The 60,948-nt window shown below is 44.0% G+C and overlaps 1 protein-coding gene across 1 annotated transcript; it reads left to right on the forward strand.

The window, feature by feature from the left end:
* Window positions 1–19,763: 19,763 nt before the first annotated feature.
* Window positions 19,764–40,098, forward strand: LOC143997910 (fucolectin-like). Its single transcript, XM_077493731.1, has 3 exons — window positions 19,764–19,878; window positions 20,221–20,506; window positions 39,781–40,098. The coding sequence occupies exons 1-3, from the start codon at window positions 19,770–19,772 to the stop codon at window positions 39,941–39,943; spliced, it is 558 nt and encodes a 185-aa protein (XP_077349857.1). The 5' UTR covers window positions 19,764–19,769; the 3' UTR covers window positions 39,944–40,098.
* Window positions 40,099–60,948: the final 20,850 nt, after the last annotated feature.

Raw genomic sequence — 60,948 nt, forward strand, 5'->3', positions numbered from 1 at the left:
AATCATTTACCAGCTGAAGCACCTTAAGTCATGCCTCTTCAGGGACATACATACTTTTTTCAAAGGTCCAGCGGCCCTCATGAAAGTCCATGTGTAAATCTCTTGGTGGATTAAGAGTGGGTTCTTATCATGAGTTTATTTAATCTTTTAAAGAAGCTCTGCAGGGTATATTACTCCCAAAAAGTGTCTGTCTTGTAAGATAGTACTCACTGGTTCTAAGCCTGTAGAAGAGTCACAAGACATTCTCGACAAAGCATCTGCATGAACGATCTGAACAGATCTGAATTGGATTGATTTTGGACAATTGAACAGTCATGTTATCTACTTATGGCAGAACTTTTAAAGCGCTGCTAATGTTATAGTTTGTGTGTAGCATATGTTTGAATGATGGTTTTAGTTATAGAGGCTATTTGTAATTAGTGGTCTGTGAGCGCTAGGAGAGGGACATTTTTTTTGACTATGGTTAATTGATCACTTTCATTGGATTTAAGAATCTCTTATAATAGGAGCAGAATCCCCAAAACTACCTCAATTCAGTGACGGGGCCAAGAAGTAATGGCCTCTAACTTCTGAGGGTCAGTAGCTATCCCCTCAACTGAGACTACATGTCCAAGATGCGTAACTGAGGTCTGGTAGAACTGGCACTCTAACAACAACTTCAGCCCCTCTGTCTGTAGCCATTGGAAGACTTTCTCAATCCGAGCTTAATGCTCCTTCGATATTCTGCAAAACACAATGATATCATCAAGGTACACCAGTACTTCTACCAAGTTCATATTTCCCACGGTGTTCTCCATCGGTCTCTGAAAGGTGGCGGGGGGGGGGCCCAGCCAATCCTTGTGGTATTCAGTTGAATAAAAATAATCACAGAGGGCTGATGAAGGCCGTCTTTTCTCAGTCACCCAGATGCATGGGTATCTGGTAGTATCCACGCTTCAGATCCAGTACACTGAACCACTTGGCCCCTGATAGGCACTGCAGGGTCTCTTCTATGCGAGGGGTTGTGTACTGGTTTGGAACAGTCCTTTGTTCAAGGTTTGGTGAGAGGAGCAGCTTCTTGTACAAGCCAGGGGATAGAAGGGGGACTCTCGATGCTGTCCCCAGCTGGGACATTCCAGTCTCAATCCGCTTGTAGTGTCCACGGAGGTTAGGCTGGTGCAATTACCTCAAGCAAGGGTTCCCCACAGTGTCCACAGAAGATCCAAGGCCACAGGTGCGGGGACAAGCCAGAACACTTCCAGAAAATCAGTCCCAAGGCCTCATAGGCTCCGGCCGTGTACAAGGCAAGGCTACCCTTAGGTGTGTACCGTACTCTGGTGTCAGTCAGGATGCCCTTAGACCTGCCCAGACCAGGGCCAACACCTGGAACATACACCTTCCAATCAGACATGGTATCTCCAAGCTGCCTCATCTTTTACAGCCAACAATCGGATGCACATGGCAGCACTTCCTTATCCTCCTTCGCAGAGCGATATCTCCTCCTCTGCCAAGGGATTGGTCCACACATTCTCTGTTAAACTCAGCATCCACCTCTTTCTATTTGCATCACACCAAAACTTTAATGGAGTCCATTTTAACCCCTGTAGCACTGGCATAAAGTGGCAAAAGACCAGGCTGACACTCTCCCATGAGCAATGAGATATGTTGGTTCTTCCCCACATTGTTGGAATGCACAATAATACAGTCTACATGGAGTAAAGATGTGACTTGTCACCTTTCCATGGAGCCAGACGAAATCCCTATGTAGCTGTAGCCGTTTGCTAGGGGCAACGGCTGCAGGAATAACGCCTTTGAGATACCCTTGAGTAGATGCAATGATAATTGACAGACTCTAAGACTTATATAGGTAGACAGCTATACATTGGAAGGCCTCCAGCTGGATAACACTTCTGCATAGGTAGGACCGCTGTCTCCTATGGCAACTATTCTTGTAACAGTCATTGACAGTAGTTGTACATAACTTTTGGTAGCACAGAACAGTCCTTTACTTATCTCACAGTAGATCTCCACTCACTGAGCTCCCAGTGTCTCACTAGACTTCCAGATCCCAGTCGTCACTGGATTCCCTGAGCTCTTCCACAGCTATCCCACTGTATACTCTTCAAGCGTCGTCCTCACTATCCTGCTGGGTCCCTGATTTGGAAATTGCTGATGCTTTCCCACTTCTTCACCATGCCTGGCTGGTGAGAAGACTGCTCAGGTACTTGATTCAGCTTACTCACAGTAGTCTCCGGTAACAAGATGGATGGTTCTTTAGTGGTGACAGCTTCCCCTCTACCTCCGACCACAAATGGTTCCCTGTCTGGCTGAACCTTCGCAGCTCAATTGGACTCCGATCCTACAGTCCCAACCCTACGCTGCTTCTCCTGCTCCTGGATAGACCTCAGGCAGCCTAGCAGCCAGGTGTCCTTGGGATAGGCCTCAGGCTTCTGGCCTAGTGAACCAGGGCAACATAATTCACCTCCACCCAGACAGCCGTCCATGTGGCACAGAACCCCGATCACCTGACTCCACCCAAATAAATAGGCTCTCCCAGCAGGCCAAGGTGTCAGTAACCATGAATCGGACCGAGTCAAAAGTACAGTTAAATCACACATGTTTAGTAATAATTAAAAAAAAGGTAAAAAGAGTAAACTTAGTCAAAACATAGCCAAAGTTCAAGAATCAGAACAGATAGTCAGACAAGCCAAAATGTCAGAAAGCCAGAGAGGAGCGTAGTAGAATGGCAAGATGGATCTGGAGCTAGAAGGAATGTCAGCCAAGCAAGTCTTTAAACAGGAACACGGGAGAGCATCTCTAGAGATGTGACCAAGGCGAAGGGAGAGATCATCTGGACTGGACAGCTTAAGTAGGCGGGACTGATGATCAGGATATCATCAACAGGTGAGTCACTTCCGAGAGATAGGAGCTGGCAATTTGCCGACATCTGAGGGGCAAGCTTTGAGAAGGAAGGGCTGAGCCCGGCCCTGACACAAGGGACTAAAAGAAACCCCCACCATTTGACTGAGACACCCCATCCATTCATGATCTGATCTTGCTAAACCCCTGTCATCTAATGTCACCAGCCACAGTGCCACCTAGTGACAGAAGAGAAAAGATGCAGCAATTCCAGAATTTAGGGAGGAATCAGTGGATCTTCTATCAATCAGCCAGGACAATTACAACCGGGCAAAGAAAATTTGTTAGCAACCCCGTCTAAACACCAGGGTGCTCCATTTATATCACTAGAGGGATCTCCAGCAGGAAGGAGGTCCTGATTTCTCTATATAGATCTTTATATCACTAGTGGTGTCACCAGCAAGAGGGAGGAGGTCCTGATTCCTCTAGAGAGACCTTGTTAAGAATATTGTGTCCAGTTCTGGAGACCTCACTTACAGAAAGATATTGATAAGATAGGACGAGTCCAGAGACGAGTAACAAAAATGGTGAAAGGTCTGGGGAATAAAACATATCGGGGGGCATGGCCTAACTCCGGATGAAGATGGATGCCTAATCCCTTTCCTCCAGGACTCGGGAGAACACAAATTCAGCTTAAGGGCTAATCGCGAGGCATCCACGCCAGGGAAAGGACGACCGGAGCTCCCTACCAACCCAGGCACAGATGGAGCAACAACAACAGCCGCCGGTAAATATCCCTGCGATGTTTCAGACATCGCACAGCGAAGGCCTCAAAGCCGCGGCCTCGCCTAAGCCAGCTATGCCGCCCGGCGGCTCCACCTCCATCGCGGACACTGCAAACGGCGCAAACGGCGCTCAGAGCCCAGAAATACACCAACCTAATTCGCTGAGCCTGGCAGACCTTCAAGCCAACTTACAGGCTATGTCTATGGACATAAAGGCATCCTTTTCTGCGGCCATCAGCGAGATAAGGGCAGACATACAAGGGATTGCAGCAAGAACAGGAGCAATGGAGCAAGCTTCAGTCCATCAAGCAGAGGCAATTAAACAGGTACAAAAAAATGCTGATTTACACCTTAACCACATCATAGACCTGAACTGCCGCATAGAAGATTTAGATAATAGGGGGAGAAGGCACAATATAAGGATCAGAGGAGTCCCAGAAATAACTGATCAAAACCCGGTTGAGCAATTGGCAGCCGCATTATTCAATGAGATTCTGGACAGACCCCCCTGACTCCCCCATTGGATTTGAGAGGATTCACAGAGCTCTCAGACCCAGGGGTAGAGAGGATGACCCCCCTAGAGACATAATCTGTTGCCTTGTTAACTTTCCCCTGAAAGAAGCAATTCTTAAAAAAGCAAGAGAGAAAGGCAGAATCATCTTTAATGGAATTGAAATCAAACTGTACCAAGACCCTTTGAATATTACACTGCAGCAATGCAAAGCCTTACACCCGATCATGGAGCAACTGCGCACCAGAGGCATTCCATACAGATGGAAATTTCCTTTTTGTCTATCAGCCATGTGGAGAGGCCACACAGCGTTACTGCGCACTCCTGATGACCTACAAGCATTTTCCGAATCTCTTGATCTTCCTAAGATTGAGGTACCAGAATGGTATAGTTCCTTTACACCGAATGAATCGTGGATCACAATCTCTAATAACTACACTCCGAGAACCCAGAGGATTAGAGACCACCGCCACAGATCACCTTTTCCGCATTATAGCAGAAGAAACTCCTTCCAGAGGAGTCCTGGAATCTCCCCACCCAGGCGCAGAGATCGCACAGATCATCGAGAACATATGGACACCTGAAGCTCTACTTTACAGTTAAGCCGATCTCCTAGAGGCTATCACAAAATGTAACATCATCTATTCAACGCTTCCAATACCCATGATTTTATATTTATTATTTTTTCCTCTCCCTCTTGTTTCTTTTATTTTTGTTTTTTTTTGCTCTCTTCCCTCTCGCAAAGATTGACGTCACAATCAACACTTGGTAAGAAGTCCTGAGAGGGGGGTGTGGGGTAGAGAGGGGTTATGGAGTCGAAGGGAGAGTATATTTCTTTTTTGCCCCCCCCCCCTTTTTTTTTTTCTCCATTTCCTCCATTTGTGAACTGTTTTATTATTGGATAATTCCACAAGTAAGGATTTGTAATGACCCCCCCCCCCCCGACACTCACCCCTAGAGCCCCCACAGTTATGGTCATTCCTTATACCAAGACAAACTCTTTGAACGTCTCAGACCAATCAAGACTTACAGGCTTGTGAGCTCAACCCATTGGTATGGTTTTTCACGAAAAGGAATGAAGGGGCCAGAGAGATAAGAGCGGAGTTAAGATTTATTGTTGAATGGGTTTCTTTGATGCTTACAAACTGATTGTGAAAATATCTAGTCAGGCTGATACTTTCAACACAAAAACGTTCAACGATAGAAGACAAAGAATGTCGTTTTTGTACATTCTAATGAAAATTATTATACTGAACTGAACTATATGCAGCCTGGTAGATATGAATATATGTAACAAAGAATGTTTATGCATACATGTTTTGGGTACTAAAGTTAATATCACCCTGATAATAGAGTTTAATATAAGATGATTAAGACACATGAAATGTTGACTCAGGTTAAAAATGTTTTTAGCTCGGAGTTCTACTAGAGCTAAGTTATATGAGGGTAGGCTCTGAGAAGTATTCCCCTCCCTTAAGCCGCGTACACACGGGCAGACTGTATGACCAACTTAGTCCGTCAGACAATCCAACGGACAGTCCGTCATACTTTCGAATGAACGGACTTGACCACACACGGCACTTTTTGAGCGGACTAATACGGCGTACTAAGTCCGCCGTACTATCCGCCCTACTTTTGAAATGAACAGACACGCCCACACACGCGGGCCCCGCCGCCTGGTATGGACTTAAAGGGGAACCCCAACGCCGAAAAAAATCGGCGTGGGGGTCCCCCCCAAGTCCACAACAGACCCTTGTCCGAGCACGCTACCTGGCCGGCCAGGAAAGGGGGGCGAGCGAGCGCCCCCCCCTCCTGAGCCGTACCAGGCCGCGTGCCCTCAACATGGGGGGGTGCCTTGGGGAAGGGGGGGCCGCGCGGCCCCCCCACCCCAAAGCACCTTGTCCCCATGTTGATGAGGACAAGGGCCTCTTCCCGACAACCCTGGCCGTTGGTTGTCGGGGTCTGCGGGCGGGGGATTATCGGAATCCGGGAGCCCCCTTTAATAAGGGGGCCCCCGGATACCGGCCCCACACCCTATGTGAATGAGTATGGGGTACAATGTACCCCTACCCATTCACCTGTAAAATAAAAGTACAAAAAAAAACACAACAGAGATAAAATACTTTATTGCACAGCTCCGGGGGTCTTCCGTCTTCGGGGGTCTTCTCGCCGGACTCCTCCGCTATCTTCTTGTAGCTCTTTTGCTAGCGGAGGAGTCCGGCTTTTTTCCTCGCCGCCGTCCTCTTCTCCCGACTTCGGGGGTCTTGTCCCCCTCTTCGGTTCTTCTGCCGGGCCACCGCGCCTTCTTCTAGCTCTTTTACAGGCGGTGGCCTGGTCTTCTGTCACCGCCGCCGCCGCCCGTTCTTCTTCTTCTTCTCCTTCTTCTTCTCCAGGAGATGTTGCCTCGACGCTCTCTCCGGCCACAATGCCAGGGCCGCGCTGCGCGGCCACTTATATAGGGACAAGGGGCGGTGTCACATGGCTTTATGTCTCATGGGTTGGTCACATGGGTTGATGTCACATGGGGACTATGACATCGTAAGGGGGCGGGGTCACCATGAGACACCAACCCATGTGACATAAAGCCATGTGACACCGCCCCATTGTCCCTATATAAGTGGCCGCGCAGTGCGTCCCTGGCATTCCGGCCGGAGAGATCGTCGAGGCAACATCTCCTGGAGAAGAAGAAGAAGAACGGAAGGCGGCAGCGACGGCGGCAACAGAAGACCGGGCCACCGCCTGTAAAAGAGCTATAAGAAGGCGCGGTGGCCCGGCAGAAGAACCGAAGAGGGGGACAAGACCCCCGAAGTCGGGAGAAGAGGCCGGCGGCGAGGAAGAAACCTGGATTCCTCCGCTAGCAAAAGAGCTACAAGAAGATAGCGGAGGAGTCCGGCGAGAAGACCCCCGAAGACGGAAGACCCCCGGAGCTGTGCAATAAAGTATTTTATCTCGCGTGTTGTGTTTTTTTTTTACTTTTTTTTTACAGGTGAATGGGTAGGGGTACATTGTACCCCATACTCATTCACATAGGGTGGGGGGCCGGTATCCGGGGGCCCCCTTATTAAAGGGGGCTCCCGGATTCCGATAAGCCCCCCGCCCGCAGACCCCGACAACCAACGGCCAGGGTTGTCGGGAAGAGGCCCTTGTCCTCATCAACATGGGGACAAGGTGCTTTGGGGTGGGGGGGCCGCGCGCCCCCCCTCCCCAAGGCACCCCCCCATGTTGAGGGCACACGGCCTGGTACGGCTCAGGAGGGGGGGCGCTCACTCGCCCCCCTTTCCTGGCCGGCCGGGTAGCGTGCTCGGACAAGGGTCTGTTGTGGACTTGGGGGGACCCCCACGACGATTTTTTTCGGCGTTGGGGTTCCCCTTTAAGTCCATACCAGGCGGCAGGGCCAGCAACGTCTCCTTTGCGGGCCCCACCTACCTGGAGACCCGCTCGAAATGAGCGGACTTTTTTCCGGGTGGGAAAAGTCTGCTCATTTCAAAAGTACGGTGGACTGGCATACACACGGGCGGATTGTCCGCCGAAATGCGAGTACGACGGACAGTATTTCGAACATTCCGAAATACTTAGTCCGCCAGACTGCACGCTGAAAAAGTCCGCTGAAGACCACACACGAGCGGACTGTCCGCTGAAATGTGTTTCGGCGGACTAAGTAGGCCATACAGTCCGCCCGTGTGTACGCGGCTTTAGAAATAGGAGTTGAATATGTAAGCCGCCATTTTATAACCAATTTTTACCCCTCCTAAACTCCAATAGGAGAGATACTTAGTCTCGATTACAGACAATATAATTGGTATGTAAAGTTGGTCGGACGTTTCCAATACACTTTGAAGGCACATAGTTACACGATATATGTCGCCTTACATGTTTAAAAATAGTTAATGAGGAAAAATCATTACTTGAAACCATAGCTATAAGTTAAAATACAAACTTAGGTTATTGGAGTAACTCACTTCTGGCTTAATGCTTATTGTATAATATACACATGCTGCAAGCAACACACAGTTTTTTGATACTTTGTCTCCCTCTAAAGGCCACTCAAACGTTCTGTTAGCTGATTTCAGTCACTTGAAATACACAAATGTTTTAAAAATACCATATGACAAGATACTTCCACACACCATCTGTCCCAGTATGATTCCACTCTTTTATTTTGATGGCTGCACCACGTTAGCAGGTACATAGCACTATCTAGAAACTGTTATTTCTAGATTGTGGATATGGGCTATCAGTGAATTTATTTTGGATTGTTTTTCTTTCTTTATTTTGGCTAGCTTTTTTATAAATTCCCCTCTAATCACACACTTGTTTGATTCCCACTGCGTAATTTAGGAGGTTTCCCTATTATCATTTCGTGTGAAATAATCTTTTAATACTTCATTAAGCTCTGATACATCTTTAGGGTCTTTCAGTATGGAAGTCTTCAGTCTCCACTATCTTTCAGTATGGAAGTCTTCAGTCTCCACTATCTAGAAACTGTTATTTCTAGATTGTGGATATGGGCTATCAGTGAATTTATTTTGGATTGTTTTTCTTTCTTTATTTTGGCTAGCTTTTTTATAAATTCCCCTCTAATCACACACTTGTTTGATTCCCACTGCGTAATTTAGGAGGTTTCTCCATTATCATTTCGTGTGAAATAATCTTTTAATACTTCATTAAGCTCTGATACATCTTTAGGGTCTTTCAGTATGGAAGTCTTCAGTCTCCATGTTTTGGTGCTAGTGTTTTTCTCTGGGAAGGTTAAAGTCATGGTGATTTGGTTTTAAGTTCAAACCTCAATCCTTCCCCTGGCTCAATATATCATGAGCACACCCTATATTACTTAAACAATTTAGTACTGGCTTCTCCTGAGTGCAGGAAGTTGTACAATAGAAAAGAGAAAGAAAATAAAAAAATAAATAAAAAGAAAGGAAAGAGATCCTTACTGATTAATTTATTACCAAGCACTCAGCAAAATTACAAACCTCCATCAAGTCCTGTGTAGACACTGTTCTCACACAAAGAGCAACCCCCATTGCTCTTTGAACATACCGGATCTTTAATAGGGTAGACTAGCAGGTCTATTTCTACCCCCGGTCCACCTCCTACCACATATTCCTTCCCCCCCCTCCCATCTCCCTTCCCCTTTTTAAATCCTTTCCCCCCCCTTCCAATACAAACTTACCCCCATATTTAGAACCGTAGATCAAGCTTCTAAGATGACTAACTACAAACAGAAATCCAGTCCACTAATGATATAAATTCTTTCAATTAATGCCAAAGGACTTAACATACCTGAAAAAAGAACCAAACTTCTCAATGAGCTTCACAAACACAAAGCAAATATCAATTGTATTCAAGAAACGCATTTTAAATCTGGAAAAAACCCGAAATTGCAGGACAAAAGATTCCCAACGGCATATCACGCCACAAACCCCGAAGGGAAAACAAAAGGGGTCTCGATACTGATTTCCAGGCAGACACCATTCCAACTTCAAGACACTATGGCAGACCCTGGAGGTAGATAAATTTTCCTAAAAGGCAAATTAGGACATCATCCCATAACTATTGCTAATATATATGCACCAAATACTAAACAGGTAGCCTTCTTTCGTAGAGTCAAAGACCTTTTAACGACTTTCGCTTCAGGAATTATCATTCTAGGGAGGGACTTCAACATTCCGCTAAATCCCACAATAAACACTTCTAATGGAGCATTGAGCCTTCCATACAGAGCACTGAAACAAATCAAAATCCAACTACAAACCCTCATGCTACATGACGCTTGGAGAACCCTTAACCCTCAAACCAAAGACTTTACATTTTTTTCCAACGTTCACCAAAAATATTCAAGAATTGACTACTTCTTTATAACACAACCAGACTTAACTCTTCTGAGTAACAGTACCATCGAACCAATGACTTTATCAGACCACCACCAAATCACCATGACTTTAACCTTCCCAGAGAAAAACACTAGCACCAAAACATGGAGACTGAAGACTTCCATGCTGAAAGACCCTAAAGATGTATCAGAGCTTAATGAAGTATTAAAAGATTATTTCACACGAAATGATAATGGAGAAACCTCCTAAATTACGCAGTGGGAATCAAACAAGTGTGTGATTAGAGGGGAATTTATAAAAAAGCTAGCCAAAATAAAGAAAGAAAAACAATCCAAAATAAATTCACTGATAGCCCATATCCACAATCTAGAAATAACACATAAAAAAACTATTGCAATCTCAGCATTTGAGGAACTTACGAACGCAAGAAAACTCCTTGCAGAAGAGTTGAATATAAAAACTAAAAGACAATATATCTTGAGACACAAGATATATTACGAGCAAGGAAACAAGAGTGGGAAGCTGCTCGCTAAAGCAGTACAAAACAAAAAAATCTCAGCAACAATTCACCAGATAATGGACAAACAAGGCAAATTACAATCCTCAAATGAGGAGATTGCAAAACAATTCGAACTCTACTACCAATCCCTTTATAATATCCCATCCAATCCCAAAAGTCTGCATAACTCAGACCTAAGAGCTAAACTTATCCAAGACTTTCTAGGAAAATATAGTCCACCCCAAATCTCAGATACCACAGCCCATACACTCGAAGAACCAATTTCTGGCACAGAACTAGATAAAGCTCTAAAATAGATGAAAATAGGAAAAGCCCCAGGCCCTGACGGATTACCCCTTCAATACTATAAGACTTTTATTGAAATATTAAAGCCACGATTCTTGAAATCTTTCCAATCATTGCATACTGAAAAACATCCCCCCAACCAACTTCTAGAGGCACATATATCCGTAATACCTAAAGAAGGCAAGGACATAACCCAGGTCACAAATTATAGGCCGATTTCCTTAATCAACGTAGACGTAAAATGATATGCAAAAATGTTAGCAAATAGAATTCTTCCTTTACTAACATCCCTAATAACACTTGACCAAGTGGGCTTTATACCTGGCAGAGAGGGAAGAGACAATACGATCAAAGCTTTAAACATTAGTCATTGGTTAACCTCCAAACAAAAACAAGGATTTTTCCTCTCCCTCGATGCAGAAAAGGCGTTCGATAGGGTGGCTTGGGATTTCATAGACGCAGTCTTGAATCATATAGGCGTCTTACCTCAAATGAGATCTTACATTAAGGCACTATACTCTAACCCGACTGCGCGAGTTCGAGTTAATAGCCACCTATCGAACGCCTTCAATTTACGAAATGGCACCAGACAAAGTTGCCCTTTATCCCCACTTCTATTCGTCCTTACTCTAGAACCGTTACTAAATAAAATCAGGGCAAACAATGATATCAAAGGAATCGAGATTCAAAATAACACATATAAAATCGCAGCATTCGCTGATGATATGCTCCTTTTCCTATCAGAAGCACACACCTCCTTGCCTAATCTCCTAAAAGACCTGGAACATTTCCATCTTCTTTCCAACCTAAAAATCAATCACTCCAAATCAAACGCTCTCAACATTACACTGCAGCCAAGTTCAGTAGAGCTATGCAAGAAAAACTTCCCATTTAATTGGGCAAAACAGAGCATTACATATTTAGGAACTGAAATCCCCTCGAATCTACAAAACCTCTACCAATTAAACTATATACCCATTCTAAAAGAAACACGGGAGGATCTTAGAAGATGGAACTCCCTAAATATCTCGTGGCTTGGAAGAGCTTCGCTGATAAAAATGACAATTCTACCTAGATGTCTCTACATAATGCAAACAATCCCCATCAGAGTGCCATCATCCTTCTTTGATGCCTTTCGCAAGGCATGCTCCCTGTTTATATGGAGGGGCAAAACCCCCAGAATAAAGTATGCCAGACTAAATCTCCCTAAACACAAAGGTGGTATAGCTCTCCCGGATCTAAGGAAATACCATCAAGCAACACTCTTAACACGAATAGTTGATTGGAATATTCACCAATCTGTGAAGGACTGTGTGACGCTAGAGCAATCTCAATTTTCCTCACCAATCCAATCACTACCTTGGATTCACCCCAAACACCACTCCAATTGCAATAAATTACATCCCCTAGTTGGGCCCACAATAGAAATCTTTCGCAACGCATTCAAATCCAGGAATTCTACTCCCTGGTATAGCCCTCTTACACCTCTGAGAAATAACCCTGACTTTCCACCAGGTCTAGAAAAAAACATCCTTAAACATAACTGGCCACACAAGGAAATCCTTACTAAACACTTCTTTAAAAACGGAAAAATATCATCTAGAGAAGATCTCCATAAAATTATCGCACCCCTCCAAATACTCCAATGGACCTATAATCAATTCAGACACTTCCTGACCGATAGACAGACCTCACATTTTTGGACACAGCCCCTTACGATTCTTGAAGACCGTTGCACGAAAAAAACTCCACACAGACATATTATCTCAATTATCTATAACTCATTATTTGAAGGGTTAACAGACTTCTCCAACACGGCATGTAAAAATTGGGAAAAAGACCTTGATATCTCAATATCCGAGGAACAATGGGAAAACATACATATGTACGCACACAAAGGGTCACTAAACGTAGCCACACAAGAAAGTAGCTAGAAGATTTTAACCAGATGGTATAGGACCCCCTCTACTTTACACAAATTCTCTCCCTCAGTTTCAGAAAAATGTTGGAGATGAAAACGAGAAGAAGGCTCGATGCTCCATATATGGTGGTCCTGCCCCTTAATTCAGCCCTTTTGGGAAGCAGTTCACGAAACCATAAACGCAATCACTTCAGAACTAGACATGTGCAGACTAGAATATTTCATTTCGTTTTTTCGTTTTCGTCCGTAAATTTTATTTATTTAGTTACTCCCGAAATTCGTTTTTATTTATTTCGTTTTTCGTGCAAAAATTGCATTCGTCTGAAAATCCACATGAATTACGGTCGAATCTGTCTTGGAAGGCTTATGGTATCTGTCGAATGGATAAAGAAGATTCGATGGAGCTGCTAAACTATATAGCCTATAGGCGGAGCATTCGATTGCCGAAATGTACGATTGCAGTGTCGTATAGTTGCGACGATCCCGTCGAATATTATTATAAACGTGCAACGATCCCGTCGAATATTATTATAAACGTGCAACGATCCCGTCGAATATTATTATAAACGTGCAACGATCCCGTTGAATATTATTATAAACGTGCAACGATCCCGTCGAATATTATTATAAACGTGCAACGATCCCGTCGAATATTATCATTTTTTTTTTTTATTTACTTCCCCCACCCAATTCCAGTATCGTTTCTCTCTGTCGATTCTGTTCTCTCTATGTCGAATATTTACTCTCTGTCGAAGCTTTTCTATATAATAGGACTAATAGAGGTAAACGAAACTTAGGCACATTCGACCACAGGTTCAATAGACATATGGAGTCACGTCGAATCTCCTATTCTATATCGAACGGTCACTTTGAATCTCCTATTCTATATCGAACTGTTGTAACAACGAAAACGAAAAAAAGCATTTATTTATGTTGGATCTTTCGTTTTTCGGAATCTGCACTTTCGTTATCGTTTGTCAAAACGAAAACGAAAATACCTGAAATTCGGACGAAAATGCATTCGGACGAAAACGAATGCACATGTCTATTCAGAACACCTGAACTTTAATGCAGCACAATACCTCCTTCATATCAATGACTTTCCCAGGAAAAAATATCTGAAATCTTTACCAATGGTCATGGTTAATGCTGCACGTCATTGTATTTCTTTCCACTGGCGATCAGATGCCATTCCAACGAAATTGGAATGGTTTAGGAGAATAAATAATATAGAACAAATTGAAGAACTTATAAGCATATCTCAGGAGAATATTTCAAGATTTTTTGCAACTTGGCATAAATGGATAGAATTTAAGAACTCTCAGGAATATAAATCAATTATCAAACAGTAACAAATGGTATTTATAAGGTAAACTGAAGGAACACATGTTACTATAAGTATCAGTCTCATTGTCCCCTTCCCCCCCCCTTTTTTTTTTCTCCCCCTCCTCCTCACCCTCATCACTCTTACCCCCCCCCCCCCCCCACTCAGTTTTTTTTGTCAACTTAACAATCAGCTGTTTTACATAAACATCTTGGAATATTATATATAACTGATCACAAACCAAATGTTTTATTCATCTAAATGTCGATTATACTTTCCTTTATAATTGTATTTTACAACAAACGCATGTTGAACTTGCTCTACTGCATATTTCTATACCAAGGTGTATTTTGTTTTCTTATTCACCCAATAAAATTTTGTGAAACAAAAAAAAAAAATAAACATATCGAAAGCGACTTCAACACTTAATATGTACAGTCTGGAGGAAAGAAGGGAAAGGGGAGACATGATTGAAACCTTTAACCACTTGCCGACCAGCGCACGACGATGTACGTCGACAGAATGGCACGGGCAGGTAAATGGGCGTACATGTACGTCCCTTTAAAGTTGCCGCCCTGCCGTCGGCTGGTCGGGACCCCCGTGAGTCCGGTCGCGGGACCCGCGGACTTGATCGCCGCAGGCATCCCCGCGATCGTCTCACGGGACGGCTGAATGGAGGAAATGCTATGTAAACAGCATTTCTCCATTCTGCCTAGCAACTAGTGACGCTGATCTCTGCTCCATGTGATTGGAGCAGAGATCAGTGTTCACTAAATGAAAGCCCAACCCCCCCCACAGTTAGTAACACACCCCTAGGAACACTTAACCCCTACACTGCCACCCACTGGTTAACCCCTTCACTGCCAGTGTCATTTACACAGGAATCACTGCATTTATATAGCAGTGATTACTGTATAAATGACAATGGTCCCAAAAATGTGTAAAAAATGTCCAATGGGTCCCCCACAATGTCGCAGTCACAATAAAAATCGCTGATCGCCGCCATTACTAGTAAAAAAAAAATAATAATAAAAAATTATTAATAAAAATGCTATAAAACTATCCCTATTTTGTAAACGCTATAACTTTTGCGCAAACCAATCAATCGCTTATTGCGATTTTTTTTAACCAAAAATATGTAGAAGAATACATATCGGCCTAAACTGAGGGAAAAAAATGTTTTTTTTATATATTTTTGGGGGATATTTATTATAACAAAAAGTAAAAAATAATGCGTTTTTTTTCAAAATTGTCGTTCTATTTTTGTTTATAGCGCAAAAAATAAAAACCGCATGGGTGATCAAATACCACCAAAAGAAAGCTCTATTTGTGGGAAAAAAAAGGACATCAATTTTGTTTGGGAGCTACGTCGCACGACCGCGCAATTGTCAGTTAAAGCGACGCAGTGCCGAATCGCAAAAAGTGGTCTGGTCTTTGACCAGCAAAATGGTCCGGTCTGAAAGTGGTTAAATACATCGAGGGAGTGAAAAAGGTTCAGAAAGGCGGCCTTTTCTATATGAAGCCAAAATCAAGAACACAATGACATGACCTCAAATTAACTGGAGGAAAGTTTAAAACAAATCTTAGAAAGTATTATTTTACTGAAAGGGTAGTTGATGATTGGAATAAAGTACCAACAGAGGTAGTGAGACGGTCAACAGTAAATGGTTTTAAACATGCTTGTGATAAATATAGATCTATAGTCGGACAACAAGGTTAATGGGGAAAAAAAAAAAAAAAAAAAAAGAAAAACCAAACAAAAAACAAACAAAAAACAAACCAAATAAATAAATAAAATTAATTAATAAAAAGGGCAGACTCGATGGGCTACTCAGTCTTTTTCTAACTGGACCAGAAACTATGACCTCTCTAAAATATGAAAAGTGGCCTGGTCTGAATGCTGGTAAAACAGTCCAGTCCTGAAGTGGTTATATAACATGCCAGTGGAGTGTTCAAATATTGTCTGTGAAGGGGCGCATCGCTATGATGCGCAGAAAGGGCTGCAGCAATACTGCCATTTACAAAGTCATGACATTTCATTTTAAATAGAAGTCCTCCAGATGTAATTTAATTATTCCTCTTCCCCAACGCTTCTGCAGCATAAGTGAGACTTCTGTGCACACCACCCTCACATTTAAATCACAGGCTTACCTCTAGTACCCCTAATCATTCACAAAAAAACAAAAAAGAATAGTCACAGAAACAAAGACACCCAATAGTCTACCCTTTATTCATTAACCACTTGCCTACTGGGCACTTAAACCCCCCTCCTGCCCAGACCAATTTTCAGCTTTCGGTGCTCTCACTCTTTGCAACCCCCCTCCTTTTTTTTCCCACAAATAGAGCTTTCTTTTGGTGGTATTTGATCACCTCTGGGGTTTTTATTTTTTGCGCTATAAATAAAAAAAAAGACCGAAAAGTTTGAAAAAAAATGCATATTTCTTTGTTTCTGTGACAAAATTATGCAAATTATTAATTTTTCGTCATAAATTTTGGCCACAATTTATACTGCTACATGTCTTTGGTAAAAATAACCCAAATTAGTGGATATTATTTGGTCTTTGTGAAAGTTAGAGAGTCTACAAGCTGTGGTGCGAATCGCACAAAATTGATCACATCTGATGTACTGGTGGCCGATCTCATTTCCTGCGACCCGAACAAGCCAGGAAAGTACAAATACCCCCCAAATGACCCCTTTTTCGAAAGTAGACATTCCAATGTATTTAGTAAGAGGCATGGTGAGCTTTTTGATGTCATTTTTTCCCACAATTCTTTGCAAAATGAATTTTTTTTAATTTTTTTCCACAAAATTGTCATTGTAATAGGTTATTTCTCTCACGTGGCATGTGTATACCACAAATGACACCCCCAAAAAAATGATGCTACTCCTCCTGAGTATTACAATACCACATGTGTGGGACTTTTTCACAGCCTGGCCACATAGAGAGGCCCAACATGCAGGGAGCGCTGTCAAATGTTCTAGGAGCATAAATTACATATCTAAATTGTTGACTACCTATTACACTTTTGAAGGCCCTGGAGCACCAGGACAATGATACGTGGCACTGATGACAGATGGCACTGATACATGGCACTGATGACACTTATACGTGGCACTGATGACATGTGGCACTGATGACACGTGGCACTAATACGTGGCACTGATGGCGGATGGCACTAATATGTGGTACTGATGACAGATGGCACTAATACGTGGCACTAATACGTGGCACCGATGACAGATGGCACTAATACGTGGCACCGATGATGCATGACACTGATGACAGATGTCACTGATAAGTGGCATTGATGACACGTGACACTGACAACAGATGGCATGTGACACTGACAGGTGGCACTGATGACAAATGGCACTGATACGTGGCACTGATGACAGATGGCACTAATATGTGGCACTGATGACAGATGGCACTATGTGGCACTGATGACACATGGCACTGATGACAGATGGCACTTATATGTGGCACTGATGACAGATGGCACTGGGAACAAATGGCACTGACAATAGGTGGCACTGGGAACAGATAGCACTAACAGGTGGCACTGGGCGAGGATGGCACTATGTGGCACTGATGACACATGGCACTGATGACGGATGGCACTTATACGTGGCACTGATGACAGATGGCACTGGGAACAAATGGCACTGACAATAGGTGGCACTGGGAACAGATAGCACTAACAGGTGGCACTGGGCGAGGATGGCACTGGGGCGAGAGCATCCGCTCTGTAGCCGTCATTCGGCTATAGGGCGGGCGGGAAGCGGTTAAATATATCCAAAAAAAGGTCCCTCGTAAATCCATTGTCAATCATTATGCCCACTAAGTTGCCAAAAAAAAGGGGACAAACTGCAGCACACGACCAATCCCAATGGTACTCCTCATTGAATAACAACTCCGTGAACTGTCATAAGCTATATGAGAGAAGGGGTGGGAATAGTGGGGAAATCATTGACCAAATCTGGCCATGGCTATATTTGGGCATTGATGTCACTGCTATCCCCGCCCCTTTGCATAGCTTGCAGGAATTCTTGGTGAGGTCAGTGGTTCCGAGGGATTGACGGTGTTGGCTTAAGCACCCGCGGCTGCCTTAGTAACAGTGGGAAGCTGTCATATATAGAAGCATTATGCCACATACACACGACCGGACTTTCAGGCAGAAAAGGTCAGACGGTCTTCCCGACAGAGTTCCGAAGGTCTTTCAACGGAGTTACGACGGACTTCCGACCGAACGGACCAAAGTCCGTTTCTTTTTGAACGTGATGACCTACGATGGGACTAGAAAAAGAAGTTCAATAGCCAGTAGCCATTAGCTGCCCTAGCATCATATTTGGTCCGTTGGACCAGCATACAGACGAACAGTTTTCCCGATAGAAATTGATTCCGTCAGACAGATTTGAAACGTGTTCTATTTCTGGGTCCGTCTGAATTTTTGAAGGAAAAAGTCAGATGAAGCCCACACATGATCGTAATATCGGACAGAATGATTCCGTCTGACCTTTTTCTGCCGGAAAGTCCGGTCGTGTGTACGTGGCATTAGAGATACCACCTGTACAGTGGTGTGAAAAAGTGTTTGCCCCCTTCCTCATTTCCTGTTCCTTTTGCATGTTTGTCACACTTAAGTGTTTCAGAACATCAAACCAATTTAAACAATAGTCAAGGACAACACAAGTAAACACAAAATGCAATTTGTAAATGAAGGTGTTTATTATTAAAGGTGAAAAAAAATCCAAACCATCATGGCCCTGTGTGAAAAAGTGATTGCCCCCTAAACCTAATAACTGGTTGGGCCACCCTTAGCAGCAACAACTGCAACCAAGCGTTTGCGATAACGTGCAATGAGGCTTTTACAGCGTCCTGGAGGAATTTTGGCCCACTCATCTTTGCAGAACTGTCCTAATTCAGTTACATTAGAGGGTTTTCGAGCATGAACGGCCTTTTTAAGGTCATACCACAACATCTCAATAGGATTCAGGTCAGGACTTTGGCTAGGCCACTCCAAAGTCTTCATTTTGTTTTTCTTCAGCCATTCGGTGGTGGACTTGCTGGTGTGTTTAGGATCATTGTCCTGCTGCAGAACCCAAGTTCGTTTCAGCTTGAGTACACGAACAGATGGTCGGACATTCTCCACTGTAGGGTTCAATGGGCAAACGTTCAGCTGTTTGTTTGAATGCCTCTAAATTGGAGCCTTTACTGGCTGGAGAAGAAGGATTAAGAAATTCTTAGCCCTTGTACATACGGTCAGAGATTCCGTTGGAATGTGTCCTATCGGACCGTTTTGTCGGATATTCCGACTGTGTGTGGTATGCATCGGACTGTTTCTGTCGGAATATCCATCGGACCAAATTTTCAAACTTGCTGGAAATAGTTTCCGACAAACTGGTCCGATAGGACATACTCCGATCATGTGTAGAGAATTTCGATCGGACAAAGTGCCACGCATGCTCAGATCAAATTCCTACATCAAAGCTATTGGCTGCTAGCCTGAACGTAGTCCCATCGTAACGAAATTACGTCATCACGTTCTGAAAGATCGGATTTTTCGACAACTTTGTCCGACCGTGTGTATGCAACAGTTTCGGACAAAATCCGACGGATTTGGTTGTCGAAATGTCCGACCGTGTGTACAAGGGCTAAGAGTTATTTTTTATTGACTGTTTTTATTATGAACGTTCTATTAAGCTATTGATTCATTGCAGTCGAATATATTTCTGTATTTTACTGTTTTAGAATGATAACTGACTCTGTGTGTCCTGATGTCTCCTCCAGAATGAAGACTCTGGTGGCTTTTCTTTTCCTGGGCTCTTTGGGTCTGGCTTGGTGCAATCCTGAACCTGGAGGTAAGAATAATAGAAATATAAATAATAACTGTAGTGCACTAGATGAGGAGGAGGAGGATCTGTATACATTCTCATGGCAGAAGCTAGTAAATAAAAATAACTCAACACTAAAATTTGGGATCTTTTTTCACTCTCGGTGATAACAGTAAACAGGGAAAAAAGGGAGATCGAATCTCCTTAATGGGGACACAGATAGCAGAGACAACCTGACAAAACAAAAAAAAAGAAAGTTTTACCTTATATACTTTAACCTTAAATCAGTACTACCAGACTTTGTCACATTCATTCAGCCAAGGGAACCCAAAATGTATAATTAAGTGTCTTCTGTTTTTCTCTCTTCAGCCTTTAATATCGCCAGAACTGGGGAAGCCTCGCAGAGCTCCGATTATCAGACCGCTAAGCCTGTAGGTTACGCTTCCAAGGCCATTGATAGTGTGAAAGATACAAACTGGTATAATGGCTTCTGTACCCACACAAATAAGGAACCGTCGCCCTGGTGGAGGCTAGACATGAAACGGAGATACAAAGTAAATACTGTTGTAGTCACTGGACGGTCAGACGGAGCAATGGAACGGCTGATGGGTGCCGAGGTCCGCATTGGATATTCTCCGGACAATAACAACCCAGTGTGAGTACCACGGGGCCAACAAACTGTAATGCTGTGTACACACGACCGGAATTTTTGATAGCAAAATTCTGACGGAACGAATCCGTCAGACAATTCGATCTTGTGTGGGCTCCATCGGACCTTTTGCTTGCCAAAAATCCGACGGATTTTAGAAATAGAACATGTTTAAAATTTTCCCACCGGAACTCCGCCAAACCCAGTTCCTAGCGGGAAACCCATTCGTCTGTATGCTGGTCCGACGGACCAAATACGATGCGTGGGCAGGTACAGCACCTGCCCGCGAGAATGTTTCCAGCGTGATCCTATCGTGCTATCCTATCTTTAGTAAGGGGCCCCCCAGATCCTGGCCCCCCACCCTATGTGAATAAGTATGGGGTACCCCTACCCATTCACCTGAGGGAAAAAGTGTCAATAAAAAAAACACACTACACAGGTTTTTAAAGTAGTTTATTAGACGGCTCCGGTGGTCTTCTTCCGACTTTGGGGGTCTGTTACAACTTCTCCACGCTTTCCGGTTCTTCTCCTGCTCTCTGGCTTCTTCTCCCAGGCTCCTCTGCTATCTTATGCCACTCTTTTACTGAGAGTGGCCCGGTTTTCTCCTTCGTCGCCGCCATCGCTGTCGCCTTCTTCTTCCTTCTTCTGTTCTTCTGATGTTGACATGATGCTCTCTCCCGCTGTAATGCTGTGGACACGGTGCGCAATGACTTATATAGGCATAAGGGGCGGGGTCACCAGGTGATGTCACCCGGTGACCCCGCTCCTTATGCCTATATAAGTCATTGCGCACCATGTCCACAGCATTACAGCGGGAGAGAGCATCATGTCAACATCGGAAGAACAGAAGAAGGAGAAAGCCGGGCCACTGCTAGCAAAAGAGCAGAAAAAGAGCAGAAGATAGCCTGGGAGAAGAGGCCAGAGAGCGGGCGAAGAACCGGAAAGCATGGAGAAGATGGAAGAGACCCCCAAAGTCGGAAGAAGACCCCCCCGAGCTGTCTAATAAACTACTTTATAAACCTGTGTAGTGTTTTTTTTTTTTTTTTTTTGACACTTATTCCCCAAGGTGAATGGGTAGGGGTACGATGCCCCATACTTATTCACATAGGGTGGAGGCAGGGATCTGGGGGCCCCCTTATTAAAGGGGGCTCCCGGATTGCGATATGCCCCCCAAAGACTCATCAACATGAGGACAAGGTCCTTTGGGGTGGGTGGCTGCAGGGCGCCCCCCTTCCTAAAAGCATCCACCCCCCATGCTGAGGGCATGTGGCCTGGAACAGTTCAGGGGGGGGGGGGGGCGCTCGCTCATCTCCATCCCCCTTCCTGACCGGCCGGGCTGTGTGCTCGGATAAGGGTCTGGTATGGATTTTGGGGGGACCCCCACACTGTTTTTTTTTTTTTTGGCATAGGGGTTTCCCCTTAAAATCCATACCAGGCGGGACGCGGCTCGCAAAGTGTCAATCTTGCCGATAAAAGCGGCAAGATTGACTTCCTTTACTAGACCCATCGTAACTTATCACGTTCAAAATGAGTGGACTTTAGTCCGTGTGTGGGCAATTCCGTTCATTTGGAAGTCTGCCGGAACTCTGTCGGGAAGTCCGGCAGACCGGACATGTGTGGGCAACTCCGTTCGTTCAGAAAGTCCATCGGAACTAGTCTGCTGGAAAATCCGGTCGTGTGTACAGGGCATTAGAATTCAATGACAGGTGTATCTGACCTGCTATAACTTACCTGATCCTCTGTTGTCCTGACAAATGGTGCTTCCCCACGCTCTGGTGGTGGACTGTCCCTTGGCGCCAGGATTTGATGACATCAGGGCCTTAGAACGCTGCAGTGCTGGGGAGAAGAAGCTGGGGTGCATGTCCCCTAGATCTAAATAAACAATTAAACCTTGCAGTACAGGCAAAAGCTCCACTGCATCGGAAAATGTTTCCCCCTGCTTGTGTAATTTTCCCAGAAGTCTATACAAAGATACAAGTCAAATTTTAGATAAACCCTGTGATGGGAATTTCAATTTTGGTGAGAAACTCCCCAATAGAGATGGCCTTGTGGTTCGCCCAGCGGTCGGTTCGCTCCGAACTTTGCTCGTTCGCGATTCGCCAAACCGGTGGACTTCTGACGCTGTTCGTGGTGCACATATTAATTTACATTGTGAAGAACTTTGACATATGACACATCCATCATGGGGTACAGGACAGCCAAATTAAGACATTTCAGTACATGGACATTCCCCCTACCTTTTAAATAGACCTGATCTGGTGGGCATTTTACATTCTGTCTTCTGTCAATGTAGGGAAAGGACGCTGTGTGGAGCAGGGACAGTCAGTCTAATCACTAGCTATTATTATTAGGTCCACAAAAGTCCTTTTAAGGACTGGTATAGGTGTACAGTATATAGGGTTGTAATACAATTATAATATACTTTCTTTCAAATATAGAAAGCATATTATAGTGCACAGCAGTGCTGCTGACCGATTCTGCAGCTGTCGTTTCTCAGTGTAGGGAGGGACAGTTTGGTGTTTGGAGCAGGGACAGTCTGCAATTCACTTGCTACTAGCTAGCGACTATTAGGCCCACAAAGGTCCTTTTAAGGACTGGTATAGGTGTACAGTATATAGGGTTGTAATACACTTATAATATACTTTCTTTCAAATATAGAAAGCATATTATAGTGCACTGGTGTCAGTGCTCTCTATCTCGGTGCTGGTAGCAGTGTTCTCTATCTCGGTGCTGGTGTCAGTGCTCTCTATCACGGTGCTGGTGTCAGTGCTCTCTATCTCGGTGCTGGTGGCAGTGTTCTCTATCTCGGTGCTGGTGTCAGTGCTCTCTATCTCGGTTCTGGTGTCAGTGCTCTCTATCATGGTGCAGGTGTGGTGTCAGTGCTCTCTATCATGGTGCTGGTGTCAGTGCTCTCTACCTCAGTGCTGGTGTCAGTGCTCTCTATCTCAGTGCTGGTGTCAGTGAGGGAGATAACAGTGGAGAAGCCAATCAGCAGGCAGTGCCAGCACTATGGCTGAGGATCAGCACTGGACTGGCACCTCCGGACCACTGCACTGGAGCCCTGCATAGGTGGGGGTAAGGGCCGGGCAGAGGAAGGGGTCAGGGGCTCAAGCACAAGTTGGCACACTGGGACACTGGTGCAGGACTGCACTGCCCTGACTGTGGCACTGATCACCTCCTGCACCCCCTTCATAGCCTGCCCTGACCTTGCCTCTCCTCCATTGCCTTCATGCACTCCTGAATTGTCCAAATTTCACAGATAAAAAAAGAATGCTTGTCGTTCCCAGATTCACTTAATACTTTTGTTATGTCAGCGTCCATGTTGTGGTACTATGTGTGCACAGCTAATAAGTATTTTGCGGTTCACACACTTTTGGGCACGTTTGCAGGTTGCGTTTGTGAAATGTCCCATCGGAAGTTCGTCCATCACTACTTCCCAACAATTAAATACATCTAAAGAGATGCAGACACTGCAACTTTCCTCATTAGAATACTAATGCCACATACACACGACTGGACTTTCCGGCAGACTAGGTCCGACGGTCTTCCCAACGGATTTTCGGCGAAGTTCTGACTGACTTTTTTTCCGAACGAAAGGACTTGGCCACACACAAACGGACTAAGTCCATTAGTAAGTACGTTCACTTTGAATGTGATGATGTAAACGGGACTAATCAAGGAAGTTCAATAGCCAGTAACCAATAGCTGCCCTTGCGTCATATTATGTCCATCGGACCAGCACACAGACAAACGGTTTTCCCGATTTTAGTCCGTCGTAATTGAGTCCATTGGATAGATTTGAAACATGTTCTATTTCTAGGTCCGTCTGATTTTTATTTTTTTTTTCCAAAAATGATCGGATTGGCCCACACACAATTGGATTGTCCGACGGACTGATCCCTTCGGACCTAGTCTGCCGGAAAGTCCGGTCGTGTGTACGCACCATAAGAGTGCACCGGGTGGTTAAATTAGCCAGACCCTTCCATTTAGAATATGTCTGCACAGGAAATGAGGAAACTAACAGCTTTTTCATCAGAGCAACAAAAAGTAGTAATCTGCTACAAAGTATGCTATTATACTTTGTAATATATTACCTTTTCTTGATCATACATCACGGGACACAGGAGCTTCATTACATAGTGGGTTATATAGGCACCTCTGGTGATTGGACACTGGTTGACCCTAATTAAAGAGAATTCCTCCCCTATATAACCCCTCCCATTTGGGAGGCACCTCAGTTTTTTCGCCAGTGTCTGGTCGAAGGTCACGTAAAACTTAGCTCTATGCGGGTCCCGGTGAGGGCCGAAGGGCTACAACAAACCGGATCCATACCTCGGGCCGATATTTGACTCCCATGATGGTATGGTACCCGGGCCTCGTCTGCCGAAGAAACGAGGTTTTGCCTGTAAGTCCTCTCCATTGGAAGACTGAGCTCTGGGACAACCAGACTTGGGGTACTGTTGACTCAGGGCGCCCGTAAGTTTCTGGCAGAGCTTTTTACATGGCCCAGGTAGGAGGATCTTTTCGTAAGAACCCTAGATACGCCTGAAGGTTGGCTAACAATACCCGCCGTGATGGGTGAAGGCTGGAATTGGTCTGAGATCAGCAATTCCTGCGGCGGGGAACAGGTAAGGGAAGTCATCCTATATATTTTAAATATATGAATGGATTTCTTCATTGTGAGTAGTTGTATGTCTTACCTGGTTTCCACCACTAGAGGGAGTAAGAGCAGCCTGATGCATACTTACATGCCTTTCAATACAACACGCTCAGTGAAAGCCTGGTTCTCCAGCTACTCACGTCTCCCTTACAGTTCCTGCCACAGTTAAGGTAAAAAGGGGTCCCATGCAGGTCCAGGGGTCCCACGTTGCTCCCTTTGGGTTCTCCCCCCCCCCCCCGGATCCCGCGGTCCTCATGCACGCACGCGGGCGTGTGCACGCGTGCCGGGCGCGTGCACGCGTGCCGGGCGCGCTCCCGGCCTAATGGAGGAGGGGGGGGTGTGGTTGCGAGCCGTGCACGTTAGTGTGCACAACGCTGTAGTGCAGGCGCCAAGCGGCAGTTTTAAAAAGCCCAGAGCGTCAGGGGACTGTAACTGGAGACACAGGAGCTGTGGGCTGTAAGCATCCGTGGGGATTGGATCCAGGCAAACCTTAAGACACCTACTCAGCATCAGGTTGTGCAGTTTAAGCATATATTGATTTATTGTGAGACTTTAAGCGCAACAGTGATTGCATTTGTACTAGTACCTCTGCTTTGTAGCTTAGTACTATGTCTCCTCGTAAGAGGGTTTCAGGGGCAGGTAATAAAAGCACTGGCAAGTCACCGCCTAGGTCCAGGGGTTCCAAAAGTGCATGAAAATGACCATCCCCCTCTGCAAGACTGGAGGCTGCCTCTCAAGACGAGTCAGTGCCCCTTTCAGGCTTTGCAGCCTCTCCTAATGTCGCAGCCCCGGTCTATGTCACTGAGGACTCCCTTAGGGCTACATTGGAGGGTTTTGAAGGGAGGATCATGAATTTTATTTCTGCTTCCCTAAAAGATAGCAGGAAAAGGGGTAGATCCCCTCCCTCTGCTGAAATCCCTCTCTCAGACAGTTGTTCTGAAAATGAGGAGGGATCCCTATCTTTGGATAGGGATCATGAGCAGTCGGATGAGTCAGAGGAAGAGGAGTTAGTCCCCTCCTCCCAGGCACTCAGAAAGCAGGTGCAGTATTATACTGAATTGGTGCGTACCACGTTCAGAATGCCGGCTGCTGAAGTCGCTACATCCTCTGTCTCTTCCCTGGGAGTCAGGAAAGCCCCACAGACTGCTTGTTCCTTTCCAATTCATCCTTTAATGGGCGAGTTGATGTATGAGGACTGGGGACATCCCGATAAACTGTTTACTCCTCCCAAGAGGTTTTCTATGCATTATCCTATGGAGGAAAGTTTCACCAAGAAATGGGGGGTCCCATCTGTCGATGCGGCTGTTTCTTGTGTGAATAAAAACCTAACTTGTCCTTTGGATAATGCGCAGGTATTTAAGGATCCAGTTGACAAAAGGCTGGAAACCTTGTTAAAAGCCTCCTTTTCCATGGCTGGCGCTGTGGTGCAGCCTACAGTCGCAGCCGTGGGGTTGTGTCAGTTCCTTAAGGAACAGGTTAAACAAATGTTTGGACTCCTCCCCAGTGAGGAAGTAAAGAAATATGCAGAGATGCCTCACATCTTGTGTTTCATAATTGATGCGATTTTGGATTCTGTCCAACAAGCATCACGTTTATCCCTCATGTTGGTACACATGCGTAGGGCTCTATGGCTAAAGAATTGGGCTGCTGAGATGTCATGCAAAAAGCATTTGACTGGGTTCCCGTTTAAAGGGTAGCGTTTGTTTGGGGAAGAATTAGATAAATTCGTCCAAAATATTTCGGGAGGTAAGTCTACACTCCTTCCAGTCAAAAAGAGTAAACGTCCTTCATTCAGGCGTACTCTTTCTCCCGAAGCATCAAGCTCTAAACAGTGGCGACGGCCTTCCCAGCCCTCCACTGCTAGAAAGCCTCAGGGCCGAGCCCAGGGACAGAAAAAGACTTGGGGGCGAAAGCCTGCCAAGCAGACCCCCAAGACCTCCTTGTGAAGGGGCGCCCCCACTCGGCCGAGTGGGGGGAAGGCTCCTGCAGTTTGCAGGCGCCTGGCGGGAGGAGATTCAGGACAAATGGGTGATCTCTTCAGTATCTCTGGGCTACAGGCTAGAGTTTCAGAAGATTCCACCTTCTCGTTTTCTGAGGTCAAGGATCCCCAAGGATCCGATAAAGCAGAAACCGCTATTCCTGGCCTTAGATCAGTTACTATCCCAGGGTGTGATAGTAGAAGTGAGCCCGAAAGATCAGGGTTCAGGTTTTTATTCGAATCTCTTCACCGTTCCGAAACCAAACGGAAGTGTCAGACCTATCTTGGATCTGAGAGACTTAAACCGGTTTTTACACATCCAGACCTTCCGGGTGCAGTCAATACGCACTGTGGTCTCCTCCCTGCAAGGAGGAGAATTCATGGCATCAATAGATATCAAAGATGCATATCTCCATGTGCCAATATTTCCCGCACACCAGAAGTTTCTAAGGTTCGCGGTAGAGCAGCGCCATTTTCAATTTGTGGCCCTGCCGTTCGGCCTAGCTACGGCCCCCCGAGTCTTCACGAACATTCTGGACCCTCTCTTAGCAATCTTAAGAGTTCAGGGCATAGCCGCCATGGCTTACCTAGACGACTTGCTTCTCGTAGAGAGAACTGCAACGTGCCTAAGTCGCAGCGTCACCAGAACGCTAGAACATCTAGAGCGCCTAGGTTGGATTATAAACCTAGAAAAGTCGTCCCTGCAACCGACCACCAGGTTGGATTACCTGGGTCTGATTATCGACACCGCTCAGGGCAGGGTGTTCCTTCCAGGGCCAAAGGCCTTGGCCATTGGAGATCTGGTGCGCCTGATTCTGGGCAGAAGATCTTCCTCCATTCGCTTATGTATGAGACTATTGGGAAAAATGGTCGCCTCATTCGAGGCCGTCCCATTCGCCCAGTTCCACTCAAGGCCTCTACAAAGATGCATCCTTGCGATTTGGAACAGGAAGCCCCAATCCCTGGATCTTCCTATGCGTTTATCCCCCCGGGCACGCAAAAGTCTTGTCTGGTGGTTACAAACCAGGAATTTGCTGAAAGGCAAAACTTTTCTTCCCCTCTCATGGAAGATTGTCACAACGGATGCCAGCCTGACAGGCTGGGGAGCCGTATTGGAGGGAACATGCTCACAGGGAAAATGGTCTGCGACCGAAAGTCTGCTGCCCATAAATATCTTGGAGATTCGGGCAGTTTACATGGCACTCATAGAGTGGTCTTACAGACTGCGAGGTTTCCCAGTTCGGATTCAGTCCGACAATGCCACCGCAGTGGCTTATATCAATCACCAGGGCGGTACCAGAAGTCTGGTGGCCCAAAAGGAGGTGAATCGCATACTTGTCTGGGCAGAGGAGCATGTTCCGTGCCTCTCTGCAGTCTTCATCCCAGGAGTGGAGAATTGGCAGCGGATTTTCTCAGCCGCCAGCAGTTGTGCCCAGGAGAATGGGCTCTGCACCCCGATGTGTTTCGGAACATATGTTACAAGTGGGGCACTCCAGACGTGGATCTGTTTGCGTCCAGATTCAACAGGAAACTGGACAACTTTGTGTCAAGGACAAGAGATGCACTTGCTCAGGGGTCAGATGCTCTGACGGTTCCCTGGGATCAGTACAATCTGATCTATGCCTTCCCCCCGAGCCCGCTGCTATCGCGGTTCCTGGGAAGGGTCAAGAGGGAGTCGAAGTCGGTCCTTTTAGTGGCCTCAGCTTGGCCCAGGCGACCATGGTTTGCAGAAATCATGAAGTTGGCAGTGGGCAGGCCATGGACCCTCCCTCTCCGGCCAGATCTGCTCTCGCAGGGTCCAATCTACCATCCTGCTTTACGCAGTCTGAATTTGACGGTCTGGCTGCTGAGACCCACATTCTGAGAGACCGTGGCCTTTCGGGGCCAGTCCTTTCCACTCTGGTCAATGCCAGAAAGCCGGCCTCCAGGCGTATCTATTACAAGATCTGGAGGACATATGTTTCCTGGTGTGAACCCAGGAGATGGCATCCTAGAAGGTATGTCATTAGCAGAATCTTGGCCTTTCTCCAATCAGGCCTAGAAATGAATTTGGCCATAAGCACCATCAAGGTGCAGATTTCGGCCCTATCGGTCTTTTTTCAAAGACCTCTTGCATCACACTCCCTAGTACGGGCTTTTATCCAGGGGGCTATGCGGATAAAACCGCCAGTCAAACCTCCGGTATGCCCATGGGATCTGAATTTGGTTCTCTCGGCCTTAGAGGCCCAACCATTTGAACCTCTACATCTGGCTTCTTTAGCTCTCTTGACTAAAAAGCTGGTCTTCCTAGTAGCCATATCCACGGCTAGAAGGGTATCAGAATTGGCAGCTCTTTCCTGTAAAGAGCCCTATTTAATTATCCATAAGGACCGGGTGGTTATGCGTCCCAACGGGTCCTTTCTACCTAAGGTGGTTTTAGGTTTCCATCTGAATCAGGATATAATCCTACCATCCTTTTTTCCAAATCCTCAGTTCATAGAGGAAGAGTCCTTACACACTTTAGATGTGGTTAGAGCAATCAGTCTTTATCTTCAAGCAACTGCTCAGATAAGAAAAACTGACTGTTTATTTATTCTGCCAGAAGGCCCTAGAAGGGGTCAGGCAGCGTCAAAGTCCACTCTCTCAAGGTGGATCAGACAGGTTATTTCTCAGGCCTATAGCTTAAAGGGGAAGATTCCTCCTTTTCAGGTGAAAGCGCACTCTACTAGGGCTGTCAGTGCTTCTTGGGCAGTGCATCACCAGGCCTCCCTGGCTCAGATCTGTAAGGCTGCGACTTGGTCATCAGTCCACACATTCACCAGATTCTATCAGGTGGATGTCAGAGGGCAAGAGGATATCGCCTTCGGGCGCAGTGTACTGCAGGCTGCAGTTTAGGTCCTCAGGTCCCTGGCGGTCTATATTTATGATCTGTGTCTCCCTCCCCTCAACCTGAGCATTGCTATGGGACATCCCACTATGTAATGAAGCTCCTGTGTCCCGTGATGTATGATCAAGAAAATGGGATTTTTATATACAGCTTACCTGTAAAATCCTTTTCTTGAGAGTACATCACGGGACACAGGGCTCCCGCCCCTCTTGGGTTTTACGTGGTTTCTTATTGCTTTGCTACAAAACTGAGGTGCCTCCCAAATGGGAGGGGTTATATAGGGGAGGAATTCTCTTTAATTAGGGTCAACCAGTGTCCAATCACCAGAGGTGCCTATATAACCCACTATGTAATGAAGCTCCTGTGTCCCGTGATGTACTCTCAAGAAAAGGATTTTACAGGTAAGCTGTATATAAAAATCCCATTTTTTTTCCAGTATCCTCAGATGAAAGCATTTAGGAAGATATCCTCTTCCTGTAATATATCCTGTAATATATCCTCTTTCTGTAATGCAAAAGGACATTATTAAGGAGGCCATGATGCCCTATGCCACCCTAACTTGCCCTGTACCACCTCAACCTGCCACATACCACCCCAACCTGCCACTATACCACACTATACAATCCTAACCTGCCACTATACCACCCTATATTATCATTTACAGGGGCTGGTTTGGGGTGTGCCCCGTGACCTGCATGGTGCTGGGCAGCCTAGATGGGGGGGGGGGGGGTGACACTATGTTTTACAGCACTAGGTGACACCAACCCTAGTGACGCCACTGCTTCCGAGTCCCAGGATAACACCTTTGGAAGGTTTGAAGTCCAGCACCAGCTAAACACATCAGAACTAACTAAGCCCATCCACTCTTCCCTAGAAGCGGGAATATGCCCTGGCCTCAGGGCTGCTGTCATAAATCATGGGGCCCCCGTATAGCCTACCTCATGGGAACCCCAAACCCCACCCCCGATCCTGCTACCTAAAATGCAATCCGCAAAACAAAATGGAAGGAGATATTTCTTCCTATGTCTTGGCGGATCGGAGGGTAGTTGGATTTAAACAGACAGCAGAGTCTATTTACACCCGACTGCCCATAGAGCAGAGTTGGCTCGATCCGTGGCCGCTCCGCATAAACTGAGTGGACATGGACCTGTCATCTGTCGGCTCTGCTCTGATCAGTGGGGAATCAGTGGACAGATGCCCCGCTGAGCAAAGTGGTGCCCCCCTTGTGTGATAGGGGCCTAAGGATGCATTTTACTGTCCTTCAATGATTAGGGATGGCCTTGCGGTGTGCCTAGCGGTCGGTTTGCAGTGAACTTTGTTCGTTCGCGATTCAAATCACTAGCTACTAGGTCCACAAATGTCCTTTTAAGGACTGGTATAGGTGTACAGTACATAGGGTCACGGTGCTAGTGTCAGTGCTCTCTATCACAGTGCTAGTGTCAGTGCTCTCTATCACGGTGCTGGTGTCAGTGCTCTCACGGTGCTGGTGTCAGTGCTCTCTATCTCGGTGCTGGTCTCAGTGCTCTCTATCATGATGCTGGTGTCAGTCCTCTCTATCATGATGCTGGTGTCAGTGCTCTCTATCTCGGTGCTGGTGCCAGTGCTCTCTATCTCGGTGCTGGTGCCAGTGCTCTCTATCTCGGTGCTGGTGTCAGTGCTCTCTATTTCGGTGCTGGTGCCAGTGCTCTCTATCTCGGTGCTAGTGTCAGTGCTCTCTATCTCGGTGCTAGTGTCAGTGCTCAGTCTCTATCGCTGTGCTGGTTTCAGATAGTGAGGAAGATAGCACCGGAGAAGCCAATCAGCAGGCAGTGCCAGCACCACGGCTGAGGATCAGCACTGGACTGGCACCTCCGGACCACCGCAGTGGAGCCCTGCATAGGTGGGGGTAAGGGCCAGGCAGAGGGAGGGGTCAGGGGCTCAAGCACAGGTTGGCACACTGGGACACTGGCACAGGACTGCGCTGCCCTGACTGTGGCACTGATCATCTCCTGCACCCCCTTCATAGCCTGCCCTGACCTTGCCTCTCCTCCATGGCCCTCATGGGCTCCTGAATTGTCAAAATTTCACAGATAATAAAAGAATGCTTGTCGTTGTCGATCCCAGATTCACTTAATACTTTTGTTATGTCAGTGTCCATGTTGTGGAACTATGTGTGCACAGCTAGTAAGTATTTTGTGGCTGAAAATATGACCTGGAGGTTTTTAAGGTTCGCAAACTTTTGTCCACGTCCGTGGTTTGCGTTCGCGAAACGTCCCGTCGGAAGTTCGGCCATCACTATCAATGATCATCATCATATCATTGTAATAATCATACTGCGTCACTTGTGTCAATCCAAGCCGAGAACTAATTTGGCATCTACTGTATGTCAGTGAGATGAAGGAGGGGAACTTGGCTCTGTAGAAATGCATAAAACTGAATGGTTCTAGGGGGAACTCGAAGGGAGAAAGGAGGGCTAAAAGGACTTTAAGGGATGATTTGGATGGGTGGCTATTGTGGTGTTTGTCAAGCAATGAGGGGGCAATATTTCATTTACTCACTGCCTATTTTAACTCTGAAAATGCAGACCCACAATGCCCCAGCTATGTTCATTGCACACACTTGCAGGGTAGTTGTGGTGCACCCTAATCAAGATGACATGCCATTTCATTTTTGCCATTGAACAGCACTGAGTGACTGCATCTCCTTTTTCAGGTGGGGTGGTCGGGTGGTTGGTAAAACTTCAGCTAAACTGCCTGCTTGTACTGCCCCACCCAGCTGTGTGAATGAGCCCCTAAGGTCTTCTTTACAAGTGTAGTCTCAGATCTGGACATTCCTCTCTAGGGGTCCACACACTGACTGCCTGACACCCTTTCTGTAGCACCCTGGAGTTTCGGCAGGGTTACTCCTAAATTTACCTGCCAGGAGTAGCTACCTAGACTAATTGTTAGGGATCATCTGACTTCTTCCCATGTCTGGCACTGTGGCACTTTTCTCTTCTGCCACTGGGTGGTCAGGTACCTGGTGGCATTAGATAAGAGAAGGGCAATGCAAGGTCAGATTATGGATGTATGGGGTATCTCAGACAATGGGCAGGGGTTTTCTTGGATCCCTTGGCCTACTGGGTGAGCCTATATATTTGGATGGAGTGAGGTGATTGGTGTTCTGTGCCACCTGGATAGCTGTCTGGGTGGACGTATGTTGTATTGCCCGGGCTGCTAGGCTGGAATTTGGGCCTATCCTGGGCACATCTGGATGCTAGGCTCTCTGTCCAGAACCAAGAGATCAGTGTAGGGTTGGGATTGCGGCTTGCAGTCCAACCAGAGATGACGGTTCTGCCATCAAGAAAACCTGTCGTGATCGGAGTTCGCCACTAAGGAGCCGTCCACCTTATTACCAGGGACCACAGTGAGTAACTGAAGCAAGTATTCTCATCAATGGTGGACGGTGAAGAATCGGGAAACTTCAGTGGGTATTTAGCCAGGGACCCAGCCAGCGGAGGTGACGCTTGCAGAGCAGCCTTGTCTCAAGCCAGGGACTGAGCACGCCAGTGGGGTGAAGCTTGAGAGGTATTTTGAGTGCCAAGCTAGGGTCCCAGCAGAGAAGCGGGGGTGACGCTTGAGGAAGATACTACAGTGAAGATTGGAGGAGCTCAAGGGATTCAGTGGCAGAGAACCATCTAGTCTAGTGAGAGACTGGGAGCTCAGTGGGCAGAAAAACTACAAGAAGTGACTGTAGTAGAAGTGAAGGAACTGTTACACTTTGTGTTAGGAACTGTTAAAGACTGTTGTCATAGGAGACAGCATTCCTACACATGCAGATGTGACATCTTGCTAAATGCCTTTCCCTGCAGGGCTGTCTACCTATTGAAATCTCGGAGCCTGCCATTCAAGAAGTGTCTGGCGCCCAATGACTTTAACTACTTTGCACCCACTATGACTTACAATCAGGGCCGGTGTGGCCTACCAGGATACCGTGAGATTTTCCGGTAGACCGCTTGCCCTGGGGCCACTTTGAGTTGCGGCTGCAGTGCTCCCCTCTCTCCTGTGGATCACGGAGCTGGCTGGGTCTGTGTTCGGCGGTGGCGCTTTAACGCGGTCCCAGTCCCCTTGGACCGGCTTGTGTGATAGTAGATAGAATCAGTGTTCCGCTTTTCTATATTCATCCATGCAGCCGCTGAATGCTTGGAGGATGGAGAGGAGGAGAATCGAGCATTCAGCGGCTGCATGGAGGAATATAGAAAACGAATTTCCTCTCTGTGCACCCCCCCCCACGATCCTCCTATCCACCTTCTTTTACTGGCCCCTCCCAGTTCTCCTTGTGCTCCCTCGCCCCCCCCAGTGCTCTCCTCCCCCCCCACACTCTCCAGCCTCCTCACAGTTTTTTCTGCTCTCCAGCTCTCCCCCTCCTTCTCTAGCCACCATCCCAGTTCTCTCCACTCCACCCCAGTGCTCTCCACCCCTGTTCTTTCCCCCACCCCCAGTGCTCTTCAGCTCACCCCATCCCTCTCCAGCCCCCACCCCAGTGCTATCCGCCCCGCACAGTGCTCCCCACCCCTGTTCTTTCTGGCCCTCCAGTGCTCTCAAGCTCCACCCATCACTTTCAAGCCCCCCCAGGGCTCTCCGCCCCTGTGCTCTCCACCCCTGTTATTTGTGGCTCCCCCCAGCACTCTCAACTCCTCAGCCCTATACTCTCCACTCCTCCCTTCATTTTGCCCACACCCATGTGCTCTCCAACCCTACCAGTGCTCTCCGCCCCCTAAAGTGCTCTCCAGTCCCCCGTGCTTTCCACCCCTGTTCTTTCTGGCCCCCACTGGTGCTCTCCCGCTCCCCCCATTGCTCTCCACTTCCCCCTGCTCTATTTACCCCCCCGTGCTCTCCATTCCTGTTCTTTATGCCCCCCCATGCTCTTCTTCACCCCACATATACACACAGGGCCTTGAAAAGGTATTTATACCCCTTTAAATGTTCCACGTTTTGTCATGTTATAACCAAAAAGGTAAATGTATTTTATTGGGGTTTTATGTGATAGACCAACACAAAGTGGCTCATAATTATGAAGTGGAAGGAAAATGATAAATGGCTTTCAATTTTTTTTACAAATAAATATGTGAAAAGTGCGGAGGGCATTTGTATTCAGCCCCCTTTACTCTGATACCCCTAACTAAAATCTAGTGGCACCAATTGCCTTCAGAAGTCACCTAATTAGTAAATAGAGTCCACCTGTGTGTCATTTAATTTCAGTATAAATACAACTGTTCTGTGAAGCCCTCAGGGGTTTGTTAGAGAACTTTAGTGAACGAACAGCATCATGAAGGCCAAGGAACACACCAGACAAGTCAGGGATAAAGTTGTGGAGAAGTATAAAGCAGGGTTAGGTTATAAAAAAAATATCCCAAGCTTTGAACATCTCACGGGGCTCTGTTCAATCCATCATCCGAAAATGGAAAGAGTATGGCGCAACTGCAAACCCACCAAGACATGGCTGTCCACCTAAACTGACCGGGCCGGGCAAGGAGAGCATTCATCAGAGAAGAGCCAAGAGGTCCATGGTAACTCTGGAATCTGTCCACAGGACAACTATTAGTCGTCTCTCCACAAATCTGAACTTTATGGAAGAGTGACAAGAAGAAAGACTTTGGTGAAAGAAAGTCATAAGAAGTCCTGTTTGCAGTTTGTGAGAAGCCATGTGGAGGACACAGCAAACATGTGAAAGAAGGTGATCTGATCAGATGAAACCAAAATGTTACTTTCTGGCCTAAAAGCAAAACACTATGTGTGGCGGAAAACTGCACATCACCCTGAACACACCATCCCCACCGTGAAACATGGTGGTGGCAGCATCATAATATGGGGATGCTTTTCTCCAGCAGGGACAGGGAAGCTGGTCAGAGTTGATGAGAAGATGTATGGAGCCAAATACAGGACAATCTTAGAAGAAAACCCATTATGCCGCATACACAGGGTCAGACTTTCCGGCAGAAAAAGTACAACTGAATCTTTTCATCGGATATTCCGATCATGTGCGAGCCTCATCTGACTTTTTTTTTTTAAACTTCTGACAGAACTAGAAACAGAACAAGTTTTAAATCTTTCCGATGGAATCAATTCCTATCAAGAAAACCGCTTGTCTGTATGCTGTTCTGACGGACCAAAAATTACGCATGCTCTGAAGCAAGTGCGAGACGGAAGCTATTGGCTACTGGCTATTGAACTTCCTTTTTCTAGTCCCGTCATACTTGTAGAAGGTTGGACTTTGGTGTGATCATGTGTACGCAACACAGTTTCAGTGGAACTCCGTCGGAACTCCGCTGGAAAAACCTTCAGAGTTTATTCTGATGGGAAAACCGGTCGTGTGTACATGGCAATAGATTCTGCAGAAGACTTGAGACTGGGATGGAGGTTCATCTTCCAGCAGGACAACGACCCAAAACATCCAGCCAGAGCTACAATGGAATGGTTTACATCAAAGCATATTCAGGTGTTAGAATGGCCCAGTCACAGTCCAGACCTAAATCACATTGAGAATCTGTGGCAAGACTTGAAAATTGCTGTTCACAGACGCTCTCCATCCAATCTGACAGAACTTGAGCTATTCTACAAAAGAAGAATGGGCAAAAATGTCCCTCTCTAGATGTGCAAAGCTGGTAGAGACATCCCAAAAAGACTTGCAGCTGTAATTGCAGAGAAAGGAGGTTCTACAAAGTATTGACTCCGGGGGGCGCCATACAAATGTACCCCCCACACTTTTAACATATTTGTCTGTAAAAAAATTTGAAAACCATTTATCATTTTTCTTCCACTTCACAATTATGTGCCACTTTGTGTTCTATCGCATAGAATCCCAATAAAATACATTTACCTTTTGTAACATGACAAAATGTGGAAAATTTCAAGGGGTATGAATACTTTTTCAAGGCACTGTATATGTATATATATATATACCACGCGCATGTGTTTTAACTTAGGGGTGCACACCATAATGCAATAGGCTGCACACACCATTGAGTTACTGTACCATGACTTCTCTGTGTGTTCACAGCGATCCCTCTGTGTGCACTGCTGGTCACAGGGAGATGGATGGAGGACATGGACTGCTGCCCGCTGCACAGACCTACAGTATCGCTCCCTGTAATTGCCCTGAGCCTGCAACCTTACTTCTGCCGCTGATTCCCTCAGCACTTACAGTGGTGTGAAAAAGTGTTTGCCCCCTTCCTCATTTCCTGTTCCTTTGCATGTTTGTCACACTTAAGTGTTTCGGAACATCAAACCAATTTAAACAATAGTCAAGGACAACACAAGTAAACACAAAATGCAATTTGTAAATGAAGGTGTTTATTATTAAAGGTGAAAAAAAATCCAAACCATCATGGCCCTGTGTAAAAAAGTGATTGCCCCCCTTGTTAAAACATACTATAACTGTGGTTGTCCACACCTGAGTTCAATTTCTCTAGCCACACCCAGGCCTGATTATTGTCACACCTGTTCACAATCAAGGCATCACTTAAATAGGAGCTGCTTGACACAGTAAGGTCCACCAGAAGATCCTTAAAAGCTACACATCATGCCGAGACCCAAAGAAATTCAGGAACAATTGAGAAAGAAAGTAATTGAGATCTATCAGTCTGGAAAGGGTTATAAATCCATTTCCAAAGCTTTGGGAATCCAGCGAACCACAGTGAGAGCCATTATCCACAAATGGCAAAGACATGGAACAGTGGTGAACCTTCCCAGGAGTGGCCGGCCGCCCAAAATTACCCCAAGAGCGCAGCGACGACTCATCCAAGAGGTCACAAAAGACCCCACAACAACGTCCAAGGAACTGCAGGCCTCACTTGCCTCAGTTAAGGTCAGCGTTCATGCCTCCACCATCAGGAAAAGACTGGGCAAAAATGGCCTGCATGGCAGAGTTCCAAGGAGAAAACCACTGCTGAGCAAAAAGAACATCAAAGCTCGTCTCAATTTCTCCACAACACATCTTGATGATCCCCAAGACTTTTGGGACAACATTCTGTGGACCGATGAGACAAAAGTGGAACTCTTTGGAAGGTGTGTGTCCAAGTATATCTGGCGTAGAAGGAACACTGCATTTCATAAAAAGAACATTATACCAACAGTAAAATATGGTGGTGGTAGTGTGATGGTCTGGGCCTGTTTTGCTGCTTCAGGACCTGGAAGACTTGCCGTGATAAAAGGAACTATGAATTCTGCTGTCTACCAAGAGATCCTGAAGGAGAATGTCCGACCATCTGTTTGTGTACTCAAGCTGAAACGAACTTGGGTTCTGCAGCAGGACAATGATCCTAAACACACCAGCAAGTCCACCACCGAATGGCTGAAGAAAAACAAAATGAAGACTTTGGAGTGGCCTAGCCAAAGTCCTGACCTGAATCCTATTGAGATGTTGTGGTATGACCTTAAAAAGGCCGTTCATGCTCGAAAACCCTCTAATGTAACTGAATTAGGACAATTCTGCAAAGATGAGTGGGCCAAAATTCCTCCAGGACGCTGTAAAAGCCTCATTGCACGTTATCGCAAACGCTTGGTTGCAGTTGTTGCTGCTAAGGGTGGCCCAACCACTTATTAGGTTTAGTGGGCAATCACTTTTTCACACAGGGCCATGATGGTTTGGATTTTTTTTCACCTTTAATAATAAACACCTTCATTTACAAATTGCATTTTGTGTTTACTTGTGTTGTCCTTGACTATTGTTTAAATTGGTTTGATGTTCCGAAACACTTAAGTGTGACAAACATGCAAAGGACCAGGAAATGAGGAAGGGGGCAAACACTTTTTCACACCACTGTACTTGCTGAAGGAGGCAGGCAGTGTGTGAGCTGAGTCACTGCTCCTCCAGCAGCACAGGGACTGAGAGAGCTGGGACTTTAATCTCACTATTGGCAAATGCAGCCAGGGTAAATCTGCATATGAGCCGAAATAGGAAAAATAGTTCCTCTAGCTACAGTCTCCCCGACCCTCTGGATGAACTGAGCCACCCCCTCTCCCCCAGCCCAGGGGTCGCCTCTTATCAGGATAGAGCAGTGGATGGATGGCCACCTACCTGTATGCAGGCCAGGTAGCGATCATCCCTGGGCACTCCACTGTCCAATCTGTGTGTTCTCTGGGCTCAGTATCAGCAGCAGGCTGGGAGGTGTACAGGAGTGTCTGATGGCTGGCTGACTAAGAGAGGCTCAATCTTTGTGTTCCACCACCATGGGACCGGGGACAAGTTCACCAGCTAAACCGGAAGTGAAGCAGTTTCACTAAAAGCACCGCCCTACATCCTCCATGGCTTCGCAAATCATAAACCACCACACAAAGAATAATTGTACAGTGGGAGTGTTCGGGGGAATGGCTCTGCGCCCCAGGGAAACTCTAAAGGGAGCCAATCAAGCTTCCCAGCTGCAATCACATGATTGCAGAAACATCATGCTTCCTATAGACACCTGTGTGTCTGGCGCCCCCGCACAGACTTAAAGGAACTTTTTGTTTTTTTGATCACTAGCTTTGGAGGGGGGGGGGGCACTGAATTATGAATATCTTTAAAAATAGCCCTAAGCTTCTCATTGATCGTAGAGCATGTAATGCAAACCCAAAAGATAGAGCTTGCCCCCAGGATTTAGCAATTCTCTGCCTTGTGGCTAAAAAGATGTATTTCTGGCCAAATTTATGGTTCTTTGAAGAAGTTCTTAACAATTGATGTGCCTGTATGTATACTATGAACACATTTTGTAAATCTCTCAAAGGTGAATAAGTGCTATTTTCTGTATCATTGTGTTGGTCCTTGTTTGTCTTCCACAGGTGCGGTAAGGTCACCCAAATTACTGATCCTACGACGACTTTCTCCTGTGATGAGATGGAGGGTCAATACGTCAGTGTGGTGATCCCGGGGCGCAGTGAATTCCTGCACCTGTGCGAGGTGGAGGTCTATGGCCACCCCATGACCGAGTGCTGCGCATTTTAGGTAAACCTCAGAGGAACATGACAGAAGGAATACTGAAGTTGATCATCAAATTTAATATCCAGGAAATAACATGTCCTTAAAGCTAAAGAACTTCACTGCTCAACCAAAAACACGATTTAATTCATTTTTAATATTCAAAGCAAACTACCCCCATACATCCATGTCTCCTTTGCTTTATTTTGTTGAGAAATCAGTTTGAAAAACACCTCCCTAGTTTTTCTGGCCTTGGCCATCTTGAGTAAGGGCAGATGATTCATGTAGCATTTACTTCCTGGAATCCATCAGCCGTTAGTTTAGGCACGCAGGCAGGAAGGCGTTCTTAGCTGAAAAAGCCCATCCTCCACCCCTGAAGACTCCTGGGATGTATGACATCATTTGCCTACTCATGGAAACTAGGAATCAATGGAATAAATGTAAAAAGAAAGTTTAAAACAAATGAATATGATATACTTTCCTATCTATTTACTAATGCTAGCAGCATAAGGATTACAAATAGTCAGTGTTGATTGAGAGAGTGAAGTTCTGCTTTAAGGCCCCAGAAAAATATGACACATCTATGTTTTCCCATCTGACTGGAGGAGGACGTTTTCCACACCTTATAGTCGTAACTCACTCAAGAAACTCTTCAGAAATACCAGTCTATATTAGACATGTGCATTCGTTTTCATCCGAATTTCAGCTATTTTCGTTTTCGTTTTGACAAACGATAACGAAAGCACAGAATCCGAAAAACGAAAGATCCGACATAAATAAATGCTTTATTTTCGTTTTCATTGTTACAACAGTTCGATATAGAATAGGAGATTCGACGTGACTCTGACAATAACAATCTGTGTCTATAGAACCTGTGGTCAAATTTGCCTAATCCTACCTCTATTAGTCCAAGATTATATAGAGAAAATATTCGACAGAGAAAAAATATTTGACAGAGAGAAAAGATTCTGCAAGTTACTGTCCTAAAAAGTGTTTGGGGACCCGGGTCCTGCCCCAGGGGACATGGATCAATGCAAAAAAAAGTTTTAAAAAACGGCCGTTTTTTCGGGAGCAGTGATTTTAATAATGATTAAAGTGAAACAATAAAAGTGTAATATTCCTTTAAATTTCGTAGGGGGGGGGGGGGGGTAGCTGTCTATAGTATGCCTGTGAAGGGGCACATGTTTCTGGTGCTTAGAACTGTCCCTGCACAAAGTGTCATTTATGCAGGAAAAAAAGTCCTTTAAAATCACTCGCAGCTATTATGAATTGTCGGCTCCGTAATACAGAGAACACTCATTGAAAGTCATTGATAAAATAAATAAATAAAAAAATAAAAAAAGCGTGGGGGTCCCCCAAATTCAATTACCAGGCCCTTCAGGTCTGGTATGGATATTAAGGGGATCCCCGCGTCAAATAAAAAAAAAAAATTGACGCGGGGGTCCCCCTAAAAATCCATACCAGACCCTTTATCTGAGCACGCAACCTGGCAGGCCGCAACAAAAGAGGGGGGGACGAGAGAGCGCCCCCCTCCCTCCTGAACCGTACCAGGCCACATGCCCTCAACATTGGGAGGATGCTTTGGGGGTCTGTGACCCCTCAAAGCACCTTGTCCCCATGTTGATGTAACACAGGCAGGTTTCTGTTACATCAGAGGGGGGCGGGGTCACCCATACGTCACGGGAAAGCCCAGGTTTCCCCTTGCGTCAGAGGGGGCGGGGTCAGGAGACGGGTGGCCCTGCCCTCCGCATATAACAAACGTCAGGCCGCCGGAATCCCCGCAGTGTCTCCTCCTCACAAAATTCACACAACTTTCACCCAGGATTCACATATTTCCCCAACTGAATCTAATTTACTCCTGGGTTAAATTTGTGAGTCCCACGTGAAAAAAAAAAAAGTATAAATAGACCCCCTAAACAAGAGTATCTAAAGCCAAATCTTCATTTTCAGTTGTGGTTGGAATGTGGAAGGGTTTGAACCACTGTCTGGTTTTATTGATGCCTGTGTCTGCTTCATATATCCCAGCTAAGTCCATGACCTCTCTCCAACTCCTTTAGGCCAGATGGTCTTCATCCCTTTCTAGATCGCTTCTATAGAATGACCTTGACCTAGCAAGACCAAGCACCCTTTTATCTGATTGGGACAAAAAGAGAATAGAAACTGCACTACCGCGATGGGAAAAATCAAGGTCAAACCTACATCTTGCACATTCTCCTTTCATAATCTCAGTTACACTTGTCCCGAAAAGGCAGAACTTGCTGCAACAGACCTAGAGGTTCTTTATAAACGTAAACTTGTTGGGATAGGGAATGGATAGTTCGGGGACCGTTGTCCAAATACCCATTTTTTCCTATTAACAAGCCAGGCCAGAAGTCTTCATTGTTTCACCTTCCTCCTTATCTCAACAGGCTTCCATATATTCAAAGGCATATGTTTAGTGAACTCTTGGCCAACACAAATGTTTAAGGGCATGTGGTTTATCCTTACACATTCAACCATCCTGTAGAATCTGTGGTCAAATTTAGACTCACCTGTTAGTAGCACTCGACTCTCTGCTGCCTGTGGCGGGACACCGTTGTGGCAGGGGTCAGGTGGGTTCTTCTGCAAAGGAAAAAAATCTGTGTTCATTGGCCAAGCCACTGATTGGTTGGGTGAGCATTCTGCTTTGCCACTTTCCCTGCAACACCCCCAACCTTCTTGGGTCTTAAAACAAGTTACATTTTTCTGTGACTTTAGGTCTGCAAGGGCCAACATTTTCTAAATTGGTGAGTTGCTCCTAACTTATGAGCCATGAAATCCTTACAAAAAATTACTGAACTGCTAAAATTTTACAAGATTACAGAATGGGCGTCCCCAAGAATCTGTCTGTGGCACCAGCTCTGAGACTCCTCCAGCCTTTTGCCTGTGTTGTTACCCTGGCATCCCTCCAGCTGTTTGCCTGTGCTATCAAATTTAGCCTTGCTGAATGAAGAATTTTCCTTTTTGTTGGGTGGTGTGGGGTCGTATCTGAAACATACTGAATGTATCAAACGTTGCTTTAAAATGTTAAATAAGCAAATAAATAAAATGTGTTTGCAGAGAGCAATGACTTGGACTTATTGTGTGCAACTGTTTGGAACACAAATATAATCCTAAAGCCTGCTGTTTTAAACATATGAGCTGTCAATCTAGTTCTATGAATAAAGTGTATTGTTTAAAGAAATTAATGTGGTTCTTTTTTGCTAAAATTCCTGGCTGGTTCCAAGAGCTTGCAATCTATGTCCACTGTTGGCATAATCTGCTCAGTACTGTATGAAGAGGCAATTGGGTCTTGTATCATTACTCATCTGAGAAAGCTTCAGATTTTAAACACTGATTGTGCTACTTAATTTGCTACCAAAATAGAGGAATGTAACCCACAGATGGACTGCCAGTGACCCCCACTTTAAACAGGCCCCCATTCCAACCTTACTGTTTTACCTGGCACGTTCCAAGGGCATGTACCAATATGTCCTGTAACATGTTGTCTACTGGGCTGGGCTATCTTTTTAACCCATGGATCCCACACTCCTCATACACATAGCAGGCCCTGAAGGTCCAACTGACAGCTGAACCCCACAGAATACCCCCGGGACAGAGGTAGCCAAATGGCCCTTTAAGAGTTTTAAAATTCTGGGGGGGGCCTTATGGTCACGTGACCACCATGATTGGCTGTCACGGTGGTCACATGATGGGAAGCTCCCAATCGCAAGCAGCGAATAGGAGCTTTCTATTGGCAACCAGTAACTGTGCCAGGAGCGCACATGGCACACACTCTCAGCACAGTGCTGTCAGCGTTTTGCATGCAAACATGCTGTCATTCGGTGCCAAGGCCCGGCCACCGTGAGGCCACATATTTGCGTGCGCTTGCTGCGAAGAGGTTAAGGTAGCATGCAATTGTGAAAAAAAGTTTTTCGTGTTTTTTTTTTTTAAATATCGGTTTGAAGCTCATATTAACCACTTTAGCCCCAGGAAGTTTTACCCCCTTCATGACCAGGCCATTTTTTGCAATATTTACTGACAATTGCGCAGTCGTGTGACTATGTACCCAAATAAAATTTATGTCCTTTTTTCCCACAAATAGAGCTTTCTTTTGGTGGTATTTGATCACCTCTGCGGTTTATTTTGTTGCGCTATAAACAAAAAAGACAGACAAGTTTGAAAAAAAACGATCTTTTTATTTTCTGTTATAAAACATATTGAGTAAAAAAAATCGAATTTCTTCATCAATTTAGGCCAATATGTATTCAGCTACATATTTTTGATAAAAAAATCTCAATAAGCGTATATTGATTGGTTTACCCAAAAGTTATAACATCTACAAGTTATGGGATATTTTTATTTACTTTTTCATTTTTGTACTAGTAATGATGGCGATCAGCAGGACTGCGATATTGCGGCGGCCATTCTGCCACTAACTGACACTTTTTGGGGACCAGTGACACTAATACAGGGATCAGTGCAAAATATATGCAGTCTCTGTACTAATGACACTGGCTAGGAAGGGGTTAACATCAGGGGCGATCAAAGGGTTAACTGTGTGCCTATCCAGTGTTTTACTACAGTGTGGGAGGTGCTTTTACTAGGGGAAGGAATGGAATACATGCTTTCCCTCCTGTCAGACCGACGATCTGCCTTGTTTACATAGGGTAAGGTGACCAGATTTTTAAAAAAGCAGACTTTTATTTTATTTTATTGGAAAATAGTAAACTATTTTATAAGCGTATTATCCTCAAATGATATATGCAGTGTATCTGGTATGTGTTTATGTAATGATTGTATGATATATATACACGTTATTTCTGGAAATCATTTCATACCAACCCCATAGCAATATTATACCAGCCCAACCGCATAACATCTTTACTTTCTTGTTCATAAAAGGGAAAACCATTCATTTTAAAGCACATTTAAAGAGTGTATTATACTCATCAGTGCCCATCAGCGCAGCCTCATCAGTGCCCATTAGTGCAGCCTCACCCAGTTCCCATCAATGCAGCCTCACCCAGTGCCCATCAATGCAGCCTCACCCAGCGCCCATCAGTGTAGCCTTACCAGTGCCAATCAATGCAGCCTTACCAGTGCCCATCAATGCAGCCTGATCAGTGTCCAACAATGCAGCCTCATCAGTGCCCATCAATGCAGCCTGATCAGTGCCCATCAATGCAGCGTCACCAGTGCCCATCAGTGCAGCCTCACCAGTGCTCATCAATGCAGCCTGATCAGTGTCCAACAATGCAGCCTCATCAGTGCCCATCAGCGCAGCCTCACCAGTGCCAATCAGCTCAGCTTCACCAGTGTCCATCAATGCAGCCTTATCAGTGCCCATCACTCATGCGGCAGCCTATAAGTGCCCATGAGTGCCTCCCATGAGTGCCGCCTATCCGTGCCACTGCATGAGTGCCCATGAGTGCCGCCTATCAGTGCCACTGCATAAGTGACCTTTAGTGCCGCCGAATGAGTGCCCCTGAGTACCACCTATCAGTGCCACTGCATGAGTGCCCATCAGTGTTGCCTATCAGTACCACTGCCTATCAGTGCCACCTTTCAGTGCCCATCAGTGCTGCCTGTCAGTGCCGCCTATGAGTGCCTGTAAAAAAATGTCTTATATTGTTGATAAGACAAACTTACGATTGTGAGACGAATTTCCTTAATTAGTTCTGAGTCAGCGTAAATCAAAATGTGTGTTTTATTGTACACACCAAAGTAGAAAAATAATACTTACAAAAATACTACAATGCTACAAAAGAATGTGGTGATTCATAAATGATTAAAATTCTAGTATTGTTCATTCGTTTCAAAAGGTATGAAAAGAGTTCTTACAAGTTAGACCATGTGGTCTATTGTCTTAGCTTTTAGAAATGGCTGAATAACCCTTTGTATGCTGAAGAGTAGCTGAAGAAAGTCTGTGTGCTGAGATGTATGTTGTGCCTCAAGCAGGCTGGATGAGAACTTCTTCAAGGAAACTTTTAGGTTATACTCAAAGCTTCTGAATTCGTGCCAAAAGAAATACACACACCCCTTATCCTATTAACATCACCTCCCCTTTTGTTTCTCACAAGGGTGAGGGCTGAGGAGTGGACACCTAAGCTTTTCAACATCTGGTATTCTTCAGACATACAGACTACTCTCCTAATGACAGGAAATGGGGGAAGAGAATCTTTTTTTTTAATTTACATAATCTTTATTTATTTTCATAAAAAAGTTTTCTTCTTCCATTAACATTTAATACAATTAAGTACTCAATTTTTTCCCAAATTAACAAATTCCCTTCCCCCCCCTGCAAATACATACCAGGAAAAGACAAGGGGTCCCTCATGCACATACTGTGAAAGTGATACTCCCGTTACCTCTATCTACTTAACACCTATACCAAAAGCTCTCTCTCTCCTTCCTCTCTCCCGTCCTCATTCGCTCCAAGTCCCTATACTAGGTATCCCAGCCTATCTAGCCATGGTTTCCACATTCTTTTAAATTCCCTGAGATTCCCTCTTCTTACGTATACTACCTTTTCCTTCCATACCGTCTCAGTAATTAGTTGCCTCCAATCTGCCACCGACGGGGGATTTTCTGCCTGCCACCTCTGCGCTATCAGTTTCCTTGCCTGGAACATACATCTCATTACAGCTTTATTTATACAAGCTGGTCCTCTTATTCCCTCGTTCAGGCCCAGCACACACATTCTGGGGTTCCCTTGAATCGACACTCTGAATGTTTCATTCAGATCGGCAATAACTTCTGACCAATAGCGAAACAGTTTAGGGCACCTCCAGAACATGTGTGTCATATCCCCCGTCGCCTGGCATCTCGGGCATCCATCATCCTCCCTTTGCCCAAATCTATATAGCCTCTTCGGTGTGTAATAGGCTCTGTGTAGCAGCATCAGATGTGACACCCTCTGGGCTGGTGAGACAGATATCCAATGTCCCCCCTCAAGAATCCTCATCCACTGCTCATCTGAGAATGTTCCTACTTCCTCCTCCCATTTTCTTCTACTTTTAAGTTTCTCTGGGTGTTCTATACTCCCTTCGCATATATGTGGATAGATGTCTGCTATAAAACCTCTCGCTCTATCTTCAGAGTTTAATCTATTATAAATGGGGGATTTACTCCACACTGGCCCGGCTGTATCAAATTGTTTCGATAATGCGTGTCTAATTTGTAAATATTTATAAAACGACTGTTTTGGTAGATCAAATTCCGTTTTTAATGTATTAAATGTTTTTATCGTATTTCCTTCATACAACTGAGCCAGCCTGTCAATCCCCCTGTTTTCCCAATCTTTGTACCTTCCTATCATTCCCATTTCCTGTAAATTCAGGTTATTCCATAATGGGGTTTCTTTAGTCAGTCCTTCCAGACCCTTTATCGCTTTTACTGCCTTCCATACTTTTAGAGCAAGTTTTATTGTAGGCGTTCTATGGGGAAATGAGTTCGCCTCCAGAGCCTCTACTATAGTTTTATGGGGTGTCCCAGTAATCATTAGCTCCCTGTTTGTACTTCCACTACTCTCATTGCTCATCCCCAAATGTTGCAGTTGTGCAGCTAAGAAATAACTTCTTGGGTGTGGTACTGCCATTCCTCCTTTCCATGACGGTAATTGCAGAATTTGTAGGCCTATTCTTGAAGTGCCTCCTCTCCATATGAGTGCTCGAAATAGTGTTTCCATTTTTTTAAACCACTTTATATCTATCCATATCGGCGAGTTATGCAACAGATACAGTAACTGTGGCATCCATAGCATTTTGATAAGATTGCATCTCCCTGCAACTGATAGTGGGAGTTTCTTCCAGATTTCTATTTTATTTTTAAATTTAACTAATAAAGGGGCAACATTATCACTTATATACTTTTTTGCATCTCTTTGTATGTATATCCCTAAATATTTTATTTTCTCCACCACTTCTAACTGTGGGATTGCCAATATATTTTGACTCTCCAATGTATCTACCGGCATCAGAGCTGATTTTTCCCAGTTTATTGTTAATCCCGAGAAACTGCTAAACTCCCCAAGGATTTTCATCCCCTGCCTGGTGGACTTCTCTGAGTCCCCCAGATAGAGGAGAACATCATCGGCATATAGCGCGATCTTTTCTTCCCTCGACCTTCTTTGGAAGCCTTCCATATCGACATTAGATCTTATTGCAATGGCTAATGGTTCCATAGCGAGGGCAAAGATCAGGGGTGACAAAGGGCACCCCTGTCTTGTCCCTCTTTCTAATAATATCTTATCTGAATACTCATTGTTAACCCTAATTCTAGCACTAGGGCCATTATACAGAGTTTTTATCCATTCAATAAATGAAGAGCCAAAGCCAAATTCTTTCAGAACCCGCCAGATGTATCTCCATTCCAGACTGTCAAAGGCTTTGACTACATCCAAAACCATAATTGCTCTTTTACCTACGTTTTCCGTTGGTATCTGTAGGTTAAGATACAGTCTTCTAATATTCATGCTAGTTGATCTACCGGGAATAAATCCTGTTTGGTCAGGGTGTATCAATCTAGAGATAATTTTATTCAGTCTGGCCGCCAGTACCTTGGCTAGTATTTTTGCGTCCGTGCACAAAAGTGAGATAGGTCGATAGGATTTAGTTTCCATTGGATCTTTCCCCTCCTTGTGCAGAACGATTATCGTTGTTTCCGTCATCGAGGTGGGCAATCTCCCTTCCTCCTTTGCCCTATTTAATACACCGAGAAGTTCCGGAAGCAATACTTTTCCATAATATTTATAGGTTTCCAATGGAAGACCATCTGGACCTGGGGACTTCTGATTAGCCATTGCTGTCACTGCAGCTTGGATTTCTTCTAATGTTAATGGTGCTTCCATTATCTCTCTCTCCTCCTCAGTAAGGGAAGGAACTCTAATGTTTCCAAAGAACATATCCATTTCCTCGTCTCCCACCGTCCCCTGCGATCTGTACAGTTTTACATAGTATGATCTAAAAGTATCTAGAATCACTGAGCTCTGAGTTGAGATTTCTCCCTTCTCTGTCCTGATCGCGGTGACGGTGGATGGCGAGGAATTGGTCTTTACTAAATGTGCCAGCATCTTCCCGGCTCTTTCCCCTTCCCCAAACGCCACTTGTTTCTGGAACAATCTTTTATTCTCGACTTTCCTGATGATCACTGCTTTATATTTTTGCTGTGTGTCTAGCCATATCTTTTGTTTCTCTGGGGTGGGATTTGCTATATATTCTCTTTCTGCCCCTGCTAACTCCCTTTTAACTGTGTTTTCCCATTCTCTAGATGATTTCTTAATTTTCGCTACCTGTTGAATAAGGATACCCCTGAGGTAGGCCTTTAGTGCATCCCATATCACTCCCCTCGCAGCGGTATCCTTATTAAGCTCTATAAACTCTTCTAGCTGGGATAGTACCTTATTTGGATCACCGATTATCTCAAGCCATACTGGATTAAGCTTCCATACTTTCAAAGGTCTTATCCCCCCTAGGTTCAACGATACCGTCACCAATGAGTGATCTGACACCCCTCTAGGTTGGTATGCTATATCTCTTACCACTTGGTTGGCTTCTTCATTCCCCAATACTAGATCTATTCTTGAGAGTGAGGAGTAGGAGCTTGAGAAGCACGAGTATTGTAGCATTTCCGGGTTCCGGACTCTCCACAAATCAGACAGTCCCCCTTCTTGCATAAACCTGGATAGCCGACTCTCACCCTCCCTCTGCAGATATGTCCCTGGTGGGAATCTATCCTGGTTTTTATTAATGACCTCGTTAAAGTCTCCCACTACTACCACTGGAATCCCAGGTTTATCTACTATAAATTCCATTAGATTATATAAAACTTCCAATTTAAACGGGGGTGGAATGTAGATATTTGCAAGGGCATACTCCCGATTTTCAATTACACAATGCAAAAACACATACCTCCCTTCTTTATCGATGCTGACCTGCCGACAGTTAAACGCTACTTCTTTTCTTACCAACACAGTCACACCTCTTGAATTAGAGGTGTGAACTGAGTGAAACTGAGCCTGAAATTTCCTACTGTAGTTCTCCAACTTGGAGTCCTCAGTTAAGTGCGTCTCCTGTAGGCAGATCAGCCCGATATCACATTTTTCTAGGGCCTCAAACACCGCTGCTTTTTTAACTGGTGTACCGAGCCCTCGTACATTCCAGGAGCCAATATTTATAACTCTAGCCTGCATACCTTTCCAGAAGAAAAATAATAAAAACTGGAAGGAGGAAATGTCTCAGTGTTATAGTTAATCTCATAGGGACATTCCCTGCATCCCATCTAGAAAACTGAGACATATGAGGGAACAGAAGGAGAGAGAGGAGCTTACTCAAGATAAAATACCTATCATCTTTATGTGTCCAATTACATATTATAATACCATTCCATCCTAAGCTTCCCATCTGTGAAAAAAATATAAACTTTTCATGTATTCCAAACATTATTTTCAATTTCTTCTCTATTACTGTGCGAGTTTCATCCTTTTCCTGTGCATTGTTTCCCCTTTTATTCCTTATTCCTGCCCCCCACCCCCCCCCTATACCCTTCTAGGTTACCCCTAGGGGCTTTTTCTGTGACCAAAACATCCCCACCCACACCCTCATACTCCCCCCTCCTTTCTTCCCTCTCACATACCTTCTCCCCAACCTCCCTCCCCTCCTCCCTAACCACCCTCCCCTTAAGCCCAACCTGTGTCTCATTTTTTACCCTTCTCAATCTCATTCACATATTCCATTATACTGTGTATGTCCCACCGCCCACCGTTACATGAGTATATACATTGTGCCCTTAATTCGAGTGCATTGTACCCATTATGTCTCCCCGTCCAAACTCGCCCCCTCTCCCCCTCTCCCCCCCACTCCAATAAGGAGGTCAGGGGGGAAAAGAGAGAGAGAGAGGGAGGGAGCATGGAGAGCAGAGAGAGAAGGAAAACAACCAAAAAAAAAAAAAAATAAATAAAAAGAAAGCACATACTAAAAACTAAAAAATAAGCAGAAAAAAAAAAAGACGAGGAGAGAGGGATAGAAGGGGGTAAGAAGTTTTCCTCCCTCCCCTCTAACCTATCACCTCCTCATCAACCGATCCCCCTTCTCCTCTACCCAAGCTGACACGCCAGCTGGAGAATCAAAAAATAAAGTCTCTCCCAATGCTGCAACTCGTAACCGAGCTGGATACAGCAGAGCATAAGTGACATCTAGTTTCTGAAGTCTACGCTTGGTTTCAGCAAACTCTGCTCTGCGCTTCTGCAAATCCGGGGAAAAATCAGAATAAAACGAAACCTTGGCCCCTTTGTAAGTAATACTTCCCATTTCTCTGGCCTTTCGAAGCACGGCCGCTTTATCTTTGTAATTCAAGAATTTCAGTAAAATAGATCTAGGCTGGCCCCCACGATTCGGGATTCTCATCGGGACTCTGTGCGCCCTTTCTATTGTGAACTGTTGGGAAAAAGTCTCTCTTCCAAAAGTTTCCACAAGCCATTTTTCCAAAAATATAATTGGATCAGAGCCTTCACATTTTTCCGGGAGTCCTACCAGCCTCACATTGTCCCTCCGGAGCCTGTTCTCCATTTCATCCAATTTCCCTGCAAATTTCCCCATCTGTATTTTTAGGTCTTTGACCTCTTGATTTAATGGGTATACCTCATCTTCCATCTGAGATATTCTCCCCTCCGCTGCTGTTATTCTATCTGCCGTGTTTTGGAGTTCTTGCCGCATCAAGGCTAACTCCTCCTTAATGCCTCTTGTTTGATCACATAGCTCTACCAGAGATTGTTTACACACGTTGACCGCTCCCAACACCTCCTTTAATGTGGGTTCTCCTTCTCCATCGGTCAAAGGAACCTGCATAAGTACTGTATCGGATCTCCCTGAAACACCTGCCATTTGTTTACCTACGTTCTTTCCTCCTGCCAGCACTAATTGCCCTTGGCTCTTTCTATCTGTTAAAGTTTTTACTTGTGCTCCCTTATTTGGGGTATGATCTGGGGTATGCGCATATTTTTCTAGTTTTGCTGCTGCTAACGTCCCTGTTGCCATAACCTGGGAGCCCTTTTCCTTGTCTTTATCCTTAGCTGACCTTAAGGATTGTACTCCAACATTCTCTTGAGCTGCGGGCTCCTCTCCTCTCCTCCTTGCTGCCATGATTTAATTCAATTTAACCCAAGGGGGTACCTCTCTTCTCCTCCAAGAGAGGGGGGGCGGGAGGTAGTTCCCGGGACGTATTTTCCTGTACAATGGGGGTTGGCTACAGGTTATGACCTCCAAAGACTCCAGCAGTTTCCACTATCCAGCTAAGTTCCACCTCTCTTAACAATAAGACAGCAGCGGCAGATACGTCAGATTTCCAACACTTAATCAAGTATTGCCCATTTGTTAGCTGGTTAATGCAGTTCACACAGTACAAGTTTCGCTCCTCCACACCTTCTGTTTTCCCTTTAGAGCTTAGAGCTCTGTAAGCAGTCATATACCACTGAATGAGGCAAAGCGTCTCTCAAATACTTTCCACATTATTAAATGTATAGGATTAAATACATACTTTAAATACCAAACGGTATTACAGGTGTCCTCCAGGGGTCTCCCTTCACTGCTATTTCACTGTTGGCCCAGAGTATTCGTTGCCAGGTCTGGCGTTCTAGGTCTAGCTTCACTGTGTTTGTCAGGCTCTCTCCTCTCTTCCTGGTCTCTCGCCTGCGTCCCGGACCGAGCTCTCGCGAGACCACGGCCCCAGCTCCACACGGACCCGCAGGCAATCCTCCCACCTGTACCGCCACAGCCTCCGGACCGACCGAGCACCTTCCCCGCACCAAGACAACAGGGAGCCTCCACGGACCAAGCGCACCAGGTACTTTAGGGGATGTAATACTTCCTATGGCAGCAATTTGGCTGGGGAAGCGTAGGCTTACATACGTCCTTCTCACTCCTCCTTTCCCGAGGGCACCGCAACACAAGGTGCTGCCATCTGATCTTAAGCTTTAATCGTCGGTGCAGCGGTGAGAGCACACACCTCTCTCACTCCTCACATGCCGTCGCCGCCATCACCATCCGGTCACGCCCCTAAACTCCAGCTTTCGTTCTGGGGAAGAGAATCTTAGACTTTAAACAAAATATCAGTTACATAGGAAAATGTCTTTAAAAGCATATATAAGATTTACAATATTCATCAAACTCCTGACAGGTTTTAAATGTTTACTTTTTCAGGTTCAGCATGTCACCATCTGGAGATTTTATTGATTCAGAGTTATCTTTCACACAATTATGGAGAATTCATATTCTAAATAAAGTATAATAAAGCCAAATTACATTTTAGATATTAATATAACATTCCCCTCTGAAATATGAATACTAATCATATTTTCAAATATAAATCCATTCAAAACATTCATGTCTCAATTACGCAGACTTTGATTCAATAACTCCAAATTTTCTGTCATGTGTAACTGAATCCGCAACTCCAAAACCCATTCTCCTTTTACGCTTTTTTTGCAATAAATCACCTCCCCCTTCCTAATTTCACTTCTAATTCGATAATATAATTTTTTTCATTCTAAACATCAAACATAACTGGAATATAAGAAATAACATAATAATAATAAAAAGAATAACAATAAGATGTGATAAAATATTTCCTGCTGCTGTTATCGAAGTTTTTCCCCAAATTGATACACTATTACTAAATTTTTTCCACTAATTACTTCCTGAAAATTCTGACCATTGATGTGACATTTCTTGCAAATTACCTTGTTCATATTTAAACAATAATTCTGCATTCTGCAATTCCTTAGCCAAAGCTATTAATAAACCTTTATCCTTTTGAATTATATTTGCCAATTTTTCCCATGGAAATTCATCTATTTGGGAAATATTATTCTGTGTAGGAAAAGTGCTAATATTTTTCATAAACATATTTGTTAAATTTGTTCTCAACCCATTAACACTTATTGCAACAATGTCTCCTTCTATACAATACAAACCTTGATTTAGATTTTCTGTATTTGTACAAGAAGAGAAAAAAGTTTTAACCCTTTCTGGATCTGACATAATCTGAAAACAAACCTTCTTTTTATCTACACGAGTAATTAATTCAGAAATTGTTTCAACTTTTTCTATTCTTGCTGAACATAATGTGTGATTATGATAACAATAATGAAATATACTTTTATCTTAATTAGGTAAACAGATAACTTTAGACTGGAATTGTAAACATGATGACAGATCTAATTGTTCTAATTCAGAATTTTCATTGTTAAATACAAAATCTGTATACTGTAATTTAAGTATAATATTTGTGTATTGCTGACAGGTAATCCCAAAACAGTGATTGGAACCAAAATCTGTTCTTTTCCGGCTATTGGAATCATAGAAGAACTATAACATACATCCTGTTTGCATCCTATCCATTTATTTACCCATAAATCTGTATGATTTATCGCATATGCAAATTCTCTGGGTAAATTCTGTAAAATGCCAAGAGGAGTTATTCCAATCTGAAATGCTTGCGCAATTATTTTAAAATTAGTGGAATATTCAGTCTGAATCTCTAAGCATGCTCTGGATATATGAGAATGTTGTTCACTTCTCATCAAATCAAGAGTAATATTTTGAAGATGTAAAATAGATGGACCCATTATATTAGCAATTTTAATTACCATATTTTCTAAAATCGGATTTAAATGTCTTTGTATTTTAATACCATTACTTCCCACTAAACCAGCGGTTTCTAGATCAGACTTTAAAGTATTAATATCCATACTATTTGTTATACTACCGATTGTGCCAATCCCTCCTAAAACACCTTCAACAATACCACGCTTATTTCTGTTATAATTTCTATTATTAATTCCAAACCATCTCTCAATACCCAATTCCATATTAACCAGATGTCCTTGACATTGTGGAAACCTTGTAGAAATTTTCCATTCTGAAACATTAAAATTCCACAAAATAATGACAAACTTTCCTTCTCTCAAAAGAGTTCTGGATTGGAAATGGTTAATCTGAAAAGGACTTGCAGAGAAACTTTTCTTATTGACACATGGAGTTTTCCTTGGAGACATAACAATAACACTTGCCTTAGCACATTTCACCGGATAATTTTCTATTGATATGCAACATTCATATATACCAGTATCATTCAAAATACTCTCATTTGTTGATAAACAAATGTATCATTGATCCAATTCACACTACCAAAATTCCTTTATGAATTATGATAGTAGAACTGTAAAGAAAACTACCCAAAAACTCATCATTTCTTTTCCAAGTTAACAATGAATTTTGAGGTAGATATTTTTGTATCATATATCAAATGCAAATTATCTTTATCTTCCATAATTTCCAAAGATTGTGGGAAAATATTAATTTCTGAAACAATCCTATCAACTATAAAAATATAAATTTTCACCCTTATTTGAATAAATTTCCTTGTTACTTTAAAATCCCATGTTCTTACAATGTCTCCTTTTTCATCTCCAATGATGTTTAAATGTTTTGGATTTAATATCTTTACAAAACTTTGAAAAAGATAATAAAATTGATCAAAGGGATAAAGTATTTTCCCAGATCTTGACATAGTATTAGTAACATCTCCAGACCACATTGTTGACTCATTACCTTTTACATATATAGACCAGAAACTCCTCAACAATATGTTACATTCAAAAGTTCCGGTTTTGTTATTTAGTCTATAAGATCCCTGCATTTTAGCAAAATTTGTTTTGGATTCTATTTTAACTTTGATTTCAATATTATTGCTGTGAATGAAATACAATTGTAAATAGCTATCATATCCCTGTCCTGTACATATAAATCCATACAAATCTTCTGCTGTATTAATATCAACATCTCTAAAATTATGATTTTTATCATATGCATTTATATCAATAACTCTCTCATTTTTGTCCTTTGTGATGATCTTAATGTTCTTATTTTTCAGTTCATCTGCATTGATATCAATGTCTACATCTCTCTTATTTCTGAATAATATGTGATCTTTGTTGTGTAATTCTTCAATCCTGTTAATTCCTGAACAAATCGTGATATATTTGACCACAGATAAAATTGTCACTAAGGAAAAGATGCATCCTGTGATGATGATACATTTTCTCTCTTTAAAACTTTTCTTTTGTTGAGCTGACATCTTTTCATCTTTTTGGGATCCATGATTCCTCCAGATTAGATTTTTATAATTCATTCCTGAAAAAAGGAATGCAGCATCATTATCTCGGCATATACAACTTGTTATACCCACATTTTTCTTTCTACTTACATATTTCACTGAACTTAGAAGATATTTGTACCCCTTGAACATCCCAAAATGTCCATGGACCTTCCCAATTACTTTTCCATGTTCCAACTCCTGAAACTCTAGCTCTGCGTGTGACGTGCATCTCACCATCTCTGGGTGTGACCTCACATGTAACAATTCTTTAATCATCTTTATCCTTTCTGTCTTAGACTTGTGTCAACAATATCTAATTTTATTTTAAATAAACCTTTCTGTTCCTGGTCAACTTGATAGACCGCTTATCTTGTACAAAAGATAATTTTGGTTTAACAACAAAATAACAAAATGTTACAAAAAACAATATCAATTGTAGAATATCAAAAATAGATTATTCTTACAATGATGATTAAATCCGATATGTGTGTGGATTTAATAACAATTCTTCATGCTGTATATGTGCCTTGTGTGTGCTAGAGTGAACATTTCCCTGGACTGTGTCGTGTCCTTCATTAACTGTCTGTGTCCTGTAACAAGATCTCCTCCTAAAAACACCAGCCCCCACCTTTTTCCTTAAAGACTAGCTAAAAATTCTGCTGGGCAAGGCAGTGCCACAGAATGAGCATATTCCCTCCCACCTTTCTAAAACAATGGGCATTACTCATTCTAAATTCCTAAGGGTAGCTACGAATCTGATATGTATAAAAACATTTTAACCACTTGACCACTGGGCACTTAAACACCCTTAATAACCAGACCAATTTTCAGCTTTCGGTGCTCTCGCATTTTGAATGACAATTACTCAGTCATGCAACACTGGACCTATATGAAATTTTTGTCCTTTTTTTCACACAAATAGAGCTTTCTTTTGGTGGTATTTAATCACCGCTGGGTTTTTTTTTTTTTGTGCTATAAAAGAAAAAATACCGAAAATTCTGTAAAAAAACGAATTTTTCTTTGTTTCTGTTAGAAAATTTAGCAGATTAGAAATTTTTTCTTCATAAATTTTGGCCAAAATTTATACTACTACATATCTTTGGTAAAAATAAGTACAAATTGGTGGATATTATTTGGTCTTTGTGAAAGTTATAGAGTCCACAAGCTATGGTGCCAATATCTGAAAATTGATCACACCTGAAGGACTGACGGCCTATTTCAATTCTTGAGACCCTAACATGCCAGAAAAGTACAAATACCCCCCAAATGACCCCTTTTTGGAAAGAAGACATTCCAATGTATTTAGTAAGAGGCATGATGAGTTTTTTGAAGTTGTCATTTTTTCCCACAATTCTTTGCAAAATCAAGATTCTTTTTACTTTTTTTTTTTTTTTCACAAAATTGTCATATTATCAGGTTATTTCTCACACACAGCATATGCATACCACAAATTACACCCCAAAACACATTCTGCTATTACTCCCGAGTATGGTGATACCACATGTGTGAGACTTTTACACAGCGTGGCCACATACAGAGGCCCAACATGCAGGGAGCGCCATCAGGCGTTCTGGAGCACCCAGGACAATTCTGACATTTCTCTCCTACATGTAAAAATCATCATTTATTTGCTAGAAAATTACATAGAACTCCAAAACATTATATATGTTTTTTTAGCAAACACCCTGGAGAATACAATGGTGGTCTTTGCAACTTTTTATCTCGCACGGTATTTGCGCAGTAATTTTTCGAATGCTTTTTTTTGGAAAAAAAACTGTTTTGTGCTTAAAAAAAAAAAAAACACAGTAAAGTTAGCCCAATTTTTGCATAATGTGAAAGATGAAGTTACGCTGAGTAAATAGATACCTAATATGTCACTCTTCAAAATTGCACACGCTCGTGGAATGGCGGCAAACGTCGCTACTTAAAAATCCCCATAGGCGACGATTTACATTTTTTTTACTGGTTATATGTTTTGAGTTACAGAGGAGGTCTAGGGCTAGAATTATTTCTCTCGCTCTAACGTTCGCAGCGATACCTCACATGTGTGGTTTGAACACCGTTTTCATATGTGGGCGGGACTTACGCATGCGTTCGCTTCTGCATGCGAGCACATGGGGACAGGGGCGCTTTAAAAAAAACATTTTTTTTTTTATTGTTCATTTTACTTTATTTATTTTAGTTTGACATTTTTTTCCCCAAAAATAATTTTTTTGATCACTTTTATTCCTATTACAAGGAATGTAAACATCCCTTGTAATAGGAATATGGCATGACAGGTCCTCTTTACAGTGAGATGTGGGGTCAATAAGACCCACATCTCACCTCTAAGCTGGGAAGCCTGAAAAAAAAAAAGATTCTGGCTTTGATCGTATTAGCGATTCGGTAGAAGCACCGGAGGGCGGAGGGCGGCGGGAGATGTCTATGGCTGGGTATTGCAGGGTATCACCGACTATGGCTGGGTATCTCAGAGCATGGTGTTGCAGAGTACTGCGTTGCAGAGCATTGCAGGGTATTGGCGGGTGTTGCAGAGCATTGCAGAGTGTTGCAGGGTATTGGCGGGTGTTGCAGAGCATTGCAGAGTGTTGCAGGGTATCGGCGGGGGTTGCAGAGCATTGCAGAGTGTTGCAGGGTATCGGCGGGGGTTGCAGAGCATTGCAGAGTGTTGCAGGGTATCGGCGGGGGTTGCAGAGCATTGCAGAGTGTTGCAGGGTATTGGCGGGTGTTGCAGAGTGTTGCAGGGTATTGCAGAGCGTTGCGGAGTGTTGCAGGGCATTGCGGAGTGTTGCAGGGCATTGCGGAGTGTTGCAGGGCATTGCAGAGTGTTGCAGGGCATTGCGGAGTGTTGCAGGGCATTGCGGAGTGTTGCAGGGCATTGCGGAGTGTTGCAGGGCAATGCGGAGTGTTGCAGGGCAATGCAGAGTGTTGCAGGGCAATGCAGAGTGTTGCAGGGCAATGCAGAGTGTTGCAGGGCATTGCAGAGTATTTGCAGGGAATTGCAGAGTAATGCAGAGTATTTGCAGGGAATTGCAGAGTAATGCAGAGTATTTGTAGGGAATTGCAGAGTAATGCAGAGTATTTGCAGGGATTTGAGGGGTTAATTTTCGGTGAGCAGCGATGTGGGCACTGCAGATGCAGCCCACATCGCTGCTGACACCGATCTCTTCCCCCTCCGCTGTACCGATCGGTACAGAGAGGGGGAGGGAGGAACCGGCGTCATAACATGACGCCGGCTTGTTTACAAGTGATCACTCCGTCATTTGACGGAGCGATCACGTGGTAAACGGCCGCGATGAGCGGCCGTTTACCGTGATTCGTGATGCGCCGGGTCCACTGGACCCAGCGGTCACGGATGCTCTCGTGTGCGCGCCCCAGGGGGGCGCGCGAGAGCAGAATTCTAGGAGGCCGTTAATTAACGGCCTCTTAGAGTTAAACAACCGCCCTGATGCCGTTAATCGGCAATGGGCGGTTGTTAAGTGGTTAAACATACACAAACCTACATATCAGTATATATACAAATTCTTTCTTAATAATCTCTTAATCAAGAAACATTGTAATATAAAAGACTTATATTTTTAAACATACACAATGACATTTTTTATCATGAATTAACTTCCTTTCTCAACTGAAAATGTGTAGAGAAACCATTTTTTCATAACATCTGCAACCAATTTTGACTTCACGAGGCAACACAAATGCCATTTTCCTTTCTCAAAAGGAGAATACTTTGTAGCAGCAGAAATTGTGCTTCTTACATCCATTAGAATAAATGGAACAACATCAACCCAAGTATTTCCTTTGTCCAACAACATTTTTTTCAATCCTAGATTTAATTGTCCGATTCATCCTCTCAACAATAACTGCAGACTGTGGATGATATGATACATGAAATCTCTGTTCTATTCTCAAGATTTTACACATCCTCTGTCACTACTGAGGTGTGCTGGTATACCCCAAACTAGAAAAACATGATTAATTAATCAACATCTAAATAATAGTTAAAGCATCATCATTAGTGAATCCCACCTGTAGGTGTTGTGATATATGAAACACAAAAACCCTTTTAGTCATGACACAAACTTATGGTCTAATGACCAAAATAATAATTTTGTGACACCCGATGAAGAAAGAAAAAGCGACTTGTCCTTTTTGTTCCTCTGAAATTAAAGGAATCTGTGTGTCTATTTTCTTCACAACATAAATTGGGACAATTTCAGGTTGAACTAATAATTCTCCATACAAATCTGTTTTCGTAACTAATTGAATGTGTCTGTAGTTATACTACCTACAGCTAACTCTCTGTTGTCTTAAACATAATGTATTCATTCAGTTGCTAATTGAGTACAATGCTGAAAATGTATTCAGTTACTGAATACAAAACTATTCTTTTACTCTACTTTTCAAGTGAACTAAACCTTTCAATGTTCAACCTGAACAAAACAAAAATAAAAACATAATAATCATAACAATGAAACATTGATAAAAAATAATAATCCAATGGATTATCCTTGAAAATATTAAAAATATATCAAAGTTCTCAATAATATTCCAAACGTCAAAACCAGATCTCTTAAACTCATATCAATAACCTTATTCATAGCAAGTAAACATCAACCAGAAAATTCTTACCATATCTGCAGTTAATTTAAGGACTACTAACTGTTTTCACAATGTTATATACTACATAATGAAACCTTTCCTGTCTTAATGGACTATTTTCAGTTTGCAATCTTTGCCTTTGGGTCTTAGAAGGGAAATAAGTTTGATTATTATGACCTCTATACTTCAAATTACTACACCAGCGTACCGAGTAAACCTTATGACGCCTTGGCAAAGTTTTCGGATAATACAACCTCTTTTGTATATCATTATTATTATTA

Source organism: Lithobates pipiens, unplaced genomic scaffold, assembly GCF_037356315.1.
Source record: "Lithobates pipiens isolate NorthernLeopardFrog02 unplaced genomic scaffold, aLitPip1_a1.2 Scaffold_19, whole genome shotgun sequence".
Lineage (NCBI taxonomy): Eukaryota > Metazoa > Chordata > Amphibia > Anura > Ranidae > Lithobates > Lithobates pipiens.

What these genes read in the sequence shown, in the direction of transcription:
- LOC143997910 (XM_077493731.1), top strand. Translation starts at nt 19,770, where the DNA reads ATGATAACTGACTCTGTGTGTCCTGATGTCTCCTCCAGAATGAAGACT. An exon ending in GTGCAATCCTGAACCTGGAG is followed by an intron (nt 19,879 to 20,220) that starts GTAAGAATAATA and finishes TTCTCTCTTCAG; the next exon opens with CCTTTAATATCGCCAGAACT. An exon ending in CCGGACAATAACAACCCAGT is followed by an intron (nt 20,507 to 39,780) that starts GTGAGTACCACG and finishes TGTCTTCCACAG; the next exon opens with GTGCGGTAAGGTCACCCAAA.